This window comes from Ruditapes philippinarum, unplaced genomic scaffold (genome assembly GCF_026571515.1).
Source record: "Ruditapes philippinarum isolate M1 unplaced genomic scaffold, ASM2657151v2 ctg10891_1_1_1_1, whole genome shotgun sequence".
Lineage (NCBI taxonomy): Eukaryota > Metazoa > Mollusca > Bivalvia > Venerida > Veneridae > Ruditapes > Ruditapes philippinarum.
In genome coordinates, this window is record NW_026865558.1 from 1 (window position 1) to 55,272 (window position 55,272).

Genomic DNA, 55,272 nt, shown 5'->3' on the forward strand with positions numbered 1-55,272 from the left:
GATTGGTATTCCAAAGTTGTCTTGATTGGTATATGAGACGAAAACAAAACAATACATTACTGCTGTCATTACTTTTTTTAAAAAAAAACATTGCCATACTCAAACAAATTGTTCGACTAACTAGATTTTTTCAAAATAACAAATCAAGAAACATTTTTGCCCGCCTAGCAAAATAAAAACAAATCTAATCTAATTTGAGGAAAGGGAAATTATTCAGAAGATATCTCCGTTAAAGACGTAAAAAAATGTTAATTTTGTGTCTGCAATCAATAAGCTGAAAATACTAGTATGTTATTTAAAGTATCAGATGATACATATATTAATCTTATTGCTATGCCCTTGACTTAATATAGTGCTCAACAAGTAAAGTTGTTATTATTACGTCGCAATTCGTAGAAAAGAAGCATATTGTTTTTCGGCATGGTGTCGGTAGGTTGGTCAGTCAATACCTCCTCCATTATTTCCGAAACTTAAGGAAGCATAAGCCCGTTATCTTAAAACTTCATAGGTGTATTGATCTTAGCCAGTGGACCCTTGACTTCAAATTTCACATTGGCTTTAACCTTGGCTAGTAGATTATTCACCCACTGTTGCCTTTATTGTCAATGAATAAAAGTTAAAGGCCATATTGACCTTACATGTCCAAACGATTGACGATCAATAACTCCACAACCCATGATCCGTTGGTCCTCAGACTTGTCTGTTGCATTGGACTCGAACATTAATTATACCTTTTCATTTATTAAGTAAATTGGGTCAAAGGTCATATTGACCTCATGTATAAAACGGTTTCCGTAAAATAACTCGATAACACATGGGCCTTTGGCAAACTTAAGAGATGCATCGGTCCTGGATAGTAGATGACAACACGTAGTTGATTTCGGAGTTCAGGGATCAAAGGTTGAGATTATATTGACCTTGTTTCCACCAATAACTTTATAACATCTGGGATTGTTCTTGGCGCCAGGAAATGCCGCACATTAAGTTTGGGTCGCAGGGTCAAAAGTCACATTGACCGTGTATATCAAAGCTATTTTCGACAAATAACCTGATATCCCGTGAGACGTCGGCCCTCACAATCACAGATGCACTGCACTTTGCCGGGATATTAGACCTATTGATATTGGCCTCAAATGAAAGTTATATCGACTTTGTATGCCAAAACGTTTTCCGACTAAAAAAACCGACAACCCATGGGCCCTTCACAAGTACGTCGGCCCTGTGCAGTAGATGACCCCAATTGATTTCGGGGTCAAGGGTTCAAAGGTCAACGTCACAATGACCATGTAAATCAAAACGGTTTCCGACTGATAACTCGACAATCCATTGGCCCTTTGCACTCAAATTAAAACCATAAGCCCTCGACACTCGACCTCATACGTAATTTTGTCTCGGCCAGAATATGGATCCTCTTTATGTTGGGGTCACAAAGTCAAAGGTCAAGACACATTAATCTTGTATTTCAAAACGGTTTACAGCCAATAACTCGACAACCCATGGGCCTCTTGCCGTCAAATTTCGATTAATTGGCATTAGACAGTACATGGACCCTATTCATTTCTGGTTGTAGGGTCACATTGACCATGTATGTCGAAATGATTTCTGACCAATAACTTGAAAATCCATGGGCCTTAGGGTAAGGGTCCTTAAACTTCATAGATTCATTTGTCTAGGCCAGTTAATTCAATCTTGGGCCAAGCGGCTTATAGTGACATAGTTGTTAAAACGGTAACCAACCAATAACTCCACAACCCATACTGAATTAATTAAATGAGATGAATAAAATTATATAATGGGAACCTCTGGCGAAATCAAAACTGTTAAAAGTAAAAGAATTATTTTTCATTGACACGCTTATAGTGTAACGCTGACAATTAGCGCGCCTTTACATTATGTTTGTGGGACGTCAAAATAAATGCACGGCCGTGCTGTACCAATTTTTCTTTTTTTATTTTGCTTTGTGTTTCACCATCCCATGATACCCAAAAGGCAATCGTGTAAGAAACAAAAACAATTTCAAACAATAGGATTTCTTCTTCACAAGTATTGTGTACTAGTAGTTGATTTATGAGAAATGAAATGGTTGAAAGAATATTCGTTTTGTATATATTAAGAAACTCTTTAATCCATTTCTAAACAAATAATCTAAATCTAAAGCACCTCAATTTAACGTTTGTTGCTTTTAGACAAACATTATTAATGAATAATTTTGAAATATGTGCAGCGGAGTAATCTCTCTTGATGTTAGTTTCTTACAGTTCCTTTAAAATGGCAATACAATATACAGTGTGTTTTTATTCTTCTTTCTATGTTTAAAATGCATCTATGTCAATGTATTCATGATACTCAAATATTAATGTACGAGCGTATGTATGTACTTAAAGTATAGGATTTGAATCAATTATCCAATGACCAAATGAAATACTCACATGACCCCTGAGACAAACTAATTTCAACATTTTACAGCTTTTAAAAAATACCCTTTTTTGAAAAGGTTCATTAAAATGTGAGGAAGTGTGTTTGTGAAGTCTTTTTTTCATTCGTTCAATATTTTATTTTCTTCTGGTTATTTTTGTTTATTTACATGTAAAATCATATATTTAGTAAAATTAGCATGCTAATTACTTGATCTGTACAAAATATTAAAATAGAATAATTAAAATGCCTGCGTTTTAAAACTGCTTTATTCTTAAAGATAAAATAGTAGACAAATGACAGTATAGTAATAGCAATAATCGAAAGGCGTTTATGTCAATATACAACAAAATCATGTTGTCAACACCATTGAAGTCCACTTAAAAACAATGACAAAAAACATATAAAATCAAAATGTCGAAAATATTTTCATATACAAATGTATTACAACATATGGATAGTTAGGTTTAAGGTCATTTTTAGATGTAAATGAAGATATTTTCCAAATGCAATTTTGAATGAAAACGGCAGTTGCTTATGTACTATTGTTAGAGTATACATTCTAACTAACGAATTAAAAAAAGGTTAAATGCGATGCAATATAATTTAATTGTGCAAGGACAGTGAGGGATCAGATTTTTTTCAATAGATCGTGCAAATGAAATAATTTGCCCTGGTTTGAATCTATTTGAACAAGAGCAGAATGTAAATAACATTGAGATTAAAAGAAAATGTTTCTCATGATTTTCTTCTGCAATAGATAATTATAATGGCAATTAAAAAAATAATATCACATGATTTGATTACTTTCGCAACAGATATTTTTCTGATGCAAGTACAGTAACAGTAAAAAGCTGCGCAAAGAAAATCAAAGGGGCTGGATCAAAGTTGTCTTAATTGTGGGTGGTCTCAATATTTGATAGTATTATCATAGCACAAATATTTTATGATACATTCTATTTTGTATTAATATTTTCAACCAATATGTATCAAATAAGAATTTAATTCTTCACCAAAAGTGTTTCAGAAGGCAACCTTAAAACACGTTTTTAACACATTGTTTCATCAAATGTCATTAAAGTAGGGTTTCCACTGTCATTAATAAATAGAAAATGCACCATAGTATCCTTTTCTTAAAAAATCCATCTTGGCAACCTAAAAGAAAACAATATCTAACCGGTGAAGTAAGTTAACTACAAAAAACAACAAAAAATTCAAAAAAAAACAAAAACAAAGAGAACAACTAAAATAAAAATACAATAGCTAAAAGCTATAACTGCATTAGTAAATCTAAATAATAAGTCTTCTGGAAAATATTATTACAGAGTGAACAAGTATGTGTATATGTGTAGGTTTTTTTTATATTTTACTTTATCTATTATTTTTATTTTTTGTTTTTTTGTTTTGTTTTGTTTTGTTTTGTTTCTAGCAAGTTTAAATGTTTACGTATTCGTGTGTGAAATTAACTCGCCACTTGAAATTATCAATGTGTCGATGCACATGCTCAAAAATTAATGATTACTGTGTCTAGGTTCTTGCATGCATAACTTCATTAGATTGTAATATAAACCATATGGCAGCACTGTAATGTATCGATTCCCAAAGCCACCACATATGTTTTTAACAACAATTTGATCAACTTTGCGTTGCTATGAAATTAAAAGTGTTTTTGCATGAGGACTGACGAGTGAACATTCAATTAGGGTATGGTATTCATCTGAACAAAAGCAAAACACAAATTTGCAACATTGAAAGTTACAAGACATTTATTATTATTCCATTTTTTCTGCGTAATAATGATTGAAATATTAATAAACTATAACACAATTTGATTGACTTCACATCCCTGTTAAGACTCCTTTCAAATAATGCATGTACTGTAGACTTTATTTATAAAGAGTTTCAACAGTTTATTTCAAAATTCATCCGGGCAATATGCCCATGCGTACATAGTACGCATAACAAAGAAATATATAATACAGTCAAATGTCAATGTGAAAACTTTCATAAATTTCAACATATGTTATTCAGGTACACAGTATTTTTAGCAATAAGAAACAAAGAATAGAATCTACTATCACTTAGTTACACGTGTATCAGCATGTCTTGAATTATAGTGATATTCCTGTTAAATTCAATTCTGAAAACCAATTTTGGACAAAGAAAGACAATCATTTTCTCCTTGTTTTACTAAACTTATAAATACTTTATCAAACTAGACAACAATGCGTAAATATTTGCATAATAACCATTAAAGCATCATAGTAAAGTTGCAATCAAGTAAGTATATATAGCATTTCTTTATTTTGTATTGATCTACAAGATATTTTCATACTGTTCAAATTTCTTAATTTACCTGCACAATTTTTCTAAGTACAAATATCGGAACATGTGAAAAAGTCAATCTAAAATGTTTATAAATAACATTTCTGTGAAAAATTCAAATGACAAGGGGTACGCAACCCGGCACATGATAAGAATATAATAAATGACGTAAAATGAAAAACAAAATGTAACAAGTAAGTATTCATTCTCCCTAGTACTCCATATTTCTGAATCATGTTACTACTATCAGGCCTAAAATGTGGAGTTGAAGCGAGAAAGAGAGCGACCACATTCTTGATAAAGTCTCCAAACAATTGCTCGATAGCGGGCTATCCGCCGCTTTTTCTCGTATTACTTTTTAAATAATCAGGGGACTCAATAGGCTTAAAAATGGTAATGAAAATGCGATTTATAGTAATAATGTACACGTTATCGTACGTTCTTACACCGTCTGGTATTACATTAAACATTTCTTAAAAGGGACTGCAGTGAGGGTTTCATTGACATATTTGATATCTTGTTAACAATTTCTGTACTTCGTGATCGATGTGAGTATGGAACGAAATCAATAACATGTGTGCAATATTTCAGATCATTTTCTTAAAAAAGTTCAACAGACAAAATAAATTTAATTGTACAAAAGGACGTTATAAAATATACTTAACTCATATCACACATAGAATAACACAAATATCTATTTTGTATTGAACTCTGAGATTTTTTATTCATTGTCTGTTGCATATTTTCTGTTTGAAATGTTTAAATTGATCAATGTAAAACAATCAAATCAGTCTCTTGGCATTTAGAACACAGCGGAAAACAAACCTTAAGCAGTGTCACTCCTGCAAAACATAAAAATGCAAACATATATGAGAGCGTAAAACTGTTGCGGGTTTTAGTAAGAAGACTCTCGGTGGTGTAAAAGTTATATAGTCTCGTAGTTATTTTAGTATGTCTTGTGTTCTTTTTGGGATGCTTTGTTCAAAAGAGTTTCAAGGATACCTAATGAGACAATAACATTCCTTTATTCTATGTTTGTTATAAAAGTAAAGTGACTATAATGTTTCTTGTTTTACGATAAATCTCGCACAAATCATTAAAGATTTCAAAAGACCAAATTTAGGTATAACTGAAAGGATTTATTTGTCCATCATCAAGTTCAAATAACTTTTGTAGCTTATTTGAAAAGAAATATACATTTGTATTTATGCATTCAAAAGCATTTTATAATTTGTAAAGAAGGTTATCCAAGTTGAATCAACATCGATGAGTTGTTTGTCTCAACACCAGTGTCTGACGTCAGATATTCGCACATGTGTGTTACTTCATTAAAGGTTGCTCCGTAACAGCCGTTAGTTTTGTAGCATATGAACGCACATTGATGGATGGATAAGGACTGACTTGGAGCTGTATTCAATGCATGGACACCTGCACGTCCTTTGTCCAATCTGTAGTCTGTATGATAGAGGAAACAAAGATAAAAAGTCAGTAATATTTACTATTAATGAATAGATGACAGATGTGTAAATTATGTACAGCTGTATTCACACTTCATTTGGCGTTTTTTATCTTTTATATAGCTGGATGCAGGAATATATGATACTACAGATTGGCGCCCACGGGATTTTTAATACTTTAGGTCATTGGCTGTTCATTTAGATTTCAATGGGCCAAGCATATTTGTAAAGTCCTTTTGCAGAGCTATATATGTCACATTAATTTTACTGTAATTGTGTTGAAATCGTTGTTCTTTTTTACTCGTCATATGTGTTAACTATTTAAAATTAAATATATTAATTGTAGGAGAAGGCTTGTTGCACCATAAATAATTGTAATCATACTTTGTCGAAAACTTTAATTTGTCTCTTAAGTTCTGGCGACTTTGAGGTTATGAAATTCGACATTCCAATTCCAATTTTTATAATACGAGGGTTGATAAATATATTCATGGACACTATTAATAACTTGATAATTAATTCAGATATTATAAAGAATTTTTGCTATTTTGGAGAAGGATTTAATACTATTACAAATATATTGTGACTTTTCAAAAAAATTCTCATTTTGTTGATTATATGTATCGCCATAGTAATCCTATGCCGTACGAACGCCGTAGCTTAAAAAAAGTTATATTTACTATTTTAAAATACTTAAAAATTGGCCTTATTTGGGCGCGCTTCTTTAAAATATGAAAATGACAGCAACGAGGAGCACGACGTTGTTGGAGCAGAGGGCAGTAATTAAGTCTGTGTAAATCTTGGTATGACGCCACAGCAGACTAAGGAAAACTTGGAAAGTGTATCTTGAACCAAAAACGTGTCTTATTAGCGGTTTTTAAGTGGCACAAACACTTCCATGAGGATAGAGAAGAACTTCAGGATAATAAGAGATGCGGAAGACCAATCAAAACTTGTTGCAATGAGAACGTTATGCGAGTGAAGGCAGAGTTAAAGGGACACAAGTTTACCAGGTTCTACGATTACAGTCCATGGCATTGTCTGTGTTGCGTTCATTTGATACCTCATTTAACAAGAACATTTTCAGTCAGTGGGTACACTGGCATGAACGATGTGTAGAAGTTAAACAGGTGCTGCATTTTTTGAGAAGATGTAACGCCGACGTAACGTATTTTTTAGCTGCGAATGAGCTGCGGCGATCAGCTTAACATGTATTTTTGAAAACTGTCATTTTGGATAAAATATACGGATTATTTATCTTAAACTTACACATCAAATTGATAAAAGATTGAATATATGTCAAATATAATTATATTTACTTTCCTTCCCAAAAAAAAACAATTTATGGAGTGTGTCCACGAATATATTGATCAACCCTCGTATATGCTTTGCATTCCTTGAATAAAACACATTTCTAAAAAATGCTAGTTAATTATATATTACTTACAATATGCGGGAGGGTATCCATATACCTCAACCTCACAAAGTTCAAATCTTTCAACTACCGACTCAGATCTTGTAATTCTAACCCATTGTCCAAACACTGTGTTGGTCAGATTGAATGTATGAATGATACCTTTTGGAAGAGTTCCTTCATAAAATCCGTACAGTGTGTATGCGTTTCTGCTGGGACCAATGTACAATTCAATATCTCGAAGTCGTCTTGCAGCTTGAAAATCAAAATAAATCATAGCAAATAAGCAACTTGCTGGAATTGTCAAAGAAAGGAAGCTTTAACTCGAAGAAACCAGAAATATGTGTCGTGCTAATTAAAATAGGTATTAATTTTGGAAGTATTACAATACTTATATTGATATATATTCCACAATATATTTCCATTCTGAAGGCACATTTTGACATATATAAAATTATAAAACAAATTAAAAAACAATTATATCATTCGCGTGCAAACAAACAAAAAACACCCCAGTTTATTAGGAATTTGTATTCAGTAATGGACACTAACAAACTTACACAATAAATCATCAACGTTTTTTCTTGAGTATAAGGTGACGTGATCAATAAACATTTTGTCTCCCAAGTCCACCTCCCAGTAAGCATTGGTTTCAGTTTTTGTGAGGAAACAAGAGTTATCCGCTGCATCTTGTGACACATCTCCATCAACAGCCCTTTCCGCTACTTTATCACCACCTGTGCTTGACATATAGGCCTGCTTTCCATGCGCCTTATTTTCTATAATGTATTTCTATAACGTATCAGATAATATGAGCATGCAAATACAAAGATAATTAGCACTTTTAGAGAAATTATATATTATGTAAAGTCCTTGACTTGCAACTTTATAGAACAAATTAAAAAATTCTCTTATTGTCTGTCTATGGTAGACCACAAAATGAATAACTTAAGAGAATTATATTATGTTTTTTGTTGAATTTCACGTTTCACTAACAATGGAACGGTCATATTGTGACTTGAGTTTTACTGATTAAAAGACTTAAGGTGGCCGTTAATATTTCTTGCGCAAATATGCACATGAGTATGCCAGAGGCATTCCTTCGCAAGAATGGCAAGAATGGCGCTTCATGTTCTTTGCAATGTGACTAAATGCCAAACACAAATGTACCATCTTAAGGAAATTGATTAATATTATTCTTGTTTTTCAAGCAAAAAACGAGAGTGAGAGACGTCGAAGGTCGCGCCCATATTCTATATTTACGATTAAGTTTTCAAAAAGAATAAATTTGATGAACGTTTAGACAAATAGTTGTCAAAGTAACCATAGAAGGGAAGACTTGAAATGAAATTATATTTACCTAGAACATACAGCTCGACTGAGGTATATGCTGTGACAATGATAAATACAACAAATAAATCCGTATTGCCTTTTTGTAACACCATTTTTAAAGCATACTTAAGTAATCTACAAATTTACTGGTAACAACTGACAATAATCAGATAGAGTACTGGTAATATGGAATAACTTGCTGTGACCAGACACACATTCCTAATGAAATAATATGCGAGAAACAATAATCTTTTCAAAACTTTTCATTAGTTACGGCACTTCATGTTTCCTATTGCCATTCATACAGACTTAATTATTCTTTCATCAGACAGGGAAGAAAATAAATGTGCAGCACATAAATGCATGCCTAGCTTGCGTATTATTATCGCAAGATATTCCCAAGTGATTAAGAAAAGTGCACAATATCGGTGTTGTTTCGTTTTATTTTTATCAATGTCAATGAAAAAAAAAAATACCAGATCTAAAACAAAATGCTTGTTATGTTTAATTGTTTGGAAGATTAGGAACAATCATAGTATTGTTCAGTGTAAGTTCTCTTTAAATGTTTGTTTATAATAAAAACCCACATTTATTTTATTGAGCTGTGGAAAATTTTGAAACACATATATATATTTGACTTAGTAGTCAAAATTAAAACAACATTACCCTCATGGAAGTATTTCCTGTACAAAAGCAGTATACCAGCTTTTTTTGCAATATTAATGCTGTTGTTTTTTCCTTGTGTCCAGAATGATATGCAAATACTGTTAAGAAATATATTCAGAAATACATTGAAATTTGTATATTTGTGCTATTCTTATTCTATTCATCCCGATACATGTATGAATCAAAAGCTCGGTAACACTGTTCATTTTTGGGACATTTTACACTATTCAAGTAATCATTCTGGGAAAACAGAGCAAGTGCATGATCTGAAATTTTTGCATATAGGTTTTTTGCTGAGATCTACATCAAATAGAATATCATGTAATCAATCTTGAAAAATTATTTCCAATCCGGTCATGTCAAAAGCCTCAAGGGAGTCCCTTTAAGATGACTGACCATCAAGGTCAAATACTGAATTTAACTTATTGTCATATTGTTAAATTTATTTGTTTTGTGTTGCATATATATTTATAAGAAGATTTCCTTGAAAAATATTTACCTCATTTTGACTGGAAAAGTACATATATTATAACAACCTTAGAATTCAGTCATCAGAGGCCATTAATGCTAAAGGTAGTAATAAGAGTATGAGTCTGAAGTTTACAATATTTATGATTTCTCTTTGGTTACAGAGAGAAACAGTTTTCCTTTTTGTATTTTATTATATTGAAAAATGTATAATTTGCTGTCAAGTTGTGTGTAACTAAATGTGTAACTAGTACATTTTACATTATTTTCTGTTCTTAGTAATTAATCTATAGAATAAGAGTATAGGAAAAAGAATCTCTGGTAAAAAATATTGAAAATCTTAAAAGCACATAAATTATAATGTGCCAGAGATAAATAATTTTGTAATTCTTTAGAAAGGTCAAGCATGTGTTCAATGATGTTTTAATGATGTATTTAGAGCATTTTAAATGTTTAACAACTGAAAAGAGTAACACTGAACAAACAGTCATGTTTTGTAAAGGTAGCAAAATGTGAGCAAAGTATTATTTTGACTTCCATACAAAATACTAAATTAATGTAATTATACCAATTTCTCTACATGTATATGCACATGGTCAATGAGTACATGTAACTATTTGAGAAGTGCAACAAGATATGTAAAAGAAAAGTTTCAAAAATAAAAATGTTATCTTTTCTAAGGCTTAATGGACCTTTAAAGTTATTATTTAATATATATTTAACACAGATAACATATGTGCAGAAGAATTTGTAGTTAAATGATATAACTTGCTTGTTTAATACTGATACTTGTGCATGATCTTTAATATAAGAGATTAAATTTTGTTTTGCTTTTTTTAGATGACTTCTGTCATGTTACTGTTTGATAACAGTGAAGGTACAGTAGGTTCAGACAAGTTATATACATGTATACAGGACAAGACAGCTCAAACCGACAGTTTGTTATAGCAAAAAGTGATGAAGTTTCAGCCATGAAGTCTTCATGATGATAATGATGATGATCCTAGTTATAGATTCTTTGAAATTATCTGTAAGGAAGGGGTTTCTGCTGCAGAGAAGAAAAAATTCATACAGGTTAGTCATTTTTTCGATAATAAATTTAGGTCTGTTGTTGATTGCATGTCAATAAAGGTCTTTCCTAATATCATAAGGTTCTAAGGTATGTCATCTTGTGGTAATAACTGATCCCTTTGTAATTAATTAGAGTCATCAAACTTTTTAAACATGTTTACTGTAATCACTTGTTGCATGGTGCATATGCCTGAAGTCCAGGATTTTGTGACAAATATCATCATGTTTTACTATTAGATTATGTGGAAAAATGATTAATAAATGAATTACAGTTTTAGGGTTTTTCCAAATTTTCAACTTGCACCAATGTTGTTGTACATAGGGTTTTACTTTCTAATGTTTGACTGATATCATTGCAGACCTTTACTAATTCAAAATCATGACAAAATATTTAAAATTAGAATTCTCCTTTCCAGAATTACATTAATTCATTGTAGGACTAGTAATTATACAAAAAAATATATATTATTGTAAACATGTTACACTAGAAAATTAAAAAATTGAAATGTATGCTCATAGTGAAATGATCCATTCAAAAGTTAAATTTTCAATTATTTTTCTGAAAAACAATAACAGATTATGCCCTGCTTCTAGTTTCTTGTATTTGAGCAAATTATGCTGTTTAATTGTTTTACTAAACCTTGCTCCCACTTTGCAGTAAGAAGTTGCCCACTCTGTTCAAATGAAGCTGTCTGAAGTACCCAGTAGAACAATGTATTATTTCTGAAACAACTTAATTGAAGTGAAGCTTACTATGTGAAGGAGTTATATCTGTATTCAAAAGGAAACTTCAGCATACAGAATACCAATTGAGGTATAGTAGTCCACTTTAAATTTTTACTTTTATCCATCTAAAGAAAGCATGAGATACAAAAATAAGAGATAATGATTATTTTCCAGACACCAGAATACACTATGGTTTTGCTTGCAGTTTGAAGTGACGTTCTATTCTTGTAAAGCAGCATTAATTGAAACCAATATTTGTCCTGTCATTTAATTGAAAGTAATTGACAATATTCTTGTTTGTTTTTCGGCAGCATTTGTAAAGTTAATTTAGTTTAAATATCACACCATCCATTGCTTTTGATTTTCTTGTGACCAGAAACTAGTCATTTTACATAGTGGTGTAAGCTTACTATGATAATTCATGCAAAGATATGATGAAAGATTATAGAAGAAATATGTCTTCGATTTACTGGTAAATTGTTAAGTATGGAGCACATTGTCTTTATGATGTGGAATATATTCAGTGCCAGATAAACAATTACTTGCAACATGACAAATATATTTTATTTTCAGATATTTGTAGCTTCAGTTATGGGAGAACACAAGATTAATTGAACTGGAATCCCTTCAGATGTTGACATAGCTAATTTTGGATAATATAATGCCACAGAAAACTTGTCGGTCTTGGAGTATGGCTGTTTAACATAACACTGCAGATTGTTCACCAGAACAATGAAATTACAGTTTTGCTTGTTAATGAACTAATTTACATAAATATATAATTTTTGTAAGCATGAAGAAATTTGGAACATATCATATAATGGATATTTGTTTCTTTTGCATGCAAGATCCAAATATATTTCATAGAGTGAACAGCAGATTAAATATTTTCATGAATGGCATTGAAAAACATATATAATGTATAAGTATATCTTTGCTACAATGTTGGTAAATGGAGGCTGCTATTTTACTGTGACTGAAAGTAGTTCAGATATGACGCCTTATTATGTCCGAGGTTTATAGCCCATCATACAAGCCAAAGAGAGCAGATCTTTTTTCTGTGTAGAACCATTAATTTTCAATGTTCATATTTGAAAGTGATTCTGTCATATTTCCTGAATTTGTTTAATTTCCTTCATGATTTGCAAATATTAATTATCTACTCTTTATTTATCACATTTTTCTGAGAAATAAATGTATTTCCCACAAAATTTCTGTTTGTTTATAGGCTTTTTATCCTCATTCAGATAAAATCAGGCTACTTTTGAAATTATACTTTATTGTGAAATAATCTAAAAGAAATGTTTTTTTTACTGAAAAACATGTTATAAGTTATGGTGTTCAATTGATTTCTGCAGGACAACTTATGAAGGAAATGAAGTGTGTTGATACTTGCCATGCTAGTATCAAAAGACAGATTTAGTTCAATATTGGCAACAATAAATTATTTTTGATGCAGTTATACCCCTTTTTAGCTCGACCTTTTCTTTTTAAAAAATAGAGGTATCGTCTGCAGTATTTATAGAGTTATTGCCCTTTGACCCTTTTCCTTGTCTTTCTGGACTTATTACAGAGTTATTCAATAAAACTTCATCAATGGTCAACCACATTGTAAGGAAATGCAACATACAAGAACCACAACTTATTATCTTTAATTGCCCACAAACATAACTCTATTTCAATTCTTTTACAAGGTATTCTGTTACATCCTAGTGTCCAAAGCAGTTTTGTGGGGGTATTAATCACATTTAGTGATAGTTCTAGTTTTAACTGACCATACTTGACTTATTGTTTTGTGAGAATTTCATGAATCTCTCTGGATGAAATTGTGACATTGATAAGTCATGTATTCACAATAACTGAAAGTTTATCCCTGATGGAACACTTATTACTAGTATGCATATAAACAGAAAGATTTTTCAACCATTTTCTTTCCGAGTTGTTTGAACTTGATAACTTGAATATCAGATTGATAATAACTATACTCCCCAAGAATGAGCATGTTTTTCATATGCCTTATAAGTAGGTGAAATTATCAATGCTGAGTCATTATTAATAGGGGACTTGATTATCTACTTTCTGCTTCTGTCAGTAGTGTACTCTTAAAATTTATCCAACTTTCAAAGTATTATTTTGAGGATATAAAGCAGTTTGGTTTTTCGATCTCAACTGAACCACTTGAGAAAAAATACTGGTTTTTAGTACTTTTGATAAACCATGGTGTAATTGTTGGATGTCAATGATAAATCTCCCTGAATTAAATCATATGGCAAAATATTGCTCTTTCCTTTGTACTCAATCATTTCCACTTGAATAACCAGCAATATAATGTCATATAAATTTGCGCAAGCGACCCTCCAGTGCTTTCAGTGCTTTGATTTTCATTTTTCTCTAACATGGTTTTCTAGGTCTATTTACAAAATTCCAAAAGTTACATAGTTTCTTAAAGTGTATTTGATATTCAATCAACACTATGTTTTATTGTATAATTGTAACAAAAATAAACAAAAATGTGAAGGTTTTATACTTATTAAAAGTGGGTGGGGTAAATTTATCAGACAATTGTAGTACAAAATAACGTTTTTTTAAGAATTCTTATGCAAATATTCACTGCAAACATATTTTATTTTATAAGTATTTTGTTTTCCTTCAGGTCTAGAAGGTGTGCTAAAATATAATTAAATGCAGATACAATCATTTGTATACAGTGTTTGCATGATATAAGTTGTTTCAATAGTCATAATATAACTTGATAATTGTACAGAAAGAAGACTGAATATTCACCAACGAACCATATGTTAGATAAAATCATGCCTGGACCTTAGTAAAATGTTGTCTATATATGAATACAATTATTTCCTGCACAATTTAGTCTTGCTAAAAGCTTGTAACAGAATGATTCAAAGTTATATTTACTTGCACATCATTGTAACCAAGTATAATTGAATAAGTACCGTCCATTTCTAATAACTTATGTAGACATGATATTTTCAAAAGAAACAAAAATTTAGGCGACTGATACATCATATTATCTAATGACTAGGTGTGCTAAAATAGGTATCAATAAAACCGCTTGACCCACATAACAAACATAGCTTATACTTTATTTTTCCCATAAAACAAGAGAGCATTGTTGACCCTAGATCACGCGCCTAAGACCAACTGCTTGAAAAGGTCTATAATTCTTTTATACTGAAGAATGCTAAAATCATATAAGGAGTATCTTTTTTTCACCAGTCATGATTTAAAGAATCATGTCCAATAACTAGGCTCTCAGAACTACAAGAAGACTCGTATAACTATATTCTAATAAGAGTCCATGTAAACTAAGTGATTTTGACCCTATGCCAATAGTTTATAATCTCTATATAGCATCAAAATGTTATGATATACGAAATTTTCTCTTCTCTCGGAGAAGAATTTTAATATATAAGTCAATGTAAACTAAGTGACAGGGAAAGCCATTTTGGACTGAAGGAACATGATTTAAAGGCCCTCACGAGGAACACAGTTTTTAAAGACTTGTGTAGGGAATCGCATTGAAGTTGTTTTGTTGTTGATGTTATTAAAAAAAACTCAACAAACAAACAAACTGTAATGCCTAGAGCTTAGATAGTCAAAATATAACCTTGCCAAGTAAAGAAGACCTCTTTAAAAGTTACATAAAACACTTTTGTATCATTAAGTGTACATGCAATAAAAAAAAATCTTCTTAAAAATCAAAATGCATAGAGCACAGGTACTAAGCTGGCATGAAGCACCATCTTGGGTCTTTATTAACACATTTAATGAATCATGCTCATAGACCCACCTGGGTTCACAGACTTGTATAGGAAAACACATTAAAAACATCTAGTGTTAAACTTCATTGACTTGAAATAAGATATTTGGGATGTAGACTTATATAACATGCATAAATTTGTATGATGCTACTGCAGTCTGAAATGGTTTTGCAATGGTATCACTTAATTTACAAAGATCTGTTTTCTCTTAAACTACACTATCCGACGCATATACATTAATCATGTATCATCATAATTAAGTTATAATAATGATATATCATGGACAACATGGTCCAAATTTACCAAACACAAAAGGTCACTAAGTTTATATGGACTCGTATATAGATATGGTTATTAAAGTTCTCTCGTGTGAAATAAAAAATTGAAAGCAGATATTGAGCATGTTTCTTTAAAAGCAACCGGATTCAATTATGACACAAATCATGTGTGTTATGACATAATTGACAGTCCCAAAATGATCTTGTTACCTTTTTTCCAACAATGATCTTAGGTGAGTGATCCAGGGTCATTATTACCCTCTTATTGAAAGAAAAAAAAATAAGATATGATTACTTTAGGAAATACTAGTATACTTTGTATCTTAACTTTTCAAAAAGTTGCATGCAGGCCAGGCCATATCATTGATATATATGCTTCACATCACATACATTTTGTTGGCTTTTAAGCCATGTTTATATTATAAATATAAAATTGTGGAGGAGTCAAAAATATGCGTTTATGGACTACCTTTATACCTTACATTCAAGTACATGTTTGCTATTTTAAGCACGTTTAGTTGATTTATTGTCTTCTTATATGTCTTTACGATTAACAATTAATATATGATATCAAATATATTGAAACAAGAATTATCATGCAACCAAATTTAATAACTGAATGTATACACATGTTTGTATGTGCATTTCTTGCTCACCCACCAAATGGCCAGAAGGAAAACAAAAATACTTTCATGCAATAAAAAGTACTTTTTAAGCTGGAACATTTGCATAAGAATTCATAAAAAAGTAAAAAGGCAAAGAAGTAGAATGAACTTAGCTATGTAGATTTTCTGTTGTTTTTTCTTTCACAATTATCATATAAAATTACCCCACCCACTTTCACAAAATATAAAACCTACAAATTTAATGCTTTTCTTACATTCTTTACAATAAACACATGATATCAATGGAATGTCAAATACAGTTTAAGATATAAAGTAACGTTTTTAACTTTGTATATTACTTTAGAAAATCAAATTTGAAAAATATGAAAAAAAAATGGAATTTTTTCTTGATCTTTTTTAAAGATGTTTTTAGACAAAAACTTTTAAAATGTTTACTTTTATTGAGATTAACATATAATTTGATTATCTCTGATATGTTTAAACACTTTTTTTTATCATAATAAACATAATTTGTGCAACAAATTATACTATAAAAATGATATAACAGTTTTGCACAAAATCGACGGCCATATTGGACACCATCTTGGATTTGGAAGAAGTATGAAAGAGAAATTTTGTGAGATTTAAATTTTAGAAAAGGAGAAATTATATTCATGCTTTTGGTGTGTGTTAAAGGTCTGTACAAAAAATTGCAATGAATGAGCTAGAATGTACTCAAATTTATGTGTCGGCCATTTTGAAAATGGCGGCCATCTTGAATGAGCAGAGATATTTTGGGGCCCACTTCAATTTTGAAATCTACATGGTCTAAAGATGATTTCCTGAAAGTTTCATGCTTGTATCACAATTTGCACTATTTTCTCAATTTCCCGCCCCACTAATAGCGACTATTTATAATATGTTTTGTTTTATGATCAATCTTGAAAAAATCATTTAAGATTTTTGAAGCCCAAATTAAGATGAAGCTAAGAGAATGTTTAATTTGTCCATCTTTAAGTTCAAATAACTAATGTAGCTTCTTTTAAACTAAATGTACATTTGTATTTAGGTTTTCCAAAGCATATTCGTGTAATTGGAAAATAAGGTTATCCAAGTGGAATCAACATCAATGAGTTGTCTGCCTCAACGCCAGTGTCCGATGTCAGATATTCGCACATGTGTGTGTCTTCATGAAATGTTGCTCCATAACAGCCATACATTTTGCAGCATTTCACGGCGCATTGGACGACGGATAGAGACGGACTTGGAGCTGTGTTCAATGCATAGACACCTGCGCGTCCTTTGTCTAATCTGTAGTCTATAAAAAACAAAGATAGTTTTGTCCACATAAATCAATAATATTTACAGTAAAAGATTAGACCAAAGATGTATTAACACTTACTTTGGTCCTTTTAGCTTTAATATATAAGCTGGGTGTAGGAATATTTTACACTACAATGTGGCGCCGAAGGGTTTTTAAAGATATTTTTCTTTAATACTTCGGGTCATTAGGTGTTTATTTATGTTTCAATGGGCCAAGCATATCTGCAAAGTCTTTTTGCAGAGCTAGAATTGCAAGTATCTAATAAAACTTAAAAATATAATCTTCTCTTGAATAAACGTACAAAAATATCAACGCTGTTTTAGTCAGTTTAACTATATTGAACCGCCTGCAGTATTTGTGTTGAAAATTCCTCACATGTTTGTTTTATTTATTAGTAATTGAATGTATTATTCGCAAAAAATGCTGGTTGTACCACATATACAAAGAAAACGTACTTTATTTGATCTTTTAACTGTTTTCCTACGGTATGCATGACTTTGAGATACCGAAATTCGAAGTCAATTTAATTTTATATATTTATATTTTATATGCTTAAATCTTTTCGTTGCGTTCCTTGAATTCACCACATTGCTAAAATATATTGCTAAGAAATATTACGTTATTATTATATTACTTACGACATGCGGAAGGGTATGCATATACCTCAACCTCACAAAGTTCAAAGTGTTCTACTACCGTCTTTGATCTTGTTAATCTCACCCATTGTCCAAGTACTGTGTTGGTCAGATTAAACGTATGAATGAGACCTTTTGGTAGAGCACCTTCATAAAATCCATACTGTGTGTATTCGTTTCTGCTGGGACCAATGTAGAGCTCAATATCGCGAATACGTAGTTCAGCTTGAAAACAAATTTGGAATAAAAAAGTAATCATATCAATCATAATGTGGCTTGACTTGTCGAAGAAAAGAAGCGTTATATCGGGAATCTCGGAACAAATGAACAAATATATATTTATTTAGGAGCAACACAATACATATATACCTCACATTACATTCTTGTTGTAAAACACGTTGATATTTATCACATCGCATATATATACAAATTACAGTCAGTAATAAGGTGGCTATTTTATCGTGTATGATATTTTCATTAACACTTGTGTAAGAAAATGCCCTATAGGCGGTTTTTCATAATTGCATTTATACAACAAACCAACTTACAATAAAAATCATTAAAGTTTTCTTTAGTGTATATAGTGACGTGATCAATGAAAACCTTTTCTCCCAAGTCCACTTCCCAGTAAGCATTGGTGTCATATTGCGTGTGAAAACAGGAGTTATCTGTCGTACTTTGTGACAGGTTTCCGTCCACAGCTCTGTCTGCTACACTACCAAAGTGTGTGCTTGACTGATAGGCTGGCTTTCCAAGTGCCATATTTTCTACAATATCATTTTGAAATGCTTAAGATCATTTGAGGATGCAAATACAAATATGATGCCCTTTTTAAGAAAAAAATTATATAATTAGATTATCTAACAACAGATAAAAACAAGGAATGTTAAAATGACACATATGCATCCTTAATGGGTAGTAAGAATAAGTTACCATTATGCAAATCTCAGGGAAACCAATCTAATGGTATGTGATGATTAAGGAATGTTATGTGTTTATGAATAAAGAAAAACACAATAATTATAAGGCAACGCACTGGAAAATTGAAAATCGGTGAAGAAACACAGAGTTAACAATGGTGGTTTAGTAGGCATGAACTGAACAGGGAAATATACATAGAACTATCAACATGGATAAGGTTTTGGTATTCAGTGTCACGGTGACTTGACAGTGGGGAATAAAAAGAGCCTCATACTGATTGTATATAGAAGGCCTTTGTATTTAAAGATCCTGTATGTTGTACCACACTTTTATATATGTATATGATTATGCTTGTAAAACAATTTTCAAACATCGAAGAATATGTAAAATATCTTCAGCAAATATTCGTCAACATTATTTGTAATCATTAAAATATATGCATTCATTTCTTATTGAAAAATTTGACTAAGACTTTATAGAAAATAAATTTCAAATACCTCCCTTTATTAACATGAACATGTACATTCGACAATATCTTTAAATTTTTTTTTTGAACTTACAATATTTATAAATCTTAATTTGAGCATTATATTTATGAAATAAAACCATAAAACATTGAGTAAGAGGACCTTACGCAATAAATAATTTATTAGAGCAATATATGAAACCGGAGTTGTTATAATGTATGTGCCCGTCATTGTTGTTAATATGCGTTCGTTTTTTATCTACTGAATTGTGCCTAAGATAATGCATGGACGGAGAACCGGGTCTTTCTCAGTCAACAATGCTGATTATTTGTCATATAACCGTACAAAAATGTCTGCGTTATTTAAAAACACATTCCCCATATTTTATGGGGAACCTGTCAGAAGGTCCCTTTGATTTGCTGCATCGTAAATAAGAAGGTGATACAAGAGCATCTTTTTATTTTATTTTAAATTCATGTTAATAAATATATTGAGTATTTGAGTAGGAAAATAAAAATGAATATTAATTGCATTGGATCGTAACTGATATTTGTTTAATTTTGCATTGACAAATATCATAACGGCTCAATCTCCAACCAACTTAATGTAAGGCTATAAAGAGGAGAAAATAATGAAGCACATGTTCCATTGGTGCAGTATAACGTAGTATCAAATGTACATTATCTTCATACCCGAGGCATTCCTCAACAAGGAATGCATGAATGTAACTTTATATTCTTTATAGTTGAAAAAAAAGACACAACAATAAAACTTATTTGCATATCATCTGAAGACAAAATTAAACAATAGTTCACGAAGATGAAAACGAGAGTTATAAACTAGGTAAACGATCAAAATTCCAAAATGAATTTGATAAAAAGGTAAGGTTAAAGATCTTGTTACTAAATTTCTTATGGTTTTATATAATAAATCTGATGCTCAAATGGAGATTTTTCAATACTATAAGTTCAAAAAAGCATTAATTGTAAAGAAATTACGGAATTTACATTTCATGTAAATAGAGGGAGGTAATTAGAAATCTATTTCGATAAAGTGTAATCCAAAGTTTTCAATAACAAATGAATGCATAGATTTTAATTATTACTTATAATGCGAATAAACACTTGCAATACATATTTAGAACATTCTTTTATGTTTGGAAATTGTTTTGGAAGAATAATTATGAACATGTATAAAAGTTCACTTAAATGTTGTTACATCCTTAATTACAAAATACAGGATCTTTAAATACTGCAAGCGTCCTCAAAGTTCTGATACCGCGAAAAATTTATATCAACCGGTATTTTGAAGGAAGAAAAAAACAACCGTTACGAGTTTTGTAAAGCCAGAATAGATTTTTCTTTTGCAAATAACTGTGAAGTCATTTGGAATATTTTTAAACTAGAAGTATGAGACCCTTGAAAGTAATACGGGAAGTCTTGAATTAAACTTAAAGATTACTATGTCTTAGAGCAAAATATTTTTATCGCAAATATTTTCTGAAATATATACAAAAATACTTACTGAATATGTCTTATTTAAATAATAGAATGTATGTATGGGAAGCTTTATTCCCTATTATGAATTAAGTAAAGTTAGTCCTTTAAAAACAGTTTTTAATGACTATTCATACTACACTACTATTGTGTCCACCTATAGTCTGTAGAGTTTAAGACATACTATATCTACTATGTGTGAAGCCAAAACAAAAGAGACTGTATAGCAATATTATGTATCTTAACTATCAAATTTGAGCATTATATATCTTTTATCTTACCTAAAAGATATAGCTCGACTAAGGTAAATCCTGTGAAAATGATGAATACAACAAATACAACAAATAAATTCTTATTGGCTTTAGTTAAATCCATTTTTAAATCAAACTCATGTAATATATTTGTTATGACTGTTACTGAATGTTTAGAAATCCGGTAAGTAATAGATATACCATTGCTGCGTTGACGATTTCTGGGTTTGCGTAAATTATACCATAATCACGTGACCTTTCTTATGCCTTGACCTCACGAGACAAAGTCGAGTGAGGTTGCATAAGAAAGGTCACGTGATTATGGTATAATTTACGCAAACCCAGAAATCGCCAACGCACCAATGGTGTATCTGTTTTAACCTATAGCTCCGCCCAGAAACACTTACTCCTTCACTGAAAATTATACCATAGTCTGGGTATGGTATAATTTACGGTTATTGGAAATTATACTTGGAAGAATTTTACATAAGAAGCGCTGAAGAGCTATAAGGTTAATATAGAATAACTGACTTTGGCAGAATAAAAAATTCTACTGCGACACACAATTATCGTTTTATTACCTTTAATTAGTTGCGCCACTGCAGGCTTCAATTTGCCTTTCATAAAACATTAATAACTCATACACTGGTGTGCAAAACATAAATACATACATGATTGGGCTTGATCGGTATATGGGACGAAGAACTGCTGTCATTACGCAAGACTCAAACAAATTAAACGACTTATTAATTTTTCAAAATAAGGAATCAAGAAACATTTTTGCCCGCCTAGCACAGTAAAAACATATTAAATCTAATTGGAAGAATGGGAAAGTTTTAACATTTAGAATTTAGAAGATATCTCCGTTAAAGACGTTAAAATTTGTTAATTTTGTGTCTGCAATCAATAAGCTGAAAATACTAGTATGTCACTTAAAGTAACAGATGATACATATATTAATCTTATTGCTAGCCCTTGACTTACTAAAGTGCTCAACAAGTAAAATTTTTATTACGTCGCAATTCGAAGAAAACAGCATATTGTTTGGCAGCATGGTGCCGGTAGGTTGGTCAGTCAATACCTCCTTAATTATTGCCTATCAATTTAAGATCAAACTTGAGAAAGCATAAGCCCTTTATCTTACTACTTCATAGGTGCATTAATCTGAGCCATTAGATGACCCTTCAATTTTTTTCAATAGTCCAAAAGTCAAAGTCACAATGACTTTTTATATAACACCATTTTTTATCAATAACTCGATAACCAACAGACCCTTGCCTTCAAACTTCACATCAACATTAACCTTGGCTAGAAGATGATCCACTATTGGCTTTATTGAAATGAATAAAAGTTAAAGGCCATATTGACTTTGTATGTCAAAACGATTGCCGATCAATAACTTCACAACCCATGATCCGTTGGTCCTCAGACTTTTCTGCTGCACTTGAACAGTTAATTATATCTTTTCATCTTTTTACGTCAAGGGGTCAAAGGGCATATTGACCTCATATATAGAATAAAAACGACTTCCGTAAAATAACTGGATAACCCATGGGCCTTTTGCACTCAAACTTAAAACTTAAAACTCAAAAAAGTATGCATTGGTCCTGGATAGAACATGACAACACGTAGTTGATTTTGGAGTTAAGGGTTCAAAGGTTAAGATTACATTAACCTTGTTCTTACCAATAACTCTATAACTTCTGGGCTTGTTCTTGGCAAGTAAATGCCGCATAATAATGTTAGATCGCAGATTCAAAAGTCACATTGACCCTGCATATCAAAACGATTTTCGACAAATAACCTGACGTCCCGTGAGACGTCGACCCTCAAAATCACCGGGGCATTGCACTTTGCCGGGATATTAGACTTATTGATATTGGCGTCAAGGACTCAAAGATCATGATAAAATCGACCTTGTATGCCAAAACGTTTTCCCAAAAATAATTCAAAAATCCATGGGCCCCTAGACCTCTTACTTCACAAGTACGTCGGCCCTGTGCAGTAGATGACCCCAATTGATTTTGGGGTCAAGGGTTCAAAAGTCACAATGACCATGAAAATCAAAACGGTTTCTGACTAATAATTCTTCAATTTATTGGCCCTTAAAATTAAAAAAATAAGCCCTCGACACTCAAACTCACATGCACTTTTGTCTCGGCCAGTTTATAGTTCATCTTTATGTTGGGGTCGCAAAGTCAAAGGTCAAGACACATTAATCTTATATTTCAAAACGGTTTCCAATAACTCGACAACCCATGGGCCTTCTGCCGTCAAATTTTGCAGATTTATTGGCCTAAGACAGTACATGACCCTTATTCATTTTTGTTGTAGGGTCACATTGACCATGTATGTCGAAATTTTGTCTTAATTGTGGGGGGGGGGGGGTCTCATAAGTGGATATTATCATCATGGCACAAACATTTTATGATACAGTCTATTTTGTATAAAGATGTTCAACCAATATGTATCAAATAAGAATTTAATTCTTCACCAAAAGTTTTGCAGGAGGCAACCTTAAAACACTCTGAAATATATTTCCTCGCCTTTTATGCCTTTCATTTTGTAAATGTTAAAGAATATTTCAATCATAGCCGTTTAACACATTGTTCCATCAAATGTCATTTAAGTAGGGTTTCCAATGTCATTAATAAATTGAAAATGCCTCATAGTATCCTTTATAAAAATTCTTGGCAACCATAAAGAAAACAATATCCTAACCAGTGCAGTAAGTGAAGTATTTTCGTATATTTTCATACATAAAAAACAACCACAAAAAACAACAAAATTTTCAAAAACAAAGAAAACAACTAAAATAAAAATACAATGGCTACAAGTTAAAACTGCATTAGTAAATCTGAATAATAAAACCTCTGGAAAATATAATTACAGAGTGGACAAGTATGTGTATATGTGTAGTTTTTTATATAGTGTAGAGAATTTTCCCCAGGAGATAAAATGAAGAATAAAGAAAGATTACATTTATTTCCTTATAATTTACCTTACTAACGTTATGCTTTTTTTTATTGAATTTTGTTAAAAATTGTTGTTATTTTTTCAATTTTGTTGAATTGGATCAAAGAGAAAGCTAATTTCTATAAATTTTTGGGACACACTATTGAACCTGATGTTTCATGTGCATGGAATATTTCACATTTTTTATAACAAATTGTTTTTCACTGAGACTCATTTACAGTGTCTGTTGTATTATATGAGAATATGATAATAATATATTGAATAGCCTGATCGGTGGACCTGTGAGCCTCCCATTATCCTGAACTGGTATTCTTCAGCTGCACAACCACTTTCTCTGATCTCAATTATTTGTTGTTTTGTGTGTGTGTGTTTTGTGTGCGTGTGCGTGCGCGTTTATTTATGTGGTTTTCGTAAAGAAATATTCAAATAACTTTTCAAAAGAGAAACACTCAAACTAGTAAGTAAATTGTTATTCTAACACGACCTGCATTTTTCCCTATTGAATATAGAAGAACCAAAAGTGTGTATTATTATACAATAAAATCACTATTGACGTTCAATATTAAGATATGTGAAGTAATCATTATACATGTGACGTAACCAATAAAAACTCCGACTCACAGAAAATAAGTACGGAAACAAATCAGGCGCAATTTTGCTTATTATCAGGTACGGCAGCATTTATATATAATTGATGTCGTGTATCGAAATACTATATCCAAGTCGGTGATTTTATCGTTGGATAACATCACTGTTTGTCGTTCGGATGCGCATCATTATATCACTCGTGATATAATTCCTCTCCAAACAGTGATGTTATTGAGCAATCAAATCACTGTTTGGGATATATTATTTCTTAAAAAAACTTGAATTTATTTCATAAATATAGAAATTGCTAAAGATATTTTTCATCTTATTTCACCTGATAGTCCTTTGTAACTCAGCATTTTACATTAAGGAACAAAACTTAAGTTTAAGTGAACTCATGTCATCTTAAGCAGCTTTTCCTGCTTGTCTTAATGTAATTTGTCATTTATTTATTTTTTGTGCTATTTTACTATCAGTTTTAATTTTTTCTATTCAGAATCACATTTTGCAAAAACTTGGTTATCACTTGTTCACTGTTTCATACAATATGATTTATCCACCCTGTATGTAAAGTTGTTTTATTAAAAGAGTTATCTTGTTCACTGACTACATTTCATCAAAACAACCTTTTGCTTTTTTCCTCTATATGTATGTAGAGAAAGTTAAATTTTTCCTATTTCTATTAGAGAGTAAGCTAATTCAACCTGCAACGTTAACTTTCTGGTCGAGTTGACTAGTATATCTATGTTATCTTAAATAAATATTGACCCGTGGTGTCATCCTGACAAACACTATACATGTATATCTAAATACTGAGATTATGTAATGAACTTATTTTAAAGATACGTAAAAAAGAAAGATCGCAATTCCGAAATACAATAATAGGCAAATTTTATCATACATTAATGGATTTGGTCTGTAGCAATCTTAAATGTTTTTTTTTATCAAGTTTGCTCAGATTAATTTTATTTGCTCCATTTAAGGGACCGCTTGAGATGTAAAGGTAGCGTGAGTCGATATGCTTTACTTACCAGATGAAAGTTACAATGAACTTGGGACATTTGTGAAAGGTTCCTATCATTTTTACTTTGAAGAAGAAAAGAAAGACAATCAGTGTTGGGAAACATTTTAACTAGTGAGGCAAGTTGAAGTTGAGCTTGAACTTCAACAAGTTTATTTGCAAACATATTTCTATAATCACTGAAAAACAGTTGTTTCTTGTGAGCGATTCAGGGTCATCATGGCCCTCTTGTTTTATCATTTATTTCATATTTTCACTTTTGTTTTAAAACTATATCAAGCTAGAATATTTACCTATTCGTGTGTGAAATTAACTCGCCACTTGAAATTACCAATGTGTTAATGCACACACTCAAAAATAATAAATGATTTATATGTCTAGGTTCTTGCATGCATAACTTCATAAGATTGTAATATCAACCAAATGACTACACTATAATATATCGATTCCCAAAGCCACCATATAATACATTTTTTAAACAACAATTTGATCCACTTTGCGTTGCAATAAATTTAAAATTCTATTATTCTGCACTGTTGAGCACTGGCGAGTAAGCAATCAAATGAATTTACGGTACGGTGTTCAAACTAGCACCATTGAACTTAAAAGATACTTATTATTATATCTTTTTATCTGCATTATCACAATTATAAGACTGAAATAGTACTCAGTGATTGATGTCATATTCATGCTTAGATTCTTTTCAAATAATGCATGCATTTTAGTCTTTATTTATAAAATAATACAATTTCTGACTAGACAACAAATAGTAAATAGCAAAAAAGTCAAAATATCTACAAAATCTAAAACATAATAACATAGATACAATCAAGTAAATCAATATAACGTTGTTTTTTATATTTCTTTTATTGATCTACAAAATTTGTTTATACCTATTTACAATACTTTCAAGATTGTCAGAGAATACGCGCAACGGACACCGTGTGTGGTATTACGTAAAGCTTTTCTTTAAAGGGACACCACTAAAGATTCTATTGACATCGCGGAACTAGAAATATCTTTTAACGATTTTGGTACTACTTGATCGATGTAGGTTTGAGCCAATAACATGTGTGCACAATTTTACATCATTTTCTTAAACCAGCTGGGCCCAGGGTTAAAAAGCAATTCTCTGAGGTCAAATTCAGATCTAATGTATTTGATTGGTCACAAACTGCCACAGAATGTACACTGACCAATGAAAACCCTGAGATTTGAGACAGAACTTGAAAAAACGTTTTATAACCTTTAGGCCAGTTTCCACAAAATGTACAAAATGACATTATAAAATACCCGTAACTCAAATCGGACTTTGAATAGCACAAAACAAATTAATTTTGAACTTAATTCTGAATTATTTTATAATTATCTTTTGCATATTTTCTCGTTGTAAATGCTTAAATTGATCGGTGTTAAAATTTCATATTTAGTTTTTAGGCTTTTACAACAGCGGAGAACCTTAAGTAGCAAGTGTCTTTCCTAAAAAAGATCAAAAACATTTATGAACGCGAGAAGATATTACGAGTTTTGTATGAAGACACCCGGTGCTAAAAAATGTTATTTCCTAGTTGCTTAAGTGTTTTGTATTATTTCGGGGATGTTTTCTATTAAGAATTGGTGACAAATCAAAAGATATTGTTAAGGATATCTCATGAGAAATAAGACTAGTGTCCTCATAGCAGAATTTTAAAAGCACCCATAGCGACTATTTATAATATGTTTTGTTTCGTGATCAATCTTGAACAAATCATGTAAGATTTCTAAAGTCAAAATTTAGGTAAAGCTAAGAGGAGGTTTAATTTGTCAATCATTAAGTTCAAATAACTAATGTAGCTTCTTTTAAACTAAATGTACATTTGTATTTAGGTTTTCCAAAGCATACTCGTGTAATTGGAAAATAAGGTTATCCAAGTGGAATCAACATCAATGAGTTGTCTGCCTCAACACCAGTGTCCGATGTCAGATATTCGCACATGTGTGTGTCTTCATGAAATGTTGCTCCATAACAGCCGTACATTTTGCAGCATTTCACGGCGCATTGGACGACGGATAGAGACGGGCTTGGATCTGTGTTCAATGCATTGACACCTGCGCGTCCTTTGTCCAATCTGTAGTCTGTAAGAAAGAAAAAACAAAGCTAGTTTTGTCCACATAAACCAATAATATAAGATTAGACCAAAGATGTATTAACACTTCCTTTGGTCCTTTTAGCTTTAATATATAAGCTGGATGTAGGAATATTTTACACTACAATGTGGCGCCAAAGGGTTTTTAAAGATATTTTTCTTTAATACTTCGGGTTATTAGGTGTTTATTTATGTTTCAATGGGCCAAGCATATCTGCAAAGTCTTTTTGCAGAACTAGATTTGCAAGTATCTAATAAAACTTAAATATTCAATCTTCTCTTGAATAAACGTTCAAAAATATCAACGCTGTTTTAGTCAGTTTAACTATATTGAACCGCCTACAGTATTTGTGTTGCAATTGTTGTTCTATTATTCATCATCTGTTTGTTTTATTTATTTGAAATTGAATATATTATTCGTAAAAAGGCGGGTTGCACCATAAATAACATGAAAACGTACTTTATTTGAACCCTTGATTTTATCTCGACATATTATTATTTCAATTATTTTCTGACTGTATTTGCGACTTTGAGATACCAAAATTCGAAGGCAATTCTTCTTTATATATATTATGCGAAAATCTTTAAGTTACGTCCCTAGAATTCACCACATTGCTAAAAAATATTGCTAAGAAATATCACGTAATTATTATATTACTTACGACATGCGGAAGGGTATGCATATACCTCAACCTCACAAAGTTCAAATCTTTCAACTACCGACTCAGATCTTGTAATTCTAACCCATTGTCCAAACACTGTGTTGGTCAGATTGAATGTATGAATGATACCTTTTGGAAGAGTTCCTTCATAAAATCCGTACAGTGTGTATTCGTTTCTGCTGGGACCAATGTACAATTCAATATCTCGAAGTCGTCTTGCAGCTTGAAAATCAAAATAAATCATAGCAAATAAGCAACTTGCTGGAATTGTCAAAGAAAAGAAGCTTTTACTCGAAGAAACCAGAAATATGTGTCGTGCTAATTAAAATAGGTATTACTTTTGGATGTATTACAATACTTATATTGATATATATTCCACAATATATTTCCATTCTGAAGGCACATTTTGACATATATAAAATTATAAAACAAATTAAAAACAATTATAACATTCGCGTGCAAACAAACAAAAAAACACCCCAGTTTATTAGGAATTTGTATTCAGTAATGGACACTAACAAACTTACACAATGAATCATTAACGTTTTTTCTTGAGTATAAGGTGACGTGATCAATGAACATTTTGTCTCCCAAGTCCACCTCCCAGTAAGCATTGGTTTCATTTTTTGTGAGGAAACAAGAGTTATCCGCTGAATCTTGTGACACATCTCCATCAACAGCTCTATCCGCTACTTTATCACCACCTGTGCTTGACATAAAGGCCTGCTTTCCAAGCGCCTTATTTTCTATAATGTATTTCTATATTGTATCAGATAATATGAGCATGCAAATACAAATGTAATTAGCACTTTTAAATAAAATATATATAATGTAAAGTCTTCGACTTGCAACTTTATAGAACAAATTAAAAAAAATCTCTTATTCTTTGTTTATGGTAGACCACAAAATGAATAACTTCAAGTGTCCGTTAATTTCTTGCACAAATATGCACATGGGTATTCCATAGGCATTCCTTCGCCAGAATAGTAAGAATGGCGCTTCATGTTCTTTAAAGTGTGATTTAATACCCAACACAAATGATTTGCAGACCATCTTAAGGAAATTGATTAATATTATTATTGTTTTTCAAGCAAAAAACCGAGAGTGAGAGACATCGAATGTCGAGCCCATATTCTATATTTACGACAAAATCTCCAAAAGGAATAAATTCGATGTACGTTTAGACAAATACTGTCAAAGTAACCTTAGAAGGGAAGACTTGAAATGAAATTATATTTACCTAGAACATACAGCTCGACTGAGGTATATGCTGTGACAATGATAAATACAACAAATAAATCCGTATTGGCTTTTTGTAACACCATTTTTAAATCATACAAAAGTAATTTACTAATTAACTGGTGACAACTGATAATAATCAGATAGAGTACTGGTAATATAGAATAACTTGATGTGATAAGATACTAATTCCTACTGAAATAATATGCGAGAAACAATTATCTTTTCATAACTTTTCATTAGTTACGCCACTTCATGATTCCTATCGCCATTCATACAGATTTAATTATTCTTTCATCAGACAGGGAAGAAAATAAATGTGCAGCACATAAATGCATGCCTAGCTTGCGTATTATTATCGCAAGATATTCCCAAGTGATTAAGAAAAGTACACAGTGTCGGTGTTGTTTGTTGTTTCGTATTATTTTTATCAATGTCAATGAAAAACAAAAAAAAATACCAGATCTAAAACAAAATGCTTGTTATGTTTAATTGTTTGGAAGATTAGGAACAATAGTTTTTGTAACATGTAGGGGGCAAAATTCGAAATCCAAGAGGAGGAAAATAAACGTTCATTACATTTAAGATTAGGAAGATATGTTAAATAGGCTAATAATCAAAATTAAATAAGGTAAAAACATTAAATTTGAATTTCTTACATTTTTGTGTCGGCTCTACAGAGTAGTGGCGACATATAGGGATCACTTCTCCGCCTTCTGTCCGTCCGTCACAAAACTTTTCAGGACTACTCTTCAAAAAGTGCTGGTGCCATTTCATCCAAACTTTAAAAGAATGACCAGCACAAGTTTTGCAAATCTTTGGCATTTTTAATTTTAATGATATTTGTTAGAGTTATGGCCCTTTAATTATTTTTATTTTTAAAAGTATGTCCGGACTACTCTTCTTATACCACAAATGCAATTTCAATAAAGCTTTACAGGATTGATCTGTAGCTCAAGTAATTGCGCATATTTCGCAGGTTTTCTGGATGAATATTTTTTGGCCGAGTTATGACCCTTGAATAAAAATGGTATTTTTTTGTGTAGCTGCCAGCCACACATAATATTGTCTGGAATCCTTCCCAGAAACTACTGGTGCAATTTCATCCAAACTTTACTGAAATGATCAGTACCAAGTCTCTGATTTTTCATATCACCTGCTTTTTCTGGTCAATGATTTTTGCCAGAGTGATGGCAATTTAATTATTTTTATATTCAAAGTTTTTCCAGACTACTCCACGTATACCACTTATGCAATTTCAATTAAACTTTACAGGATTGATTGGTAGTTCAAATACTTGCGTTTAATTTATTGGTTTTCCACGTGAATGGTTTGGCCCTTGAATAAAAAGATGATTTTGAGTTGTCAGCTTTACAGAAGCTTGTTTGGACTACTCCTCAATACAATGTTTTGTTGTGCATCTCATCAACATATTTTGATTCAATGATTTCGGCCGAATTATGGCCCTCGAATAAAAAACGCGTTTTGCCCTGTTTATGATTTTTAGTGTGTCTTCTGCCACACAGCAGCTGCAACATGCAATTGGCTATCAGGAGGCGACACATGTGCTCACTGATCGCCCTTGTATACATCAACTGGGGTATTTAAACCGGTAAGAAATGTCAAAGATAATTAAAAATATACTCAGAAGTTATTGCATATCGTATTTTTGTGCTAATCTTAGAATTGATTGAAACGCAAGAATAAGCAAGGAAACAAAATCAAAAGCCGTACATTGTAAGGGTCAACATGAAAGTTATAAAGAGTTAGAAAAGTTAAATTTATAACATAATGCTTCCTCTGTGTTTGTGATATTTTTGAAATCGATCCGTTACTTGACATTAACATACTTCTCGGTGCATTACTAAAGAAATATATAATTGCATACAATGAATTTCGGAGCATTCATTCTTAATTTTCAACGTAAGGGTCAACATGAAAGTTATAAAGAGTTAGAAAAAAATAAATAAAATAATACACAGAGTAAAATTTGATACAGAGACAAATTTAGGTTTGTGTCGTATATAATCAATACTGAGCTAATGATATAAGTTTGTAACATATCTTTAACATCCTTAGAAATGTAAAAAAAAAATCAGATAAATAAATAGATACCGGTAAATAAAAATGAATTTCTTTAAAAAAAAAAAAATAATAAATAAATAAATAAATAAATAAGTAACACCAACATTTTTCCACAACTTAATTTGTTTGTGTTAATAATCTTACTTATAAAATAATGTGATACCAGAGGAAAATAATCCGTAATGTCATATGACAATATCACTTTGCAACCCTCTTACATTAACAAACTACTTCGTGCGGCGCATATCGGGCGTCGGGTTTTAGTAAGTACTTGTTAGAAGTTTGAGAATTTAGTTGCTCGGAAGATTAATATCACACAGCACTGCATAGGAACAAAAATGTATTTTATTTGACAAAACAATGTCAAGCAATGATATGTTTTCTAATTAGAGATAATTGTTTTAATCAATATAGTATGTTTTATATAAATGTATCTTGTGATTGGTTTTGTGATATATATAAATAGATATCTTTCATTGGTGTGATAACTAGTCATATTCATAGTATTATTCCTGCAAATATGTGATATATGTAATTAACATAATGTGCAATAGAAAATAATATTATTTGATCTTAGAAATTTAACATCAGTCCAGTATATCATCTCTAAGTATGGACCTGAATGCCAGTTCTCAAGAAAATATATTCTTTACCATCAAAGGACCCCATTGGAAATAAGTTCTCTATTTTATATTGAACTTTCATGGGTTATCCTGTGTTGTATATATTGTCTTGAAGTCAACAAGATCTTTGATTTAATTATGAATGTAAAGTTATTATTTTTCAATTAATTACTGTGTTAAAAACAATGTGATAGATATATCTGTGATAAATTGTCTGAATTTGTTTTGTAATATGACATATATATATATATACACACAAATAAATCAAACAAACAAACGTAAATTTCGGTTGACATAACTTATCTAGGGTGAAGATTTCGTTCTGTCACCCTCAATGGGAAATTAAATATATATATTGTTATATGCCATATGATATGATATGATTTGATATGATATCATATGAATTACTTTCAGATCGTATTTAGATGTAAATCTTGAAATGACTGGAAAACGTAATACATCGGAATTATTATAATCAGAAAAGTTACATGAAAATTCGCAGAGTCGGTTTGGATGGTCTGTGCATGAAGGATACGATGCCAGTGCAACCATCCCCGCAGCCATAAGGACATTTAGTTACGGCTCTCATTTTTAACCACTTAAAAAATGCTGGAGTCAATTTTGAAAAACAGTAATATTAAGGTTTTTTATTTTATTTTTTCATCATTGTACAACAAATAAAATGGCAAATGTGTGTGTAACAGTTATTGAAAATAGATTGAATCTTTATTTTTTGTTGAGATATTAGGCAGCAGCCTTGTGATAGAAAGACATGGCAAATGGCAAACCAACAAGCATTTACCCGACTTCGACTACAACAAGCATTTACCCGACTTCGACTACAATAAACATTTTGATATACAGTGAAGAAAAAAGGTTTATTGATTTATTCATTTCCATTTCACATGTGTTTATTTATTTATTTTATTCTATTTTATTTTATTTAATTTTGGTCTGGTTGATGATACAAATAATAATAATAATAATAATAATAATAATAATAATAATAATAATAATAATAATGATAATAATAATAATGATAATAATAATGATAATAATAATAATAATAATAATAATAATAATAATAATAATAATAATAATAATAATAATAATAATAATAATAATAATAATAATAATAATAATAATAATAATAATAATTATGATTACAGTAATAATAATAATAATAATAATAATAATAATAATAAAAATAATAATAACAATAATTAATAATAATAATAATAATAATAATAATCATAATAGTAATAATAATAATAATGATCATAATGATAATAATAATAAAAATAATAAAAATAATAATAATAATAATAAAAGTAATAACAATAATAATAATAATAATAAAAATAATAATAATAATAATACATCAAATCACCCATTATACGATCAATATCACATCAATGTCTAGACAGACATACCTTTTAGTAAATGCATTATCGATTCAATTCATACAATTTCGATCACAACAACTAATAAGGAAAAAAATATAAATTATGCATTACTTTCATGACAACAATATGGCATAGTTACAATGCAGTTGACATACTTAGATAACACGTATCTTTATATTGATCTGCAAGGAAGATCTAAAAAATCAATTTTGTCATATTTGAGCTGTGTAAAAATAATAATTAGAAAAATTCGAGATTTAGAATTAAAGCGTTCTTTGTCCTACATTCAGTTCAAATATTCGTTGAGACCTCTTTAAAAAGAACCAAGTTTCTATGCCTTTGAATTTGTAATTAGTCAAAAGTATCATCCTATTGGAATCAACATCGATGTGTCGTCTGCCTCAACGCCTGTGTCAGGCGTCAGATATTCACACATGCGGGTGTCTTCATGAAATGTTGCTCCGTAACAGCCGTTAGTATTGTAGCATATTAAAGCGCAATGGAGGATGGATAAGGACTGACTTAGAGCTATGTTCAATACATGGACACCTGCACGTCTTTTGTTCAATATGTAGCCTTAAAAAGAGAAAATAAACGTATGATAGCTTTGTCCACGCCAAGCTAAAATATGAGCAGTAAAAGTTAGATGGGTGCACACATTTGTTTTTATTTATCTTAATGTATAAGCTGTAGGAATATGTGATATAACAGTGGTTTTTTATAGTGCAAACTGCAATCTCCCTTAGATCCTTCAGGTCAAGCTGTTTGTCTTGATTTCGATGGACAGAGCATATTTGCAAAGTCCTTTCGAAGAGTTTGATTTGCCAATTATACAAGAAAATATTATTTTCTCTTAGTGAGCATATTTGAGCCGCGTCACGACAAAACCAACATAGTGGGTTTGCGACCAGCATGGATCCAGACAAGCCTGCGCATCCGCGCAGTCTGATCAGGATCCATGCTGTCCGCTTACAAACCCTATTACAAGTACAGAAACTGTTCGCGAACAGCATGGATCCTGATCAGACTGCGCGGATGTGCAGGCTGGTCTGGATCCATGCTGGTCGCAAACCCATTATGTTGGTCTTGTCGTGACGCGGCTCATTTGATTCTCAGATAACGGTTACCTTTTACATTTTAAGATATAAATTTAGTATATTTCAAGTTACGAGTACTCCGATATCAAAAATATTTTCCGTCCATTAGAACAGACTTTCTCAATAGCCTATATTCAAATGTTTACCTATCAGCCTTTTAGTTCTACAAAATTATATCTTAAGTCTCGAATCAAGTTGCAATATTTATTTTATTTCGTTTTCAATAACAAATAAACTAGATAAGGATAATTTAAGTACTTCATTAATTAAGTGAAATCATTATCGATGGCCATGTTATTAGCAACTGAATATCCGATAGTTGTGAATTATTAAACACCCTCATTCTATGTGTTCTCACATACTTGAAAATCTTTTGTTGTTCAAAGAATCATGTAAAATTATTAAATGATAGCCAAAAAATCTTAATTACATTTTGCTTAATGACTTATATAAAAGGTACATTCTTGTCCTATGCAAAAGTAATACAAATGTATAAGACTTTCTGCTTTATTTAAACCATTGTAATGCCCCCCCCCCCCCCCCACATTTCGTTATCGTTATTAACATACTAATCGAAATTTCTTGGTTCTTTCTTTTTATTAAACACACCACCAAGTATGTTAACGTGTGAAATACTTACGATATGCGGAAGGGTATCCATATACCTCAACTTCACAAAGTTCAAAGAATTCTACTACTGATTCTGATCTTGTAATTCTCACCCATTGTCCAAACACTGTGTTGGTAAGGTTGAATGTGTGAATGATACCAATGCTAGGACCAATGTACAGTTCAATATCTCGAAGTCGTCTTTCAGCTTGGAAACAAATTTGAAATAAAACAATTATATCATCCAAGCATAATATTGTTTTAATTATGACAGAAAGGAAGCTTTACTAGACTGTCGAAAGAAATCGTGTCATGATAGATGAGCAAATATGTAAGAAAAGAGTATAACAATACATGTTATATAACCCAAATTCCAATTTGGAGGAATTTGTTGACATTGATCACATTTTAAATTTATCATAACGAATATGAATTAATCATAAAATGTGGTATTTTATCGCGTGTGGTAATTGCAAACAACATAAGCACATTGGCGCTTGTTTATGAAAATGCTCTATAGCTGTCCGTTATCAATAATAACGCTGATACAACAAACCTACTTACAATAGGGACCCCAAAGGTCACTTCTCGTGTATATGGTTACGTGATTAATGAAAACCATTTCTCCCAAGTCCACCTCCCAGTAGGCATTGGTTTCACTTCCTGTGTGAAAACAGGAGTTATCTGACGCATCTTGTGACAGGGTTCCGTCCACAGCCCTATCTGCTACACTACCATGGTGTGTGCTTGACTGAAAAGCATGCTTTCCAAGTGCCATATTTTCTGTAAATATTAAAGGTCATATGAACATGCAAAAACTAGGCAATCTAATTGTACTACGCGTTGAGATATTGAGCAATTTCGTGCATGGGCAATAGATTCTGATCCAGAACAAAAATATCTCAGGATCTAGCTTTGGTACGTCGAAATTCATTGGCTAACAAAAACAAATATATATGACGTGCGTTGTGAAAGTAAACGTACTACAATGTTTTGCTCTTCATGCAACAAGTTTTAAAAGAAATTCTTGTATTGACTGTGTATAGTGGACCAGTGAATATAAGCACGAAATTAATAATTAAAGAGAACTAAATATGTAACCAATAACAAGTTAAATGTTTAAGTCCGTCATTGATGTTGGTTTGTCGTCATTGGCTTAATACAGGCTAGTCCATAATTAGAAAGTAAAATATTAATATGCAGATCCTCCTTTCTGAAAAATATTTATTTTCAGTAAGAAAACAGATTTTTCATGGGCAACTGGTTCAAACCCAAAACAAACCATGAAGTTTAATACTTTTAAGTATAATAAGACGACTTTTGAAACATTGTCATTTTACATCTTATTCCTTAAAATAGCTCGAAATATATTATCCGCATCCCCCGCCCCTGTGATATTGTGAAGGGAAATGAAAATGGATGTTTTTAAAATCGCCTTTTTGTCACTTGGATTGTAATTGATATTTGGTTTACTTTGCGTTGACAAAATTGAATATCACATTATTTACTCTAAAGTCAACTGTAAGCTATGATAAAATGAGTAGAAAAGGAAGCACATGCTACATTGTTGCAATAAAAACAGATTAAAATGAACATTATTATTATCGATACCCATGATATGTGATAATCTTCCAAAGATTAATTACAATGACCGGAACCAAGTAGGGCAGGTTGTTAACGTCGCTGTCTTTAAAATACATTTGTGTTAAGAAAGCTGTCCAGCTATCTTACTTGGGTCTGTGAATCGAGTCTTGTGATCACTGTTACAAAGGAATATGCATAAAGGGATGCCAAAAGTATTGAGGTATTCCTTAACCAGAAAGTCTAGGATGCCACTTTATGTTCTTTAGAATCCGACGACAAAAATACAAAACAATTATTTGAATGTGATAAATAAAATTGATAAAATGTCCTTAACTAAAATAACTTAGAAACTTTAAACGCCGCATCCCTATTCCGAGGTTAATGAGAAATTCGAAAAACGTGTCATAGTGATCTTATAAGTGAAGATTTATGATTAAGTTATTCTTACCTAAAATATGCATCTCGACTGATGTATATGCTCTGAAAATGATAAAAACAAGAAATAAATCCTTTCCTGCTTTATGTAACTCCATTGTTAAATCGAACCTTAGTACTATTTATATTTTTTGTAATGAAAGTTAATAAATATTCAGTATAACTGCGTTTGACAGGGCAATAAATTCTACTCAAGTAATGAGAAAGAAATATTTTTTATATTTTCAAAAGCTCTAATTGCTATTCATAAATTATTCTTTCATCGGAGAGTGAAGAAAAACTAATGTGCAGAAAAATACCATGCCTGGTTTGAGTATCATAATTGCATATATTCCAAATCGATAAAGACCAAAGGCACATTGATGATGTCGATACGTTTTATTTCTCATTCCAGCACTACTTTTTCAAAGAAACGCTGAGCTTTTGTGATGGCCTACTCGTCTTCAAAGGCGGCGACGTCTGTTGTGTTGGTGAACCTTGTCGGTAATGTTTTCGTTTATTGTCATTATCTTCAATACTAAACAAGGTATTTCATCGCAATTTGATTTGTTTATGAATCTTGTTGTTTTCTACCTGTCACACCTATTTTCAGGTAAAATTTGTCAGGCCACTAGGACCTTTAGTTACAAACAATATAACTTGCTATTTAAAACAAAGTGCATTGACTATGATCTCAAAACTTTGTATGTAGATGCAACTCAATTAGCTCTACTTGCTACACTCATTTTAGTCAAGAACAACAAACAGAAAACTGGCCATTCAAGATATTACAGTGAAATTTTTTGCTGGCGCAAACAGCAATCTTCCTAAGATCCTTCAGGCCATGCTGTTAATTTTGATTTCAATGTACCAAACATATCTGCCAAGTCTTTTTGCAGGGTTGGATTTACCAATTCAACAAAAAATAATATTCTTTTAGTTTTACATGTTTGATTTCTCAGTATATATATATTTTAATGTCGCAAATCAAATAAGTTTCACATTCCTTTCACTATAAACACTCTGTATACTGCATACTACATAAACTAACCAAGGGTCATTACTCTGAGTTACAGTATCTGACCGGAACAAGGCACGATATGCGCATCTCCTGTTGGTACTGTTGAAGGTTCCATAAAGTTTCGTTGGATTCAAGTCAGTAGATTGCAGAGAAGTAGTGCGGAAACGATTTTGCTCTATAAATAAAATGCATACTGCATAACTAATCAAGGGCCATAACTCTGAGTTAAGTGTCTGACCGGAACAAAAGCAACGACATGCGCATCTGCTGTTGGTATTGAAGGTTCCCATAAAAGATTTACGTTGAATTCCAGCCAGTAGTTGTGGAAACGATTATTGTTCTATATGAATACTGCATATACTTATCAAGGGCCATACCTCCGAGTTAGAATGTCTGACTGGAATATGCCGATGAAATGCGCATCTCCTCTTGATATTGATGATTCCTATAAAAATTTTGATTGAATTCCAGCCAGTAGTCTGCGAGAGATAGCGCATGAACAGATTATGCTCCCTTATCATACAATGCAAAAACTTATCATCCCAGAGCAATATCTGAGTTAAAAGTGTTTGACCGGAGAAAAGGCGAAAGATATACAGCATTCTCATAGTATTTGGTATTGGAAAGAGTTACCATAAAACTATATATTGCAATATCCCAGCCAGGAAATAAAGATTATTAAGAAGATAGAAGCGGAACGACATTTATAGCTCTTTATGAATACATGCATAACTACTTAATACAAGGGCCGATAAGAATCTAGATTAAAGTCGATACTGACCAGAGAAGAGATATGCCCCATCCTACTTGAGTTTGAAGGATTAACACATAAAACTTATCTTGCATTCCAAGACCGTAGTCATTCAGAGAAGTAAGCGACGGAACGATATTTTATGACTAATCTTTTAATCGACATAGCATACTTATCAAGCATAATCTGAGTATAAAAGGTATTGACTTGAACAGAACACGAATAATAGAGAAATATCCAATCAATTGAATATATAGAAGAATACAATAAAAGTTTGATATGAATTCAGCGCAGTAGTTGGCGAGAAACTAGCGCGACAACGAAATTCGGATGGACGGACGGAAGGGCACGGACGACGGACAACACGAAAACAATCCCCTCCCGTTTTTCATCAGCCGGGGGATAATAATCTTTTAGCGGGAAGACAATAAGAGGTTAAATTAGATATTATTACATACAGCTCGACTAGCAGGTAATACCAATAGAAAGTGATAATGATAAATACAACAACAAAAAGTCCGTATTGGCTTTATGTAACTCAATTTTTAAACCATGTTAATGTCCATTTATTGGTGACGACTTGATAACATATATATATATAGATATAGAATATAGGAATATATTTAGACAACAACTATCCTACTAAGATAATAGATGGGAGCATATAATCAATAATATATTAAACATATATATATATAGGTATCTATATGAATATTGTATATTATATAATTTATCGAGATAGAAGAGGAAAACCATGAATATATAATAAAAAAACCACACATAGAATTTTGGCGCATTATCGTCGATGATAAAGAGATGTAGATAAGAAACGCAATACGTGAAGTTCGATGCGTTTTTTTTATATTGTAAAGTAAAGTCTTGTCAATGTAAGACAAAACACAGCAGATCTTAAACAAATTGAGAGACTCAATGTCTATCGTATAGATCACAAGGTTTTTGAACACATACAAAGAAAATGGCAAAGAAAATCTGAATGGAAAAGAGATAGATATTTACATAAATATAAAACTAGGAAGAATATAATGTGATTAATTAACAGTTATGTGTGACTAGTTGATAACAAATGACAAGTTGACAGACTCGATGACATGATCATCATAGATAAATATAATTACAACAACACCTCACATGCTCAATAGTATATACATAGTAGTATAGATGTCATATGACATAATGGTCCACAATCATCCACATTATAATAAAGTACCGACATCAAGCTTTTTCCAGCACAACTAGGAGGACGAATATCATTCTAAAACTGACTCATACCGATGACACACACATAAACTTTACACTAAAGGTCATATTATTGAATTCCAGGCAATCAGTGTATAATCTTTACTCAGAGTAATAAATGATGGAGTCTAGATAAGATCATATAGAAAGCATGAGGACTATGATAAAACCTGATAAGCAAAGACTTATATATATTATTGCAACCCAACAGATAGTTGAGAACACAAAAGAACAGGATTCTCGCTTTAAAGCATGTTTAGCGATCACATTATAAGTATTCATCAGAATTATAAAATATACAAGCATAATGAAATAGATATATATATATAGATATATATATATATAGAATAGGATATATAGACTAGATAGATAGAGAAAAAAAAAAAAAGAGCATACATATAATAATAGGATGATAATAAAGAATCAGAATGATAAACGATATAATATAAAGTAGATATATTAACATTAAGAATTAGGAGATAGAGAGAATACGCAATCATATTGACATTATAGAATAAATTATGCAACACAATATAATATAAATTATTACAGAAAAAAACGAAGCAGAATAAGATAAAATGTACTAGCAATACAATATTAATAAAATACAATAGTAGTATTAGTAAGAAAAGAAGATAAACCATTGAGGAGAAATGATGAAGGACGGGATAATTACAAATGGATCAAGTTCAGAGTACTAATAACACAAACAATAGACAAGATGTAGAACTGATATATACTAAAGTATATAAATATACAACTCATTTTATAACGTAAAGTGTTATAGAGACGAATAAAAATAAACAAGAGACAAAATATATGATAGAAGACATATGAGGATATATATACATATATGCATAAGAATAGAATAGGAGAATAGATTAGGATGATTATATATATAGAATATACATATTATAAAGATTATAGAACAGATCAATATATATAGATAGATATTATATTATAATAATAGATAATAAACATACATACTATGCAGTAATACATATAATTGATAATATTACTAGTACAGATAAGGATCCAAATATATACATATAAAAGATAATACGTTGACAGATACTAAAGTACACCAAACCATATATACTTATATAATTATCATATATAACCATTGACATATAAAAGAGACAGATATAATTAGACAATATATTTATATATATAGGAAAATGCCAACAATAAATTTATGATATAAAAACACAACAACACTATATGATTTCTGTCTGCACAGTAACAGCCTATCATGACATCCAAGCTATCATAAGATTTTATAGTATATAGAAAGATATAGGATATATAACATTAACAATATTATATAATACATACAGAGACAATATACAAAAGACATATATATATAATAGGACGAGACGGTAGATGAAAAAAATAGATAGAATATATAAATTAGAAAAATAGACAATAAAGAGAGCAATAAATACCATAGACATATACAGATAAGAGATAGAGATATATATATAATGTAATCAATCCAGAGAATATAGATCTAGGGTAATATATATGTATGAGAGTAAGGAAGAATAAAGCAAAAACATTAATATTAATAATAACACTACCAACATAATATACAGATAATAAAACAAATTAGAGAGAATGTTAGTAACATTAGATAAAAAAATAAGTAATAAATAGAAAAATAATATGATAATAATAGAATATATATAATTACAACAATGCGTCAAAATTGGTTATTATTTCCTAGAAAACAAGATAGTGAAGGCTACTTTCAGTTTGTTCTCGATTATTTTTATAACAACTATGTGATCTTTCGCACGGAGACATAGTAATATAACACAGAAATTTTTTTATTACTTTATCCATTGATTTATGGAACATTTTGGTGAATAATATCAACATACGGCTTCATAATATTTTTAAATTACCGTCCGAAAGTATTTATTTAAACACGAACTATTCTTAATTAATTTTGAGAAGAAATATTTTGGAAAGACGATAGTTAGCCGTCAACATTTTTCTATATAAATAATACTGCTACGTTCATTTCTAACAGGTATCGAGATGCGTGGTGTTTTTGAAGACCCTTTAAAGCGGCTTCCAGCTTTTCTACAAAGATACAATATTATGTAATTTTAGATGAAATTATATATAATCGTCAAATAATGGAATTAAAGAGGGAACTGAAATTTGACACGATAAACATAACAACAATAAACATAGGGAATCGCCCTCGATACTCTGATCTACCGGTCCACTCTACTTTTGTTCCTATTTTTAGAAACGAACGTCCACTGCTGCTTAGATCAAATAATAACAAGACATTATTTTATAAAGGAAGAGCTATAATACAAAGAGATATAAATGCTACAGGTTATTAGAGTTGTAATAAAGACTATATATTAATATATGAGAATTAACAGTATCTAAACAACACAAAAAATAATAATTTGTTTTCCCGAACAAAAGGCGCTGATCAGGCGCGCTTTAAAAAAGGAATTTGTGTCCCTGTGACTTCACAGAAGAACAATGATTTTTTGATGAATTTATTTCAAAACAGTAAAAAAAATCAGCAGAAGAATTAACAAAAATTAAATGCTGTACACAAATAAAAAATATAGACAACAAACAACTCGACGATTAACACTGTAATAGTATCATCTATACAAATAATAAATACATTAACGATATAGCAGTATATAAGAAATATGCGAAGAGATTAGAAATGTTTTATATGAACAATTACCTTATTGCATTTTATACATAACAAAGGCGCAGGAAGTAATACTTTGCAGATTAGTAATTTACGGGTTTACAATTGTAGTCAGCAAAATAAAAAGATATGTCCAAAACTATATGTTACAAGTGAGAACTTATATCCAAAATCTCCAGGAATGTATAACCTTGCTGATTGACCTCTGAAGACAAGGAGGGTATGGGTCATTTTTTCCCACATTGAATATAATTTCCAAGACGTTAATATATAATAATTGAAGTCAAATATTTACACAAGTCCGCTCTATTCTACAATAGCTTATTATGGTATTCTTTTCAGTTTCAATGAGTAACTAGATTAATATCGTATGATTATACTATACAACAGTATGAATCTTTGTAGTATGATAGAAGTTCTGATATATATACATGATATATTGAGAAATATATATGAAATGAGAAATATTATAAGTAAGTATCATAATACTATATGAGCGCATGTATGATTATTTGTATTTTTTCCCGTTCTTAGCGCTAATTTTTGTTTTGCTTGAATGTCTTCTGCCTGCCGTTCTGTGTATGATTAATTTGGTGTTCTGGTGTCTTCTAACATGCTTCTTGTATGATGTTTTGTTGGTGTTGATATCTCTGTTCTGTGATCTGGTATACTAGTTGTAGCGCTGTTGTAGCTGTACTGTATCATTATAATGATTAGTTGTAGCGCTAATAGAAATTATATATATTATATAATGAGATTTAGATTGATACGATATTATATATGTTATTTATACTATTCTGAGGACATATATAAGATATAAATGATCAGTTGTTGTTTCTGTTCTTTTGTAGATTTGTAGGATTAATAGTAATAAGAGAAGCATGATCTGTTTTAGAGCTACTATCAAGTAATAAAGTCCATGAAAATATAATTTATTTAAAATGAAGAGATATATGATGATGACGAAGATGACAACGATGACGACGACGACGACGACGACGACGACGACGACGATGATGATGATGATGATGATGATGATGATGATTCGAACAGAAATTATGTACTATACATATATAAAATAAAACTACCTGGCAATTATCATATTAAAATAACTAATTTCAGCTGATGATAACAACAACAAGAATTTTGATTATGACACTGACAATAAAAGTTGACTTAACGAAAATGGTTTCCAGTGAAAACAAAAATAATATCAACAGAGCAATGAAAAATTATAACTTCAGTAACACGTTGTGGCATGGCCTAGCGGTTAACGTGTCGAACCAGTAATCTCTAGTAAGGGGCAAGCAGTTGTTTCCTTAAGCATAAAAATTTACACTCATTGCTCAGTACCTGTTAAGTCTAGGAACGCATTCTTGAATGTTTCCATAAGCTTAAAGCTTCCTACATAATCGAAGTAAAATAAATTCTGTAAAAAACATTAGAATATTAACAATAACAATTCTACCAATTCACAATAATAGCAACAACACTACTAGAAGATTCAATGCAAACAGTGATTGCAACGCCAATTGTAGCAACAGGAACGGTAGCAACAATATCGATAGTAACCTCATTTATGTATAACAACAGCAATTTGAATTTAGATGATATAAGCAGGGATAGCAACAGATGTTATTACAGTTTTAACAGCAACAATTATAGAAACAAGATTATAGCAACAGTTCAATGATGGCAACAATTCAAAAATGGCAACAATTCAACGATAGCAATAGTTCAATGATGGCAATAATTCAATGATTGCAACAGTTCAATGATGGCAACAATTCAATGATGGCAACAATTCAACGATAGCAACAGTTCAATGATGGCAATAATTCGATGATGGCAACAGTTCAATGACAGCAACAATTCAATGATGGCAACAATTCAATGTTAGCAACAGTTCAATGATGACAAGAATTCAGTGGTGGCAACAATTCAATAATGGCAACAATTCAACGATAGCAACAGTTTAATGTTGGCAAAATTCAATGATGACAACAATTCAATGATAGCAACACTTCAATGATGACAAGAATTCAATGGTGGCAACAGTTCAATGATGACAACAGTTCAATGCACTGCGAAAAATATACTGATATACGGGAATATACGGTCCCGTTATTTTTGAACTATACGGGCGGTCGTACGGAATGTATTCGTCGATATACGGACGAAGTAGTACGAGTCCGTATTAGGGACACCGGTATACGGGAATTTCCGTATATGCATCACGGCTATACGGAAATTCCGTATTTGCCCCATATACATTGCGTCATATTTTGTTCGTACTTTTGCAGTATACGGAGAAATAAAAATCCCGTATACGTAACTATATTTAAGGTTGCTATGCCTAGTATACCACACTATAAAACGAATACAAGGATAATACAGGGACCGTATTTCTACATATACAGAGGATATACGGACCTCGTATTTTCTACGTATAGAAAGGATATACGGAACCGATATTCTACATATAACAGAGCCATATAGGACTCGTATTCACAGTATACAGATGAATATAACGAGAACGAGAGATATATAATATATATATACCAAAGATAATACCGCATAGCGATCTACACTTCATAATAATATATAACACAGGGATATACGGAATGTATTTTTTTTTAGTTGTCAACAAAGAATAGATATACAAGGAGATACAGATAATATCAAAAGCATGCATTTACATATAAGTGATATAGAAACAGAGAGATATAAGATATAATATATATTTAAACATTTTGAATGGGAACTGGTAAGTCTATGCTTAAGAACGTTATCTTCACATTGGAGTATTTCAATAATAAAGTAAAACCAAATCGAAGTTTCACTCTTAATATTTAATTACTTCATAAACCTTATTCAATATGTATACCATATATTAAAACAAATAACATGTCTTCGGCTACAACAGTCATAATAATTGTTGCAAGCTTATTCCTGGGGGAGCAAATTAATGTATGCGTTGCTAACGGAACGGCGATATTTTACCGGTAATGATGCGATACAGAATCAATGGAAATACGTATCACAGTGAGAAAATCCGCACTGCGATATTTCTTTAGAGATCGAGTTATATTATTTACACTGTTTCGATATTTTTCAAGCCGTAACCTTCTAATGAACTGCATGTTGTTTAATGTAGACAACTATACCAACTTGAAGTTCGATTCTATTTATCTTAACAATGATTTTTTAATGAGCCCTTGTATACTACCCATTAAAATATTTAAAGATATTAATATCATTTGTTCGTGTTAACTTCATATTATTTAAAGGGAAAATGCGTCATCAGGCACAAATTGATTATTACAGAAAAGTTTTAATATATCATTAAAACTAAAATCCGTCATTCAAAGAAATTCGTCATTCCAAACAGTTCTTAAATCACTTAACATTATCAATCATCTATAGGAATTTACGTAGACCAGTGTGACGGATGGTCTATTTCGTGACGTAGGAAATGTTATCTCCAGATATTACAATCCTCTTCGGCATGTGTATATCTGAAAAGAGAGTTCAAAATCCTGTTTAAATAGTGTGTGAAATAGTTTCAACAACCTTCAAAAAGCTATACAGAAGCATTTTTTAAGCGTAACATTAACATTTTTTTTCTAACGCAAATTTCAAAATTAATTTTATATAATTAGGATAAGATGTCATTTATAAGCAACCATGTTAACACAGGAATTTAATGAAATGATTAATCTAGGAACGGGTGATCATGTATATGTTTTTTGTTAAAAAAACCTTTACGATATATTATTTCACACTGCAATATAATGTATATTGGTATCTTTGTTTATGTAAGAGTTATTTATATAGAGAGATATATATAAATATAAATAGTATAGATAGTAGGAGTCAATTCGTTTTGAAAAAAGCTCTAAAAGTACAGATATTATGATATAATAACTAATTAGATACCGTGATTTATGCAACATAATGATAATACATTAAGAAGGCGATACCGCTATACTCTCATTTATATAAAAAGTTAATCTTACAAATTTGGATTATTGTTTTTGTTTCAATATTCAATTGGTTTCAAAAAACTTCTAATTCAAGCTAACGAGAATGAATACCTCAATAACAATAGTGCTATAGAATTAATATTCATTAATTATATATATAGTATATTAAGAGATTATAATAGATTGACAATAGAATCTCTTACAGTGGTCGCCATCTCTAAAAATAAAGTGATAATTCTCACGAAATATAAATCAAAATATCCTCCCTTGCTATAGCATAATCATGATAGATGAAAAATCAATTCAGAATAATAAAATATAGTATAGTAATCAATTTTTATGTGAACATTGCATAAAATACATAAGAATATTTTAGTTCATAATGCGAATGCCGACTATTACGCTTGCGCACGTGAAACATTTTACGGTATCAACGCAATATGTTAATTTCGTTTCACGTGCCACAAAGTACGTGGCTGTAGTGATAATGTAAGTGAAACGGAGGAGGTCAGTCCCTATCCAGGTGTAAAACAGATATCATTTGTGTTTATTATCTTCAAAACAGGCTACGCTATATAAATTTAATTATCAACAAATAACCAACTCTCACGTAATGCAGTAGGTAATGGTTGGTAAATATCAATGCAAGACACTTAGGTCGGATTGCACCTTTTTCCCCAAAATAAATAATTGCTTTATAATCATCGCAAATCAGGTAATTGAAATTTTTGTAATCATTTATTGTAAAGATTAAAAATGCTGTGATATTTTCTATTAACTTCTCATTTTGTTTAAATGTAGCTATATTATAAGACATTATAAGATATGAGTAGATATATAATACGGAATGCAAATAGATACTAAGAACACATATTTCATAGTATATTTTAAGATATATATACAAGACAAAAATAAAAACTACACATACGGATAATAAATCACTATCAATACGTGCATGTATATCTAAATTATTAAAATATCATAACAAACTGCCCTTCTATCCAATCATTTTTCTTAATGTATAAATTTCAAAAATATATGGAAAGAAAACGCAAAAAAGTAAGACAACTTGTGAGGCTCGAACTCGAGACTTGTGATATAATTTAATGTGTATACATTCTAACTTTTCCATCAAAGACATTTCAAATTCTGGTTTCTTATAAGACATTATATTCGTTTGAAAATCCTGTTTTACTATGAAGACAAATGTTGTAACTTTAGGTGTACATGTACAAAAGAATGTAACGTCACTCTCACATTATCAAAGCGGAAGATATAGATAGTCTAAATACTTATACATATATAAAGTGAGTAAACTGTAAAGAGACTATTTTTGATAACAGAAATATGTTTAGGGATATTAATAATCGCATGCACAGTGCATCTATATTAAACCATTGTATGTGTGCGAGTTAATTCTTATATTTTATATATTTGAATTTTTGCAAATATTAAAAAGTATGGTTTAGGCTTTTTAAATGCGCGGCAAAATGCTTAATTCATAATTGCTTAATTGACATCATTTTATGAGTGTGACATCATTCCGCCTAGAAAATGATTCTAAACAAATATAAAAGAGAGAACCAAATGTATTTTATAACTACCACATTATTCCTTGTCAATAAAATGCGTAGTAATTAAGGAGAATTACTTTTGCCTTGAGGAAAGAATAAAACACATGAGTGTCAGTATAGAACAGAGACTGGACCATAGTACTATATATAGAGCACGTACACAGTGTCAATAGTTATATTTTATTACACAAAACACAACAATGTATACAAAGTGAATTAAATAATAATATAACCTGCACATACTCTATGAGTATATATATATAATTGTGTAAAGAGCAACAGCTGACATTTACTAAGAGAGAAAGATTTAACTTCTGGAATAATAATATAACTTCAGATAAAATGATAAGGAGCACATTGAAAATATTTCATATGTGACAATGTGCGAAGTGTTAATACGTAGGAACGTGATCACTTTTATGTGCATGTGTAGTTATGTATTTTGTGTGTTTCGTGCGTGCGTGCGTGGGTGTGTTACATATGCTTTATGTGAAATAAAGTCAAAATAATGGAATGTCGGAAAAATGTGGTGATGTACAAAAGGCTCAATAGCAGTTTTTCAAGCATAAATTAAATTTATGTATATGAAATATTAAATAACTGTTTCGCCTCACAGAAGCGCATGTTATGAGAAATAGACATCGAAATAATCTTATTATAATATTATATTTAAAACCACTAAACAAGAGTTTTAATATATATTATTATATAATATATATAAATATATGAGATCCATAACCACAGAGTTGAATCAGATAGAGTAATCAATGTATATACAATTAAAAATTGAAGATATAGATAATAGATAGAATAATAACAATATCAACTGTACAGATAACTAGAATCTATGCATAATTACTAACAACCTGAATATATTAGCACTAAAAAAAAAAAGTTTTAAAACTTCTTCTGGTTCGTTGCGATATTTATATTCACGAGTTTTAAAGCTTCTTACGCGACAACAAGGCCCTGATCTATGCTTCGTATCAATGTAAAAATTTAACATAGAGCCGCGTCACGACAAAACCACATAATGGGTTTGGCGACCACAATGGATCCAGATGACGCAGCCTGCCATCCGCGTAAGTCTGATCAGGATCCATGCTGTTTCCGCTTACAAACTCATAACAAGTAGACGAACGTTAGCGCCAAGCGTGGATCCCTAATCCCCGACTGCGGCAGATCGCAGGCTGGTCTGGATCCATGTTTCGGTCGCAAACCCATTATTGTTGGTTTTGCGTGACGCGTGCTCAATATATTTTGACACCAAGGTAAGTGAATTAACAGTTAACCGTTTTTATACCTAACACGCTGTCGGCCATATTACATGCAATCATAATCACATTCTTTGTATTAATGTAAATAAAAATTCTGACAATTATTTTCATTTTATTTATTCGTCTAAATGGTATAATGATTTCAATAAAAAAGAAATGTTTTGTTTCCTATTTTTGTTTAAGATTTTGGTATTCATTTAAGAAAAAGGTTAATATAAATAAGAAATATAAAACATTGTACAAAACTTAAAGAAAAGTAAATAAATTGAAAAGAGCGGAGTCTTTAAATTGACTTATGTTTGCATCAAATAATGGGAACTTTGTATAAAACTAAAAACTGCGAACATAAACAAGTATTTCTGCTCGTTTAAATTATGAAGACTGAGAAACAATTTTATCTTAAAATTTATAACCTTATTTTTTAGAAGTACTAAACCAATTTTCTTTTAAAACATGTTAATCTAAATCTGATAATTTTGTTATTATATTGAATAGATAAAACATAACCTATTTTTCGGCTATCAATGCATAAATTACTATAAAAATAAATAGATTTGAGTGTCCTCTTTTCGAATATGAATGCTTTCCTTGCACATAAATATATAATGAATTTGATTCAGACACCTAAGACTAGATATATATATAAGAGATAGATAATTGAGATCGAGCTTCAAGATTATGAATGTCCAATTATGAGCCAATCAAGCATACACAATAAGTGTGTCAACAACTGATTAATCCTTGTAAACTACCCATGTCCAGGGGCTTGGTAATACCTTGACATCTTCGTGTTTAAATGTCGTTAATTTTTAACTCGGTGTCTTTTTTACCCTGAAAGGCAGTTAATGATTAACGCATTTTAACAAATGCCCTTTTCATTTTTTTTGTTTTTGCAATTTTTCATACAAATAATCAATTAAACAAGATACAGTTTAGAATCAAATCAAACTCGTACCTCCCAGTCCTAAATTTAGGGATATATTCCTGCTTTAATTATACAATATATAGATATATAGATCAAGATATATACATAACACAGAGATTTAATAACACAATCAGTTTAACCCTGAAATAAGCTGTTTGTTGCACAAAATCAACTATTGCTATTGATCGCATAGTGATAATTGCCAACATAACAAATAACTGTTAACCTACTTGTTTTGGCAAATATCTAATTTTAATTTACTATCCATTTCCAATCACGGTTCCTTTTTTCATTTGCCGCCTATTCGATTGTTGATAGGATTCACCGTGATACAAAACCAACGTTTAAACTCATTGGCTGTTTTGAAACGCGTGATATGCCTAGATACCTGTTTTGTAGCATTAATTTATATTAAGGTCCGGATAATGCGGAAGAAAGCAGATACTAAGACGGCTTTATTCGATCCAAAATAATGCAATATTACATGTATTTAAATTGGAAATATCATGTGTCCATAAACGATAACTTTGCATACATGTATAACATAACCATTGATACATTTTCATAGGCAAAACTTTGATTTCTAATGCTCAATCGGTTATTTATTTTTTTGAATAATAATAATAATAATAATAATATTAATAATAATAATAATAATAATAATAATAAAAATAATAATAATATAATAATAATTATAATACTTTATGATGATGGTTGATGATGATGATGATAATAGTGATAATAATAATATAATGATTCTGATGATGATGATGATGATGATGATAATGATGATGATGATGATGAATGATATGATGAATGATGATGATTGATGATGATGATTATGATGATGATGATGATGATGATGATGATGATGATGATGATGATAATAATAATAAAAAAATAATAATAATAAAAAAATAGTAATAATAATAATAAAATGAAATATAATAATAATAATAATAATAATATAATAATAATAATAATAAAAGAAGTTTTAGAAGCGCTAAGAAATATTTATAAATTACACAAATTTTTGTGACAACAACAATAATAAGCGGTGTAAAACAAAAGACCCACATTAAATTTACACATAGGACACAACGCCCCCCCCCCCCCCAGTCCATCAAACAAAAGCCTCCCTAAGTTTATAGACCAGACTGATTACTATCTATTTTTGCACCCCAGTGTTCGGGAACTTTGGTTATACTTCAAATATAATCTAGACAAGTATGCGCCTTTCACTTTTATTTTCTTGATAAGCTTTGAAAAGCGATTCTCTGGAAATATTCATTTACATTTGTACTGCACAATATAATAATAAAGTAAACATTAAAAACATTCATATCATCATATGAATTATAAGTACGAATTACACAATAAATAAAAATTAGAACTTATTGTACCTTCTAAATTTAAATCCTGTATTCAAACCTGTCAATTTTTATGGGGGGGCGAGGCTTGGCTTTTGTCCACCTTGTCATGTTTAGATGGGAAGGGGGGGCTTTTTGTTTGTATCCCCATTAAATAAATAAATTTACTTACTTATACTTATACACATAAATGAAGTATAAAAGTCCTTTCACATTATCTGCGGATTTCATAATAAAAAAACTAAAAACTTATTATTAAGTTTAGATAATTCGAGTATCGGTAAATTTCGAAAGTCCAATTTAAAAAAGTGATTTTACTATCAATATATAATTTAGTTATGTTCTTAACTTGAAGTTTTTAAAATCAAAACTTCGGACAATTTTTATTTTTTTTAACAGAATTTACTTTTACATAAAAAGATACATAATTTTATTTTAAACCAGGTAACAAATGTTAATTTACATAGCACGGCCATGTTTCCCTGTCCTGAACAATGTTCAAGTCACCGAATTATGCAGGAACACGGCTGATGTGAGACGAGGAAACTCGGGAGATGATGATGATATTTTTCAAGAATGCTATATCGAATAATTGACATCATCTATCAACAATACATGTACAAACACCCAGTGACATCCATCTGATTCTAGCTTGTGAACTTAGATATAATTGGACCTGGCGCAGGGTACTTCAAAGTTTACTTTAAGATAAATCTTAATTGTGTCTTGTTTAAATGACGAATTCCGCCAAATTAAAGGGATAACAACAACACGACGCTGCAAAAAAGCATTGGAAAGAAATACAGCAGCTATGTCTGTTTCATTTTAATATGTCGGGTTAGAGTCTTTATAATATCTAGAACAAAATCACATAGGATTACAATTTAATTCCCTTATTTCGTACATGAATTATATTTAGAAATTGAACAGTAAAAAATACCGTTAAGACATTCAACACCAATTGCGCTAACTTACCTAATCGGAGAAAACCGACACTCGATATGCCCCTGCTGCGTTTATGATCAATATCCGGATCAATATCCTGCTTAATCAGTATTGTCTTTCGATTATGGCAATACAGCACGTGGCTATTACACAATATTATGTCATAAATGAGACCGCGCGAAAGAAATCAAAATTGGGGAATTCGGAACTTCATAAGATTTCTATTCAAAACTTGTGTACAGAAACGCAAATCTTTGTTTCCTGAAATAAAAGATTAAATAAATAAATAAATAAATAAATAAATAAATAAATAAATAAATAAATAAATAAATAAATAAATAAATAAATAAATAAATATATGAATAAATGAGTAATGAATAAATGAATGAATGTATGAATAAATAAATAAATAAATAAATAAATGAATGAATGAATGATTGGTTGATTGATTCAATGAATGTATGGAATGAATGAATGAATGAATGAATGAATGAATGAATGAATGAATGAAATATCATTGGTTTTTTTTACATATGCAAGTACATGTATTAGATTATGTATAGCCTATTTTTATAGGACATATATCAACGTAAAATTTAATTGCTGTGTGGACAATCCCGATTTTCGTGATTTCACAATTATTTTAACTTTCACGATTTCAACTTCACAGATCCACGATTTTATTATAATTAATTCATGTTTTGAACATCACAATTTCAACTTTATCATTTTCTCATGTTTGGCTTATCATTATAAAATATTATAATGATAATGAAAAGGAAATTACAAATAACATGATTCACCATAGATGCAAAATGCAAAACAGTACTATCTAATCGTGAATCGCAATTGTAAAGTATTCGCTATTTATCTGCGGGTGTATGCTAAAAAGCAAACCAAGCGGTATTGAGCTAGAATACCGCGTCTTCATGTTACACGGTGGATGTCTTACACGTTCTGTGCACTGAACGATATTATTTGTACGCAATTGACGCGCGTTAATAACTCCAGGAAATTTTGCATTGTGTTAATTGTCAAATGTCTGACAAATATATGATCAGACTATTTCTTAACTCTTACAGGAAATAGGCTATTCAGAAGTAAATTTTCATTCGCTATTTCTATATACAGAATCCGTATTTGCACGAATACGGAATTTCGTATTTTAGTAATATACGGACTTGTTTTAAAAAATTCCGTATATTAGTAAAATACGGACTTCGTACATCAAAGTTCCCGTATATAACGAGTGTACGGAGTTCGTATATGAGTCATATACGGACTGATATAATATACGGTCCCGTACATCTCCGTATTTCAAGTTTCCCGTATTCTTACACGTATATTAATGATATACGGAATTCCGTACACTTCCGTATATCCATGTCTTTTTCGCAGTGATATGATGGAA

At 30.8% G+C, this 55,272-nt stretch overlaps 2 protein-coding genes and 1 long non-coding RNA gene across 5 annotated transcripts; 1 reads left to right on the forward strand and 2 right to left on the reverse strand.

The window, feature by feature from the left end:
* Window positions 1-5,648: 5,648 nt before the first annotated feature.
* On the reverse strand, window positions 5,649-19,265 carry LOC132729539 (fucolectin-6-like). Of its 2 annotated transcripts, XM_060715317.1 has the most exons (4): window positions 8,972-9,137; window positions 8,172-8,390; window positions 7,645-7,866; window positions 5,649-6,195 (listed from the first exon to the last, which is right to left on the reverse strand). In XM_060715317.1, the coding sequence occupies exons 1-4, from the start codon at window positions 9,054-9,056 to the stop codon at window positions 5,984-5,986; spliced, it is 738 nt and encodes a 245-aa protein (XP_060571300.1). In that variant the 5' UTR covers window positions 9,057-9,137; the 3' UTR covers window positions 5,649-5,983. The 2 variants fall into 2 exon arrangements, with proteins under 2 accessions (XP_060571300.1, XP_060571301.1); XM_060715318.1 differs by lacking the exons at window positions 7,645-7,866; window positions 8,172-8,390; window positions 8,972-9,137 and adding exons at window positions 18,502-18,723; window positions 19,047-19,265.
* On the forward strand, window positions 9,683-13,117 carry LOC132729543 (uncharacterized). The gene is made up of 3 exons (XR_009625636.1): window positions 9,683-11,151; window positions 11,807-11,962; window positions 12,448-13,117. It is a non-coding gene; the product is annotated as an uncharacterized LOC132729543 (long non-coding RNA).
* A 7,262-nt stretch (window positions 19,266-26,527) lies between the features above and the next one.
* On the reverse strand, window positions 26,528-30,418 carry LOC132729544 (uncharacterized). 2 transcript variants are annotated; one of them, XM_060715322.1, is made up of 4 exons: window positions 30,247-30,418; window positions 29,534-29,752; window positions 29,136-29,228; window positions 26,528-28,333 (listed from the first exon to the last, which is right to left on the reverse strand). In XM_060715322.1, exons 1-4 carry the CDS (start codon window positions 30,329-30,331, stop codon window positions 28,122-28,124), a joined length of 609 nt encoding a protein of 202 aa, XP_060571305.1. In that variant the 5' UTR covers window positions 30,332-30,418; the 3' UTR covers window positions 26,528-28,121. The 2 variants fall into 2 exon arrangements, with proteins under 2 accessions (XP_060571305.1, XP_060571304.1); XM_060715321.1 differs by having other exon boundaries at window positions 29,007-29,228.
* Between the last annotated feature and the right edge of the window lie 24,854 nt (window positions 30,419-55,272).

Coding starts and splice junctions, on each gene's coding strand:
- LOC132729539 (XM_060715317.1), bottom strand. CDS start 9,056: ATGGTGTTACAAAAAGGCAATACGGATTTATTTGTTGTATTTATCATT. Junction 8,391..8,971: donor AGTCGAGCTGTATGTTCTAG/GTAAATATAATT, acceptor AATACATTATAG/AAAATAAGGCGCATGGAAAG. Junction 6,196..7,644: donor TGGATACCCTCCCGCATATT/GTAAGTAATATA, acceptor TCTATCATACAG/ACTACAGATTGGACAAAGGA.
- LOC132729544 (XM_060715321.1), bottom strand. CDS start 30,331: ATGGTGTTACAAAAAGCCAATACGGATTTATTTGTTGTATTTATCATT. Junction 29,753..30,246: donor AGTCGAGCTGTATGTTCTAG/GTAAATATAATT, acceptor AATACATTATAG/AAAATAAGGCGCTTGGAAAG. Junction 28,334..29,006: donor TGCATACCCTTCCGCATGTC/GTAAGTAATATA, acceptor TCTTTCTTACAG/ACTACAGATTGGACAAAGGA.